This window comes from Drosophila innubila (genome assembly GCF_004354385.1).
Source record: "Drosophila innubila isolate TH190305 chromosome 2L unlocalized genomic scaffold, UK_Dinn_1.0 5_B_2L, whole genome shotgun sequence".
Taxonomy (NCBI): domain Eukaryota; kingdom Metazoa; phylum Arthropoda; class Insecta; order Diptera; family Drosophilidae; genus Drosophila; species Drosophila innubila.
In genome coordinates this window covers 4598609-4670697 of record NW_022995373.1, presented here as the reverse complement: position 1 = coordinate 4670697, position 72089 = coordinate 4598609, and the positions used below count along the sequence as shown (strand labels likewise).

Genomic DNA, 72089 nt, shown 5'->3' with positions numbered 1-72089 from the left:
GGTGCAAAGCTTGAAGAGATGGACAAAGTATCACATTTACTCCTATCTTTGCCATCTACATATGATGGAGTTGTGACAGCAATTGAGACTCTAAATGAAAATAAATTTCTTTCGTTAAGAATTGTTTATTGAACCATGAAATAAAATTACGCAACTCTGAAGAATATAGCTCACAACCTTTTATCGGTTGAAAAGATACAAGATAAATAGATGACGATTGAATTTAATTCTAAAGGTATAAGGGTTTCAAAAGATGATCGCACTGTCATTATAGGTATGAATACCAATAATTGAATTTAGGATATGTCCTAGAGCTCATGATGAAATTAACAATGTGGAGTATTCACTTACCACAGGCCTCATTCTCGGAGTCAAATTTATTCACGATAATTCGTGGTGAAAGTCAAAAATAATTTTCAAATTATTTAATTGAACAAATAGTATCCCTTGAAAATGCCTAATTAATGCAAAATCTCGCTCGGTAATTCGTGTTGCAAGATAAGAGAAAACTATGGACAGATGCGGCTGGAGTTGAATTAGATAAAAGAAAAAGAATTTGTCCAATACATTTCTAGGAATCAAAGAATTCAAAGAATGAATCAAAAGTTGCAGAGCATAGAAACGTTAACGTTAACTAATTTGGTTGGAATAGGACATCTATATCACATGGGACCGATCAGTCGAAAATCAACCTATTCTTGTTTCATTGTTTATATGCTACTAACTTACCCGTTTCTGCTTAGATTTTAATGAATCAGATCTTAAACGACAGGTAATTAATGCAGCTGTGTAAATAAAACAGAATAGAAAATGTTATAATTTTTTTTCGACTTTTTTTTTAGAATTTTAAACCAAAAATCTAAAAATAAGGTAAACAAAAAATCATAATTTTCTTAATTCAAAAATTTATGTCTCTTAAACTACTGGTTTAAATCATAGACTTTGTATAAATGAATTAGGGGTATATTTATTAGCTTTCAGAAAAAGTACGACATTTGATAATCGGCTGAGGCATTCTTGAGTAATGATGACAAATGTGAGCGCACCTCTAAAAAAGGTTCGAAAAAAGCCAGATTTGTAAAATATAAAAAAAGAATTCTTTAAATGCAGAAGCTCACTGAACTTAAGGTGCAGTTCACTCATTCCTGCCTGTCCGATGACCGGTCTTTCCGTTTGGCTGTCAAAAATCTTGCGTGCTCTACTCCTAAAAAGTCAGCTGCCTGTTGTTATGGTGAAGACTTCGTTGGGTGAGGTCCTTATTGCTGCTACTTATCTTCCATCAGGTCTTTATTGAAATCAACAGAACTTTAAAGCCATGCTGAACCAATTTGGCCATAAGTTTATTGAAGGCGGTGACTTTGATGCCAAGCATAAGTTATGGAGTAACTTCAGTGCTGACACTCGAGGTTTTGCTCTTCATGATGCGCTTGCCGGCTGCTCTGCCCAAGTCTTGGCTACTGGAAGGCCCACATACTTTTCTTTCTGTAGGCGAAGCACTCCTTCTTGCCTGGACTTCTTTATATGTTATATATACTAAACAATGCCTGACAATCTTCTCTCGGTTCGTTAGGAATACGATCTTTCTTCGGATCATGTGCCTCTCATCGCCACTATTTCCTCTTCGGTCTCTTTGTCTATTGAAAGATACAGGATCTTGCCTCTGGAAGCTAATATTAATCGGTTTAGACAAATTCTGGACGCCTCGATCAACCTTAATATGATTCTGTAGTCAGCTGATGATGTTGCACTACAGCTTCTGGCGAATAAAGCATCTCCCAAACCAGAGCAAATAAATCGCAGCGGTAGCGGCGCGAATAAACCGCGTGATGTTTTCCGCGCCACAATCGCAAGTGTGTTCACACCACGGCGAATTTATTCGCGGTTTCTTTATTCGCAAAAATGTCTTCGTCAAATGACAGCCATGAAAAAAGACATTGCGCATAAACAGCTAAACGCATAAACGTCACATGGGATGATTTTTAATAAATATTTTTCAATAAAAGTGAATGATTATAAGTTAAAAACTGCTTCTCGTATTATATTATTATATTGTATTAAAAGCCAAAATATAGTAATTTAACATGTAAAAGAGGCAAAAATTCAACACACGCATCACATGTGACGTCATCAGCGCAGAACATGAGCAAATTTCTGCGCAATCTAATTTTATCGTTCTTGGCGGCAAGCGGAAAAAACGCTGCATGCGCGGTTCTGGAAAAAAAAACGCTGCAATTTCGCCGTCGAAACGAATTCGCTCCGCTTTGGTGTGCTTACGTTCATAAGACGCAATGTAATTATATATTCGCGCCGCTGCCGCTGCAATTTATTCGCTCTGGTTTGGGAGATGCTTTAAGGTGAAGCTAGCGGCTGCTGGTTCTGCGCCCCTCCTCCTGGCCAACGCTGGAAATAAGCCCCTAAAACCCCAAGGTACTCAGGCCTGTTCCGAATTCCGAACGTTTTCAAAAAGTAAAAACAACACGAAAACGAACGTTTTACTATTTGCTGTTTCCAATTCCGACCGAAATGTACTTGTTTTTACTTTTCTAACTCGGTTTCGAAAGCGTTTCGATATCAGTAAGTCATCGACCGTATCAGCTGTTTTAGCCAATGAAGAAATAAAAATTGCTTAAATAATATAAATTGCTAATTTAATTTTGCAAAATACCGGCAATTATGGCAATTGGTTGCTTGCATTTTTGGAGTAAATTTTTTTGTCACCAGCTGATTGCCAGGCTTGTGCATATCGACATGAAACAGAGTTGTCAAGAATTAAAAAATAAAAACATTCAATCTTACATTTTTCTCTTAGATCCGATTAGAATTACTTAAAACTATTTTTGAAAATTAATTTTAAATATTTCATGTTAAATAAAGCACATAGAAGCTAAATTGGACCAAAATTTCGTTGTTCGAATTTTATTTATCAATTGAAGTATTATCTATAACAAAAAGTAAAGTGAAATTCACAATAGCTCGGTTTAGTCATTGCCGCTCGATTTTGTTTTGTATGCAATATTATATAGATCAGCGGTGGGCACGAAATTTGCAATCGGGAGCACTACAACAACATCTACAACAAACATAACTTCTGAAGTCATAAATTAAAGCAAAATGAACACATTTATGACTCTGTGCGTCGCGACGAAAAATCTGTGTGGTTGTTGTTGGTTTTGACAAACCAAAACAATTATACACTAAAAGAAGTTCTAATTAATTTTATTTGCAAGTCGAACGCTTATTATGTGGTAAAAATCAAAACGCATCAAAACCAACTTTACTTTTTCACACAGTGTACAAGACGCTGCTGAAGTCATAAATCATAGCAAAATGAACACTTTTATGACCGTACGCGTCGCAGCCGAAACTCGAGCATTTGCTGTGTGTTTGTTGTTTTGTTTTATTGGCGGTCATAAATGATCTGCGCGCGGCGTCAAAAGTTGTTGTTGTAGTCGAAGCACTGGGAGCAGCGAGAGCAAGGGCTTGCCCACCGCTGATATAGATGCTTATAAAAAAATTCTTTAAAAATATACTTAAACTTTAAACAGTTGAAGTAGTGATGTTAAACGGTTAAAAAAATGTTAAAGGTTATTTGAATTTTCATTTTATTGTTTTGGGGAATTATTTGAATGCTTTATGTAGCATTTACTTTTGATTCCGCTCGCTCAACAGCACACGTTTAGAAAACGACAATTCTTGTCGATTTGCGGAATTCGGAACAGCAATCAACTCGATTTGCGGCAATTTCACTCGTTTTCGGAATTCGGAACAGGTGCGACTAGTCTACAAATGTATCCTTGCCCCTATTTGGCGATATGGGCTACACGTTTACGGCATTGCGGCCAAATGCCACATGCGTGATATAAGAGTCCTACAGGCCAATATTCTAAAAAGGATCAGTGGTGCGTATTGGTTTGTTACAACTCGTGAGCTGGGGGCCTTTTGGTAAAATTTTTATTTGTTAAAATTTTAAGTAAAAATATGCGTCGATTGATACCTCGATCACCCAAATCCGATAACTTTTTCAAAAGCTAAATAAATTTGAAAATTTTAGTGGACTTCTTACAATGAAATGAAAAGTCAGTTTGTGTGTCTGTTTGCATCAAAGCGCTTGCTCATAAATTAACATGGTATTTAAGTAACCCTCGGAATGCGCTGACGGTTGTGTGACAAACCACTTGAAAAGGTCACCAAGGCGTTGGATTACCACATGGGCAGCGATCCTGGCGCTCAGAAATAGATGGGCAAGGGCAACATAAACAAAACTAAATACATAATAGATAAGAAATAACTCCGTCACATAAGACTAATTTACTCAATGAGAAGAAAAGAGTAAAGAATATTATAACACAATAGTGATAGTACATAAGATAACCTATAAAACCCCATACAAACCGAATAAACGAGACAGTTCTTAAACAAACGCGTGAGTGTTTTTACTTAGGGATTGGCAAGCGTGCTTACATACTAGCTCTGACATTGCGACTAACATCGCAACAAAGTTTAAGTACAGATTTGCATGCAGCGCTAAAGAAGCTTAGATGTAATGCTGGGGATTGATTCCTTTTCGAAAATCTAGAAATGTTTGTTCTACGACTTTTTGAAAAAGCCGCTAATTTAAATTTAATTTTTTTACCTAAATAATTTAATTACCTAAATATATAATTTAATTACCTAAATATATACATATTTCTATCGGTCGAAGATCACGTTTTAGTACGAGATAGCTCAAGCAAAGTGATACAATATGCATTTAACTTAGTTTTATATACCCTGACCAAAGTTGGTTCAAATCGGACCACTATATCATAAAGCTGTCATAGGACCGATCGGGTTAAAACTAGGTTTTTGTTTAATAAGATATTTTAACCAAATTAATAAAATATGCATTTAAGTTAGTTTTAAAAGTCCTGTCCATAGTTGCTTCAAATCGGGCCACTATATCATAGAGCTGTCATAGGACCGATAGGGTGAAAATCAAGTCTTAGTATGAAACACTTTTTTGTTTAATGAGCTATCGTAACCAAACTGATTGAATATGCATGTAATATATATATCCTTTTATGTATACTTTCCAAAGTTGGTTCAAATATGACCACTAAATCATATAGCTATTATAGGACCGATACGGTCAATATTAGGTTTTAATATGAAAAACTTTTTTGCTTAATGAAATATTTTAACCAAATTGATAGAATATGTATTTATGTTAGTTTTATATATCCTAACCAAAGTTGGTTCAAATCGGACCACTATATCATATAGCTTTCATAGGACCGATCGACCTAGTATTAAGTCTTAGTATGAAAATCTATTTTGTTTTATAAGATATCAAAACCAAACTTACAGAATATGCATTTAAATTAGTCTTATATTGCCTTACCGAAGTTGGTTCAAATCGGACCACTATATCATATAGCTGTCATAGGACCAATCGATAGACTTGATGTCTTAGTATGAAAAACTTAATTGTTTTATGAGATATCATAACCAAACTGATAAAATATGCATCAAAGCTAGTCTTATACATCTTTACCTTAGTTGGTTCAAATCGGTCCACTTTTTCATACAGCTGTCATAGGATCGATAGGGCAAAAATTGGGGCTTAGTATGAAAAATTTTTTTTTAATGAGGTATCTTAACCAAACTAATACAGTAATTTAAATTGGTTTTTTATATCCTGACCGAAGTTGGTTCAAATCGGAAAACTATATCATATAAATGTCATAGGACCGATCACGTCGAGTGAGCTAAATATTTTTGTATTTGTAGCAGTTTTGCTTTTTTCATAGTAAGTACGGGATCTCCGACAGTCGAGTATGCTCGACTGTAGCACCGTGAGCGAAGGGAGCAGGGGGCGGAGCCCCTAGTTTTAAATGGAATTTAAAAATTTAAATACAAAATGTCAATATAACGACCCGATTAACAACATTAGTTTTTTGTGATCTGTCCTCTTTGTGGCATATTCAGCAACGCAAGATATTTCAATACTATTATTAAAAATATTTATCTAAAAAGAATGTCATGAAAAAAAAACTACTATATACATTTCGATATTTTGCGAAATTTCAATTCCTTTGAAAAGGAAGTTCAAGGACCAGAGGGATAAGAGAACGGAATGCGGTTAACTTTTTACCACAAATTAAATATTTTTTTTTTGATCGGTATATTTTATTGTGATTTAAATATTTGTATGGCCAAAGTAATAGAGAGTTTAGCTTTCTCATCTAAATTTTCAAAACAATTTTCGCAAATCTTAAAGTGGCAACAGGGCATTAATGAAAAATCGCGTGGCAAATCGTAACATATAATAAATGAAAAAACGACCATCATTTGGCTAAATTCGAGTTGAGGATCATTACTCTGTTCAATATATTGACCAGACTCGGACTCCGAATCGGAAGCTTCAAGTTAATGGTTTCATTTCAAGAAATTATATTTTTTGTTGATGAGATACTGTTTTGATCTAAGATTTCGTCGAAGATTGGGCTGACTTAAAAAAATGTTTGCAACTCATGGGCGTTCTTGCTCATACAAAAGTTTAATAATTAATTAATTATTAATTAATGTAATTTAAATAGTGAAATAATGCCCGTGCGTGTTACCGCACTTTTGACTCTACAGTAGCGCCCATGGGCGTTATTGCACTGGTCGTTATTGCATACACCCAAAAAAAATACACATAAAACGAATGGATTTTTAGCCCGGTACCCAAAAAAATGGGTACTAGAGCCTATTAGATTCGTGACAATTATGGTACGCTACTTTGAACACATTTATCTCCGAGACAATAAGAGTTAGAGCAACCAAATTTAGTGACAATACTCCGAGGATGTTGACCTATATCAAGTTTATTTGTAAATTTGGCCACGCCCACTTCCGCCCACGTAAATGATATAAAAACTAACAACAAAAGCAATTTAAAAGCTACAGCCTTGAGACTTGGCACACAGGATGGGCGGACGAGTCCTGAGGTGTGTAGAACATTTCATTGAGATCCGTTTGTAACCAGAGAAGATATTAGAGAAAATATAATATATGGAGGACATATGATCACCTGGATCTCAGAAACTATAAGAGCTAGAGCTACCGAGTTCGGTGAATATACTGCTATGTTGCGCACGCAGATAAAGTTTGCCTGAAAAATTTTGCCACGCCACCCAATTTTCCTGTAATCTACAAAAAACTAAAATATCCAATTACAAGGCCAATTTAATAGGTTGAGATCAAATTCAGCACACGTATAGATTACCATCTTTATGATGTATGCTGAAAATTTTATTGCGATCGGATAATAAAAAAACGAATATATTAATCAAATATGTTTCGCTTTGCACGCCGTGGTACGCACAGTCTGGAGGGGTGGGGTAACAGCAGGTACACATGTTATGTTAATGTTATAATAACATAATATAATTATAGTTATACATGTTACATCAATGTTATATTAACATAGTATAATTTATGTTAAACATATCATATTTCTTTATAAATTCATTTCTTCTGTTAATTCAATTGTTCATTAAATAATGTTAATCTATAATCGTTAAATTTGCATATATTTATGTATGTTTCATTTTGTTTTAACATTTTTAAAGTTAAAAGTGTCAATAAAATTTATCCCCTGTACGAATTGAAGTTTATTAAGCATTTATTAATTTAATTAATGGTCATTAATTAATTCATGTGGGTAGCGAGCATATAACTGTCGAGTGGGCTCGACTGTAGTCCTTTCATAAATTACCGCGAGCAGTGGGCGGAGCCCCCTTGTTTAAACTTTATTTTTATCAAAGTAGTAGTAGCACTACAATTTCAGAATTCACTAAAAGAATTAATCGACATTAAAGCCTAGTTTTGAGCCCTGTTAAACCAAATCAGCTGTTCATAAACAAAACAATATGACAGAAACTAATTTATCCAAATAAAATGCAGGAAAGCGTTAAATTAACTATGTTTGTTATTTGTATTTATGTAATTTCATAGTAATGCATGCTTATTGCATATATTCAATTTTATTTAATTAATATAATTGAAGAAAGTTTTATTTTATTTTTTTTATATTTATTTATATTTGCGTTCTTTATTTAATCTGCATTTATAAGCTTCACCTTATCCACTTTTCCAAAATTATAAAAACAACGTTTTCTTGTTGTGCTCTTAATTGGCGCGTTAATTTTTTTCATTGTTGACTGACGAAAATAGGTTTGAAACCTATTTCCAATACGTAATTGCGAAGAGTGGCTTTAACAGTGCCATGTTATAGTTAACACAACGTTATGCCGATAGGTAGCGTTACGTAGTGAGAAGTGTGTGCCAAATATCAAACTGCTATTGGTAAAATTTTTTTTCCCGTTTGGTTTGATTCCGCGGTCGTTTCGCTCTGAGTGTAGCCAGGCCTTAAAATACAATTTAAAACATAGTCAATAACTCCTATAATTTCCATGAAATTAAACGCTGCGAAAGACCGATCCTTAAGAATTTGCGGTGCAAACGAGCAGTATCTTTACTTGTAGTTTAAATGGCTATGTTCTGTATGGATGTTTTAAGTTTTGATAGAAACCAAATTGTTAAAAATATTACATTTTTTTGACATAGTCGGAGATCAGATGATAAATTTTTTTTTCTATTTCACAGTTTTGGTTTTGGTTTTATTTATTTGTACTGTTTTTAAAGGTGCACCTTCATTTGTTTTAAAACTCAATAATGCCGATTTTAATTCGTTTTAGATTTTCAGAAAGCTTTTGAGTCCCACAAAAAAAACCTCTACACCAGGTAAAAGTCTATTGAAGAAAGCAAATTCTAGCCTTAAAATTTCTGATATCCAATTTTGTGACGAACAAAATTCAGTTTGATATAAAAACTTTAAATAAATATATAAATTAATAAAAAAATAAAAATAAGCGAAAATTGGCACTGTGCGCAAAAAGGGTGAGCTTCTCTGACATAAAAATTTCAATTTTGGTTTTTTTTTTTTTAATTTACATTTATATATAAAATTTTTATATTAAACTGAATTTTGTTCTTAACAAAATTGGATATCAGAAATTTTGGGGCTGGAAATAGCTTTCGTCACCAGACTTTTACCTCGTGTAGAGGTTTTTTTTGTGGGATAAGGTAGTCACTTGGGGCCTTTATTTTTCACTCTGTTCATTAATGATCTACCCACTATTCTGTCCCATTCACATATTTTAATGTATGCAGATGATGTAAAGCTTATCTTTTCATACACTGATCCCCTTCTTCATAATCGTCTGCAAGACGACAATTGTTCAAAGTGTATGTTCATGACATTTAGTCGAACTAGGCCCTATTTAGGTTCTTATACGATTGACAATACCCCTTTGCAACGTATAAAAACTGTAAAGGATCTTGGAGTTTTATTTGATTGCAAATTATGCTTCAATTTGCACATCTCCACTATAGTTAATGACGCCAAAGGAGTACTTGGTTTTATTAAACGTTGGTCGAAAGAATTTAATGATCCTTTCACCACTAAACTCCTTTACGTTTCTTTAGTTCGTCCCATCCTGGAATACTGTTCATGCATATGGAGCCCACAGTATCAAATAAACCAGAATAGAATTGAATCAGTTCAAAAGCAATTTTGCTTTTCGCCTTACGTGGTTTTAACTGGGATCCCAACCTTCGTTTACCACTGTACTCCCATAGGCTTCTTCTCAATCTTCCGTCTTTAATTAATCGTAGGAAAACTCTTGGTGTGTTTTTCTTCACAAATTGATTATTGGCGAGATAGATTCTAGTTCCCTTCTGGCCCGCCTCACCTTTCGGTCCCCTGCAGGTCTACTAGGAATTACAAGCCTTTATTTTTATCTACATGCACAACTGATTACGCTTCACGATTCGTTTCGTGTTTTATGCACTACCTATAATAGCCTCTTTCACGTTTTCTCCTCAGAACTCTCCTTCCTAAAATCCGCAATTTTCCAATACCTATCGTTAAATCCCTGACCTTACTAATACTAATAACTTGTTATGCTACTTTATACTAATCTAACATTCATACTATCTATTAACATATCTATCTATACTATTAACAATACTAATCTTAATTGATCTGATTGGGTTTGGCTGGGTTTTCCCCAATCCTAGAAACAAATGTTGGATCATTTATAATTTTGCTTACCCCAGATCTAACTATAATTTTTTTTCTCGTTACAGTTCATAATTTATTTTTAATTATATTTGTATTTTTAATCTTTAACTTAATTCTTATACTTGGTAATTTTTTGTTTGCCGACTGCTTTTAGTCGTGCATAAATAAATAAATAAATAAATATTAAATATCAGAAAGTTCTGCAATTGCTTTTGCTTTTGACCTTGTAATCATTATCATTAATTCAGGCAGATAGTAAAATATATAAATTTAATTTCTTTCATATTTAAAAAAAATTTTATTCTTTAGTTATAAAGAAAACTAGGGGCTCCGCCCCGCTCGCGTTGCTACAGTTGAGCATACTCTACTATCGGAGACCCCGTACTTACTATGAAAAAAAATTTGTATCATACTAAGCCTTGGATTTTGCCCGATCGGTCCTAAGACATCTATATGATATTGTGGTTCGATTAGAACCAACTTTGGTCAGGATATATAAGTCTAGCTTAAATGCATATTCTATTAGTTTCGTTGTGATATCTCGTAAAACAAAAAAGTTTTTCATACTAAGACTTAATATTGGACCGATCTGTCGTATAACAGCTATATGATATAGTGGTCCGATTTGAAACAACTTTGGTCAGCATATAGAAAACCAAGTTAAATGCATATTGTATTGGTTTGGTTAAGATTTCTTGTAAAACAAATAAGTTTTTCACAGTAGAACTTGATTTTCGCCCGATTGGTCCTATGACGGCTATATGATATAGTGGTCCGATTTTACTTACTACTCCTATCAACTGAAGGAAGATAAAGCTTTCAAAGTTATAGTTCGCAATCTGGCAAGTACAACACCTCAAAGTAAAATCAATGAGGCCTTCACCCAGCATGGACATAATGTTGTTCGTTTATATAACCCACCTGCCCGCAAGGTTACTCGGAAGTATTAGGGAAAGATGTGGAAGAACTAATTCCCAACAATTTCTTCTTCATTGAACTTGCCCGGAGTACTAACAACAGGGAGGCACTCAATATCAACGTTATCGGACGCCAAAGAGTTTCGGTAGAAATTCCCAAGAAAAATCTTGCAGCCATTCTCTGCCACAGATGCCAAGGTTTCGAGAACACTAAAAACTATTGCTGGAGACCATACATCTGCGGAAAATGTTTCCAAGATCATCCAACATCGCAGTGCAAGGAAACCGCAGTGGAAAATTTTCTTTGCATCAACTGTGGCGGTATACATCCAGCCTGGTCTAAGGATTGTCGCTTATATAAAGCTAAGACAGATGAACGGAGTCCAAAAATTAATGTAAGGAAACCTAACGGCAAATTGTCGAATATGCAAGATTTTGTACCAGCAGGTGCAAGGCAACATCTCCTATGCAGAAGCGCTTCGCATTAATAGAGCCCCACAAAACCATTCGTTTCGGAACACCAGCGCAGAACAGAACAAAAGTAGTTCAGCTACAGGTTCTTTCGTCCACTCGCCCCAAAATGGACCCTGGCAGCAATTTCCAGATGACAAAAGCTCAAGACTGGAGGCAGCCATTGAAGCTCTAACAGCAAAAGTTGATGTACTTCAAGCCATGTTCAGGGAGATGCAGGAGACGAATAAGTTTCTTAAACAAATGTGCCTCAGTCTTTTAAACGCCAAAAATGATACCACAAACACTTAGCCACACACTGAAGCGACATCACCCAATAGACTAGGCAACTTTGTTAGTTAATTAGCAGCATTACCTAGCCTTTTGACTAGGTTGTATTAGAAGTTAGCATATAAGTTTAATTTAAGTTGTTGTAAATAATAACAGAATAATTAAATAACAGAATAATTTAAAAAAAAAATCCACTTAACAAGTAATATCTTCCAAACCCCTCAACCAAAATTTATGTTTCATACACCAAATTGTACGTACTACAAAATTTAACAGAAATCGTTAGAGCCGTTTTGTCAGAAATCGCCAAAATGTAAGCTAAAATACTTTATTTCACCAGTAAAATGTTACCTGAGTATTTTAGAAAAAAAGGTACGCCTAAAAGCCCTCAAACACACCTTTCCAATGATATATAGAACATATCTGTAGCTTCTATGGTTGAGGTTTCAATTTTACCGGGATTTAGCGTTTTCCCGCTAAACTAGCGATTTTTTCAAAAAGCCGTGGAACAACCATTTCTAGATTTTTGAAAAGAAATAAATCCCCATCATTACAGTTAAGATTCCTTAGCGCTTTGATGCAAACAGACAAACAAACTGACTTTACATCCAAATTTTCCAACTTAGTTGTATATATTATTGGTCGCCTTTCGCACCCTTCGTGATGCTTTCGTCACTAACGCGAACTGCCGTCCACATATATCTCACTTATTAGTTTTACATGGATGTCACATTGAAATTTGCCACCAAAAAAAGATGTTGTCGACATTTTTAATTATAAAGGCTCAATTATTCTATTAGCCTTGGTAGACCACAAGTATGTATTAATCAATTATTTTGTATAATTATAACTTAAAATTCTTGTCTTCGCAGGCGAAATTCCTGTGCCTACTATTATATTGGGGGATTCTGCATTCAGATTTTTCAAGTCACCTATGAAACCATATCCATTTTCATCGACTGCACCGCGCAAGGAAAAACATTTCAATTATCACCTTTTCAAGTGTAGGCGAGTTGAGGGCTTGAAAATTCTAAGCGAAATGCAAACGCTATGATCAAATGTGCCTACGCTTTGCACAATTTCACCATCACAAATAATGGTGACATCGTCCTACAAGAAGGAGTTTCCGCAGATCTTCCTTCCAATCGCTGGAATTTCACAGATTTCATTAAGGGAGATCGTAGACGAGATGCAGAAATAATAAGAAATTCAATTTCTATGTATGTTCATTATTATTTTTTAATATTTCAAGCAACTGCATTTGGAAACTTGTGTTGTCCTCCAAAAATCGATCGACTTGGTCGCCACGGTGCGTTGACCTTGAGCATTCAAGCACTTGGGTGACTTTATTGAAATGCACCTGTCTTTGACTTTTCCATTCTGGAATATGGGAAATGTAATATCTCAATGAATACACCACAATTGTAGAATTTACTTACACATATTTGCGGCGCAAATTCTCCAACTTGGTTTTAATCCCTGCTCTGCCAGTTCATTACTCATCTCCTCGAATACGTGGGTGTTCTTCCTCATCCCACGCAAATCATCCTGGTTTTTTCCCCACAAATTAATCACCAACACTACTTTTGTAAGCAAATCTGGGTAAGTACCTAATTCTGACGCGCCCGATTTATAGCCGTTTTCCAACACTATATATAACGGAATCGTGCAAAAAGCATTAATTATAAAAAAAATGTCGTGCACAGGTTGTGATGAGAGTTTCTTAGACTCTGTGAAAGTGAGTTGTTTGACTACTTGCGGATTCACAGCGTAATACTCAGTAAAAAGATTTGCCCGAAGTGTGGTGCGGTGTGTCGATTGGCTTCACGTGACGGAACGTCGTTTTTCTTCGGAAAGCAAGAAGAAGAGGCTTAAAGTTCAGTGCAATTTATAGCAAACAGTGCGTGCTAACACTTTCTTCGCGGGTTCAAAGATGAGCATCGATAATATCTTCTCCTTCGTTGTTTGGGACGCTCTTCGCACGAAAAGTGAAACAGAATTCTTGGGAACAGAAATGCGATGGAGACGTCAGTCTGTTATGAGCTTTAGGAGAGAAGTTTACATCGATTGAAGCATTTCTAATAGTCGTCCTACTATCGGAGACCCGTGAAAAATAGTAGAGATAGACGAGACAAAAATGAGCAAGAGAAAGTATAACTGTGGACGACTGGTTGAAGGGCAGTGGGTGTTTGGAGGAATCGAGAGAGGAACTCGCGATTTCTTCATCGTTCCAGTTGAGAGTCGTGACAAGGAGACATTGCTCAACATAATAATAATAATATAACCATTTTTTCTTTTGCAAAATTTATAACTTTTATTTTTTCAATTCAGCTTTTTGTGATCGATACCGTTCCGATATAATACTTTCGGAACATTCGTCGCATCTTCAAATATTTAACTATTCTTCTTTCAACAGAAATCATATGGGAAAATTCTCCCACCTTCGAAATGAGGAGATATCAGCAATGATGCGGCCAGTATAAATTGGGTTTTAATTGGGTATAAGGTGATGTCTTCGATACAGTTCTCTGTCTCAAGTGAAATCAACAAACGGTTTTTCAGAATTGTCGTTTGGGTTACTTTCAAATTTATTTAAATTTGTGCCGCTCGAGAACATCGAGCAGCGTTATTACGCTTCCCAAGGATGAAGACAAAAGGATGGAAAGAAAACACAAGACCTCAGATTTTGGTTATAATCTCAGCGATTTTAGTTCGCAAACTGAGTATGTTGACTTTTCATTATTCATATTACTTATAAATACAGTTAATTTGCAGACAAGAAGCGGTTAGTGCTGGTATTCTATTAGAAAATAAGCAATTGCAAAAAAAATTGCCGAACTGCAAAAGAAAAATGCAAAGCTTTTAAAAGAAGCTGGACCTCGAGCGTATCGTCATCTGCTGAAAAAGGGTTTCCCACTTCCCTGTTTGTTCACATTGGACAGGTGGTTGCACACAGTGGATATTCAGCCAGGAGAGCTGGATTTCGCTCTATCGAAGAATGCAGTAGATATGAAAGAGGAGGACAAGATTTGTGTTTGTATTTCGATGAAATGAAGAAACCGTCAAACAAGGCGCAATGCTTGCGAAAGTCTTGGAAGCAACCAATCTATTTCGATTTCGACAAGACAATGACTGTTCCTACGCTGCACTTGCTTCTTCAGAAGTTATACGAGGTAGGATACCCTGTCGTCGGCATTGTTCATGGTATGAGTCCTGGAAATCATAAATTGTGGACAAGTCTTGGAATATCGCCTGGTAGGATTGATATGAAATTAAAATTCTTCTCAAATTTATTATAACTTTATATAAGGAAATAGGAAAAACATGGTTTGAGCACCGTAAAGACTCTTCTATGAAAGTTTTTGTGTTTGCAGATGCAGCCCATCTTATAAAATTAATAAGAAACCAATTTCTTGATTCCGGGCTTGTTGTTGGTGGAAAAATAATAACGTACCAAACTATAAACCACGCTTCCTTAACGGACCTTTCCATTTTGTAAAAGGTAACTGAAAATCAGTTGAACGTCCGATGTGCTGGCAGAAAAAAAGAGTGAAGCTGGCAATTCAGTTGCTGTCGAGCACTACAGCCAGCGCAATAAGACGATGTTATTCGTTGGGCATAGAGATGTGTACCTTGCATGCGAAACGGCACATTTCGTTCAGTTGGTTAACAACTGATTCTATGTTTTTTTTTAATGTAAATATGGCCACGTCGCATTCCGACAAAACAACCATTTGGTCAAAGTTTAAATGAACAGCGGCAGGTCTTAAACAAGATGAGTGATCTGATATCCTAGATACTAATTACAAATGAAAAAAGGCGGTTGCCATTTCAAAAGGCGATTGTTATAGTCAACAACTCGCTAAACATGTTGTATGAATATCTTGATGAACGATACAACATGCAATATTTGATAACAAACAGATTATCTCAAGACCAATTGGAGCATTTGTTTGCTGCTATGCGTGCTATAGGAGGTTTGAATGATAACCCCACTCCCCTTGAGTTTAAATTTCGACTTCGCAAGTACTTAATAGGTAAAAAATATATGGGTAGAATTTGATTACAACATTAAGGGCCGTTTTCTCATCATTATTTTAAAGCAAACTTTGCTTACTAATTTTAGGCTCTCTCTCTGAGAGCTGAGACAGCACTTTTGACAATTAAACTACCTTAGCTGTCAACAAAGACGTCACCTTATATAAATACTCTTTGGATTAAGGCCCGTATAGAGGAGCCAAGAAAAAAGCTCTGGTAATCCAAAACTCCATATTATAATTTCGGTGCCGCAAAGAGAAAAGGAAAAATTTGACAACTAATCCATAAAAAACTTTCCGCCGGCGGAAATTTCTGGTCTACTCGAAATTTGGTTGAGATATCTCAACAAACAAAAATTTTTTTCATACTAAAACTTTATTTTCGACGTATCGTTCCCATGGCATAGTTTTATTCTTATATTAATCTTACATTAGCTTAAGTTGCTATATAAGCAATTGACTCGACTCAAACTTATATTTCAATTACTAAAATAAAAAAAACAAACAAAAAAGCAAAATAAACAAAAGGATAGAGTAACCAAATTTGGCACACAGATGTCTATAGCCCACGCAGTTAAAGTTTGTTTCAAATTTAAGCCACGCCCCCCTCCGTCACCACAAATCGGGAAAAACCATCGTACCCACAGTTTTTAAGATGATACGCTTTTTGCGTTGATTAACGATTTCTATTAGTACGTATATTATCTATTATCCCACTGAATCGCATCACTGTTTTCAAAGTAATACAAGTACTTTCTTTAAAGTAACGAACAAAATAAAGTTTAATATACAAATTTTAAATAAAAATATAAATTAATTCTGTACTGTGCCAAAAAGGGTGAGCTACCACGAACATATAAATTACTTTTTGCGCACTGCCGAGTACCAATTTTCGGGTTTTTTTTATTAATTTATATTTTGTTTAAAATTTTTTACGTCATAAATCGCCAAAATGTAATTTACATTTAAGGTTTTTTTAACGCTTTGATGCAAACATACAAACAAACAGGCAAACAAACTGACTTTTCATTTTATTTTGAAAAAAAAAACCACTAAAAATTTCACCTTTTAAACTTTGAATTATCTTTTGAACTAGTTGTCGGATTTAGATAATCGAGGTATCGATCGACGCGTATTTTTAATTAGTATTTAAAAAAATTTTTTACCCATTATCTGCAATCATTTAAATTTTTCACTTACACCCCCTTATTTCATGAACCAGATTAGTTAGCAAAACGACAGTCGTAGCTAATTTTCCAAATTAGCTGTATATATTGCTAGTCGCCTTTTTCACTCTTCGTGCTGCTTTCGTCACCAGCGCAAACTGGCGTCCGCAGTGATATTTCTCGAGTATAGCCTTTCCCACATGTTTTTTTTTTTAATTCGGGCTTATACTAGATTAAATGAATTATATTAGTTGTGCCTTTCTGCAACGCAATTTATGTGTTATTTTTCTCTTTATCATTAAAAAAGCTATTTTTTTTAATATGAAAGAAATTCAACAAATAAGTTTACATAGTTTACTATCTGTCTGCATTAATGATAAAGTTACAATGTCAAAAGCAAAAACAAACAAAAGCACAGTGCAAAAAGATATTTCTATGTTCGTGGTAGCTCACCCCTTTTGCTTGTGAGTGTAGAATGCCAATTTTCGTGTTTTATTTTAATTTATGTTTTTGTTTACATTTTTTTTCTATTAAGCTTTATTTTCTTCTTCAAAAAATTTGATAATAGAAATTTTGATTATTATAATATCAGATGCATGTTGTGTCAGATTGGTTGAGATATCGCTGAAAACCAGGAATACAGAAACTTCATTTTCGACCGATCGTTTCTATGACAGCTAAAATACATGCTATATTTCCGATACAAAACTAACAAAAAAACTGTATCTGCGCCCTGTACCCAGGAGCCTACATACCAAGTTTGAAGTCACTAGCTCTTATGGTCTCTCAGTCTGAGAGGTGGTCTCGTCGGCAGCCGAAGCTCGCTCGTTTATTCCCTTAGCTTCACGATGCAATACGTTTTGTGCTCTCGTCGGCAGTCGAAGCATTAAGCCAAGAGAATAGTTTTGGCGAAGAGACCTCCATCTCAGACCGACGCTCTTAAACAGACGGACAGGCAGACGGACATGGCTAATTTGACTCGGCTGTTAATACTAAAGGGCAATGCAAAATGACCGCGAAATGAAACACTCCAAATAAAAACAAGAAGGCTACGCCCCTGCTCGCTAAGTTCACCTACCTACTTAGCGGTAAAGTGTGAAAGGGCTACAGTCCAGCCCACTCGACAGTTATTCCCTTACCACCCACATCTTCGCGGCAGCTCGTTTTAATGCCCATTAGTTAAATAAATTAATACTTAAATTCGTACAAAGGCTAAATTTAATTAGCACTTAACTTTCAAAATGTTAAAATAAAAAAAAAAATTTAACATAGTAACCATCAGACATACATAAATATATGCAAATTATCATTTGAAGATTAACATAGCTAAATGAACAATTGAATTAACAGAAGAAATGTATATTAGCATAAAATTTATTAACATAACATTCATATAACATGTCTAGCATAAAATATATTATGTAAATATAACATGAAAAATTAGATTATGTTCTTATAACATTAAAATAACATGTGTACCTGTTGTTACCCCCTTCAAATGGCTATTTATATTAGAAATTATATGTCAAAATTTGTGGTTGTAAGTTGTAGCCTATACAGTACAGGTATAAAAAATTGAAATTTACCTAAACAAAAGAGGAAATATATGTATGTGAGAATATTAAAAAATGTTTCCAGTTCATAAATCTACTAACTCTTGCTACCATTTCATGCTATCCGATTGATGATATGTCTTACTGTTAGCTGAATAGAAATTTGAATACCATTTTCGGAATTTTTTAAGTGAAGAGTCCTCAAGGACTAGGTAGGGATTGCTACGATACATCTTGTGATTCCAAATATTCATATCTCGTTCAAACTAAAAATTAAAAAAGTCAGTTTTTGAATTAATGCAAAGGTTTTACTTACCATTATACTCTCTCCACATATTAATATCTTCATAATTGGAGCCATTGATCGAGATGCATAGAATCTATGTACAACCTTTTGTAATAAAGGCTCGACTGGCGTTATGGTTTGAAATATTTGGAAATTTCCCAATATGGGAGAGTGGAGAAAGAGATGAACATATGCAGGACCAAGCTGTAAATAAACATATTGGTGGATCCCATATATTAAAAACACTTCTAGCAAATAGTTACCTGCTTCCCGATGACTTTCAATTGAAAACAGTGAAATTTATTAAACAATACGAAAGAATGAATCAATTTTACTTCAGCAATGTGCTTGTCTTCCGACGGACTCCAACTGTAATGCAAGTTAAGTAGGGGTAACGTTTGTATTTAATGTTAATATTTGATGAAATCACATTTATAAGTGGATTTTATCCTGGTGATTTAGAAAACCAGAGTATAGTCTGGTGTCAAACGGTAATATCCTAGATACAGCACGGCACTATGGGTGATTTTTCGATTTAGGCGGCATAAAGTCAAAGATTTGATGGTGGTATAATTAAAAAATGGCTGCTTTTACTAAAGGCCCGAATGAAGATGGGCAGAAATTTTCGACGGCGAAAAGTTTTCCATGAAATAATTGTCAAATTCTTCAGCTTTTTTTTACCACACCGTTTTTTGTATATGGAGAATAGACCTACCAGAACTTTTTCTGGTCTAACATACTTCAGTTAGAATTCTTATTTTGTGACAGCTTTGCAAGGTCAGCTGATTTCTCATAATACGTTCTAGTGAAACTTGGCACCAAATATATGGTGACTTTCAAAAGCTAATAAATAAGCAAAACTGAAAAAAAAACTTTTAAATGAATATTCTTGCGGTATTTAAAATAAATATTTGCTACCATACAAAATATATATGAATGTGTTTTGTTGTTGTCGTCCATTGTCCTTGTTACTATATTTTGTTATCCAAAATCTAACCAAAAAAGTTTTTTTCCGTTGACTAGAGATGACAAGTTATTTTGTAAAAGTCAATAATCTAAAATGTAATTATTTTTTTTGTTTTTTTTTTTGCAAATTTTCGAATAAATTGCATTGAAAAAAATAGCATTTTGCTTGTACAAGTTTAGGGGCGGGAAGTTAAGGCGTGGCCCAATTAAAAAATTTTTTTTTCAGAAATTTTAATTTAGTATAGCTAATATATCTACAAAATATCAAGTGCTTAGCTTTACTTTTAGAGTTTTTGCCAATAAATCGAATTTTTATTTCAGAGCCGAATAGGGAGGGAGTGGTACTATTTTCCAAAAAATAATTTAAAAGACTTACTAACGTACAAAAAAAAGTAAACTAGCCTTATATTTAGAGTTTATGCCGCCTTAATCGAAAAATCGTCCATAGTGCACTAAAAAACTGCTACCAGAAAATACCATTTGTCCATTTTAAAATAGACATACCTTGCCTGCCAGTCATGATATCCGAGATTGCTAAGAAAATTTTCTTTTGGGTCAAAGCCTCCAGCTAAAAAACTCCTGTTATGAATTGCAGTGAAATGGGCAAGATCAGCACCATTCTCGGGTATCTCTTGAATATGACAGTTTACATAAAATTCATTGCGGCCATGGTAGACCATTTTGTTGGCTTTAACTTCTTCAGATATGGGAAGAGTCCATGGCTGTTCCAATTCTTCAACATTATACCAAACAAATATTAGCCCATTTGTTTCAGTAGAAATCCATTTTTTTACCTTAATGGCAGGGGGAACTTAAAAATGTGCAGTTATATTTCGCGTTTATATGACCGAGTTTATTGAAATATGTATTTATTTTAGGGCTACTAACCACATGAGCTGTAAGGAATGTTTGTACATACTCCATCGGTACCACGAAAACTCCATTGGTGAAAGGGACACTCTAAATTATCTCCAACAACCCGTCCGCCAATGCCCATGTTGGCTCCCAAGTGCGGACAATAAGCGTCCAAAATAAATACTTTATTCGCTTTCGTTCGATAGACTGCGAAATTCTGTCCCAAACAAGATATATATATAGATTCTCCGGTTTTAAGCTTCGATGATTCAAGAACTCCATACCAGCCATTTGGATATGGAGGCGGCAAGTCCTTAGATCCAACTGTTCGATTCTTTCTTAACCGATTAATTGCTATATGTTTATTTTTGCTTCGCAGGTTTTCCTTAGTATTTCTGATTTGAGAATCAGCAACATCATCCAGTTGCTTCAATATTTAAGAAAAATACAATTTTTTAACCAATTTGTATGTACCAGTAAAGCTATATATTAAATGCAGAAAATAGTATCGTATTAAACGTTTTTTTTTCCAAAATTACCTATTTAAAATTTTTTTTCGACACGATTGAGTCCTTAAATATGAGGTGAGATTTTTATTTAAGAATAAAAATAATCAATGTTGCTTTAATCGCTTTTAAGACAAGCCACTATGGCCGATTTTTCGATTTAGGTATATTAAAGTCCAAGATTTCATGGTAGCATAATCAAGAAATGACTTAATTTATTAAAAGTAGATACTTCAGTTAGGTTAAAAAAATTTTTTTTTGGTTGGGAGGCAACCCTTTTTTGTGGCAGCTCTGCAAAGTCAGCAAATTATTCATAAAACTTATTTGTGAAATTTGACGCCCAATGTATGGTGACTTTTAAAAGCTAATAAATAAGCAATATTGTTAAGAGTAAAATAAGCTTGATATGGATAAATATTCTTATGATATTTAAAATAAATATCTGCTGTCATAAGTAAATTTATATGTGTTGTGTTGTTGTTGTCCATTGTTATTGTTGGTATATTTTTTTTTATTAAAAATCTAACCGAAGAAGTTGTGTTCCGCGGAGTATTACTTGCACGCTGGTGCAAGCAACTAAGGATGACAAGTTTTTTGTTAAGGCCTATAGTCTATAATGTAATTATCTTTTTTTGCTCCTATTCAAATAAATCACATTTAAAAAATGTTCTTTTGTTTGTACAAATTCAAGGACGGGAAGTAAAGGCGTGGCACCATTGTTAAATTTTTTTTTCCAAAAATCTTGTTTAATACGGGTAATATTTGTACAAAATTTCAAGAGCACAGTTTCACTTTTAGGGTTTTTGCAATATATCAAATATATGGGGTGGGGTGGTTAAACGTACACAAAAAATTTCAAGTCTCTAGCTTCATATTTAGAGTTTATGCCGCCTAAATCAAAAAATCGCCCATAGTGCACAGCTAGAATTTTACTCAACGCCTTTCAAGCAATGGAGTGGGGGAAATGGCCCCTCTCTGCAGACCCCCTCCCCCCCCTGCCTACGCCGTTGCACACTTGTGCGAGAGAAATTGTGTTAAGTTGTGATTTTGTCAAGTCAGTTTCTTGACTGTAAGTCAGCATTTTGGAGCGTAAGGGTAATTCAAATATATTTGAATATATCCGGCTATACGTATCAGGTTGAAAAAAACTTATTTAATATTTTTATAATTCTTTCAATATAAATTAGTTCACACTATCTATAAACCTAACATAAAATTTCCTAGAATAGCATGCTTTTTTATTGTATTGGCAAAGCCAAATTGTACGTACCTTGGTCCAGTTAAGGGGTACAAAAAATACCCAGTAAAAAGAAATAATCAAAAGACTCAAGAAGCTTATTGTTAGGAGAAAACTTAATTGAATTTGTGAAATAATCATTATCCATTGATCATATTTTACTAATGATTTTAATTTGAGCAACACTACAAAAAAGGCATTCGGCATAAGATGCATTATCATTTAATATTTTGAAGCACATAAAAAAAATTACGTCTAAGTAGCTCCTTTGTTTCGTTTTGCATTCGCTTTGCAGTTTTGTTTTAACCAATATGCGTTTGCTTCTGTCTGTTTTTATACAAAAGTTAAGAAAAAAGTGTAGGCTTTAAAATCGCTATTTGAAAGTATAATCCGAGGTATTTGAAATGCTTATTGTATTCAAATGAATCAATGGTTACTTAAATAAAAGCCATATGTATCGAGTAACTCGATTTAGTGACCCATACTCAGAAAATACCGTATTAAAAATACCTAACGCATATATGCACGAGGGTTGACTGATAAGTCATTTGCCTAAGAGTGTAACAAACAACGTTGCAAAAAAGTTAAATATCGTGCGGTAATTCAATCGATAAAAATTTAATTCGAGAATTATTAGAGGCGATGTGGACCGTCAAGATTAGCTATAACACTAGGCAACAGAATTGAATTTTTTAAGCCAATAATTTTAGTGAAAAAAACTTGAAAAGACTTTTGACAAATGGTTTGAATCTTAATTTGCATAGCATTTGCAAATTTGCATATATTATGGGGAAACGACGATATAACAACATTTATAGCTGCCATAGGAAGATCGGTTGAGAATAAGTAGTTAGTAAGAAAAAAAATGTTGTTTCTTGAGATATCACGGCAGTCTGCGCTACTCACAAAAGCAGCACGAAGGGATCGAAATGGTACTAGCAATATATACGGCTAATATGGAAAGCTTGCTACGGTTAAAACCCCGATCACTTAAATTCGACAATTGGTTCAAAATATAATGAAACTTTAACCTTTTTGTGGCCTTCTCAAAATAAAATGAAGAGTCAGTTTGTTTGTTTGCCTCAAAGTGTTAAAAAGCCTAGATTTGATAATGGGGATTTATTCCATTTCAAAAATCTAGAAATGTTTGCTCAACGACTTTTTAAAAAAACTGCTAGCTTTGCGGGAAAACGCTAAATCCCGCTTAAGTTAAAGAACCCGCAGTTTCCAAACCACAGTTTCACATTTTTGCGATTTAAAAAATTTACATTCAATATCTTTATCATACCTTAAAATAAATTTCGCGTTTTTTGACAAATTGTAGAGTTGAAAGATGAGAGGGTGGGCGGAAAAAAAAGACCACACTCCGAGTGGCAACACACAACAGAAAAAAAGGGGTGACAGCAGCCATAACGACAGCTTTTGCGCAGCAGATAACTTCATGGTACACCGAAAATATTTGATATTCAAAAAATAACCAGGGGCTCCGCCCTCTGCTTGCTTCGCTCGCGGTGAGGTGCGGCTACAGTCGAGCAGTCGACAGTAGGATACCCTGAGCCCTGGTACTCTTTTATAAAAGTTTATTTTCGACCAATTTTTCCTATGGCAGCTTTATGATATATGAAACCGATTTAAACCAAATCTGGTCAGAATGCACAAAACCAAATTTAATGCATATTCTATCAGTTTGGTTAGGATGTCTAAAAAAACAAAAAACTTTTTCATACTAAAATTTGATTTTCTACCGATCGGTCCTCTGACCTTTTTCTTACTAAGTCTTAATTTTCGATTGAGCGTCTCTATTGCAGCTATATGATATAGTTAACCGAAGTTAACCAAATTTGGTCAGGATGTATAATACTAGCCTAGATGCATATTCTATCAGTTTGGTTCTGATATCTCAACAAATAAAAAACTTTTTCATACTAAAATGTTAGTGACGCAAGTCTAGATGCCCCAAAATATCTGATATACATCTTTGTGACGAACGGTAATTAATTTAATATATAATCATTTAAAAATTATAGCCATAATTATAAATAACAAGGGGGCGTCGCCCCCTGCTCGCTTCGCTTGCGGTGAGGTGCGGCTACAGTCGAGCACGCTCTACAGTAGGATACCCTGAGCCCATGTACTCTTTTATAAAAGTTGATTTTCGACCAATTGTTCCTATGGCAATTATATGATATATGGAACCAAATTAAACCAAATTTGGTCAGAATGTAAAAACCCAACTTAAACGCATATTCTAACAGTTTACATAAGATATCTCAAAAAACAAAAACTTTCATACTAAAGCTAGGTATGGACATAAAATAAAAGCTGTGCGCTAAATGTCAAATCCATATAATAAAAACAGTTGCTAAATTAGTCAGACAGAAATTTAGCCAGCGTTTTAGCTGGTAGAGTTGCCAGATCAAGAAATTGTCGTTTTTCAACACTGCTAGCTTTTAGTTCGGGTGACTGCGAAATATAGAATTGTTCAAAATTTGTTACGCCTGACAAGCTAAAAATGGCCGTTATTCATTTGAAAACAAAACAAAGACGTCTTGTGTATTTCAACCAGGACAAAATTTCAAGAATATTAGGTAAAACTGATACAATTTGTCAGCCCAAATTATATAAATTATTAATTTTTATTAATAAAATTGAAAAATACGCACATAACTTTTATGTGTCTGCATATTCGTCCTACTTGAATTAAATGTCTAAATATCCTACACTTTCGTCATTTTTCATTCCCTACGCCTCCTCAATGTAATCTTATCAGTTGTGCGCTTTTAAAAATGTAAACAAAGCACAACTGTCGCAACAGAGTTACCATCATAATATTGGTTATTTTTGTGTGTTGCGTTGGCAACACTGACATTTTTCCCCGACAGATAAACATCGAGCACTTTTCCTTCGCTTGTGTCAAATCTTATGTCCATACCCAGCTTAAAAGTTGATTTTTGACCGATCGGTCCTATGACAGCTATATGATATAGTGAACCAATTTTAATCAAATTTGGTCGGGATGTATAATACAAGCCCAGATGCCTATTCTATTAGTTTGGTTGGGATATCTCAACAAATAAAAAACTTTTTCATACTAAAACTTCATTTTCGATGTAACGCTCCTATGTCAGCTATATGATATATTGAACCAATTTTAACCAAATTTGGTCAGGAGGTATAATACAAGCCCAGATGCCTATTCTATTAGTTTGGTTTGATATCTCAACAAACAATAAACCTTTTCATGCTAAAAACTTAATTTTCGATGTAGTTTTTCTATGGCAGTTATATGGTTTGTTAGTGGTTTTGGCTTTCCGAAAATCTATTGAGCTAAGTTTACTTTAAGAACAAATATGTACATGTTTTGTACTTTGATCTTAAGTTTTATAATTATGTTTATTTTATGGATGTGCCCATTTACATAACAATAATATAATTTTTTTTGTGTACTTTACAGATAACTTTAGATCTAAATACTTAAATATTTAGGCACTTATGCAATTCGTAATTCTTTATTTACGAGCATTTGTTATGAAGCTAACATCCCAAGAAAGCATAAGAGCTTGGATACTATCAGCTCTTATGGTACATGGAGCAGTTGCAGGCAATCCAGATGCTAAGCGACTCTACGACGATCTTCTTAGTAATTATAACAAATTGGTTCGCCCGGTTGTTAATACCACAGATGTTCTTAAAGTCTGCATAAAGCTGAAGCTCTCCCAACTTATTGATGTGGTAAGTATTTTATTTTTTTTTTTTTATTTATTTATGCACGACTAAAAGTAGTCGGCAAAGGAAAATTACCAAGTATGTATAAAAATTAAGTTAAAGATTACAAATACAAATAAAATTAAATATAAGTTATGAACTGTAAAGAAAAAAAATTAAAGTTAGATCTGGGGTAATCAAAAATTATAACTGATATTGCAAGGATTGGGGAAAACCCAGAAAAACCCAATCAGATCAATAAAGATTAGTGTTGTTACTAGTAATAGAATGAATTTTAGACTAGTATAAAGTAACATAACAAGTTATTAGTATTAGTAAGGTCAGTGATTTAACGAAAGGTATTGGAAAAGTGCGGATTTTAGGGAAGGGAGAGAGAGATCTGAGGGGATACCGTGAAAGAAGCTATTATAGTTAGTGCATAAAACACGAAACGAACTGTGTGAAGCGTAATCAGTTGTGCATGTAGATAAAAATAAAGGCTTGCAATTCCTAATAGACCTGCGGTGGACCGAAAAGGTGAGGCGGGCCAGAAGGGAACTAGAATCGATCTCGCTAAAAATCAATTTGTGAAGAAAAACAACACCAAGAGTTTCCTTACGATTAATTAAAGACGGAAGATTGAGTAGACCAAGACTATGGGAGTACGGCGGTAAGCGAAGGTTGGGATCCCAGTTAAAGCCACGTAAGGCGAAAAACAAGAATTGCTTTTGAACTGATTCAATTCGATTCTGGTTTATTTGATACTGCGGGCTCCAAATGCATGAACAGTATTCCAGGATGGGAGGAACTAAAGAGACGTGAACGAGTTTAGTGGTGAACGTATCATTATATCCCACAAAAAAAACCTCTAAACGAGGTAAAAGTCTAGTGACGAAAGCAATTTTTAGCCCCAAAATTTCTGTTTTGTGACGATCTAAAAATTTTAAATAAAAATATAAATTAATAAAAAAAAATAGCGAAAATTGGCATTGTGAACTGTGAGCAAAAAGGGTGAGCTTCTTTGTACATAAAAATTACTTTTTGCGCAGTGCCGAATGCCAACTTTGGTCAGAAGATATAAGTCTAATTTAAATGCATATTCTATTAGTTTGGTTACGATATCTCGTAAAACAAAAAACTTTTTCATACCAAGACTTAATATTGGCCCGATTGGCTATATGATATAGTCGTCCGATAACAACTAACTTCGGTCAGGATTTTTAAAACTGACTTAAATGAAAATGCTATCAATTTGGTTAAAATATCTCACTAAACAAACAAGTTTTTCATACTAAAACCTTATTTTGACCCGATCGGTCCTATGACAGCTATATGATATAGTAGTCTGATTTGAACCAACTTTGGTCAGGATATATAAAACCAAGTTAAATGCATATTGTATCAGTTTCGTTGAGATATCTCATAAAACCAAAAAGTTTTTCGTACTAAAACATGATTTTCGACCGATAGAAAAATGTATTTATTCACTTAACAGGTAATATCTTCCAAACCCTTTAACCAAAATATGTTTCATATACCAAAAAACGCGAAATTGTACGTATTACAACATATTTAAATTTAACAGAAATCGTTAGAGCCGTTTTGTCAAAAATCGCCAAAATGTAAGCTTAAAAACATAATATCACCTGTAAAATGTTACCTGAATACTTTAGTTTTAAGGTACGCATAAAAGCCATCAAACATACCTTTCCAATGATATATAGAACATATCTGTAGCTTCTATGGTTTGGAAATTTTAGCGGGATTTAGCGTTTTCCCGCTAAACTAGCGGGAAATTGAAAAAGTCGTAAAACAAACATTTCTAGATTTTCAAAGCGGAATAAATCCCCATCATTACATCTTAGCTTATTTAGCGCTTTGATACGAACAGACAAACAGACAAACAAAGAAACTAACTTTTCATTTCATTTTGAAAAGTCCACTAAAAATTTCAAATTTATTTATCTTTTGAACCAGTTAACGGATTTGGGTCATCGAGGTATCAATCGACGCGTATTTTTAATAAAAATTTTAAAAAAATAAATAATTTTACCAAAAAGCCCCAACGGCTCCACAAGCTGCGATCATACAAATTTTTCCCCTCCCACTTACACCCCCGTATCTCATGACCCAGGTGAATTAGAAAAAGTTTTAGTATGCAATTTTGTAAGTTAGGACTAAACCTTTCGATCGGCATATAGCTCGATCTGATCGGACAGTCGTAGCAAATTTTCCAACTTAGCTGTATATATAGTTAGTCGCCTTTCGCACCCTTCGTGCTGCTTTCGTCACTAACGCGAACTGCCGTCCGCACTGATTAGTCGCCTTTCGCACCCTTCGTGCTGCTTTCGTCACTAACGCGAACTGCCGTCCGCACTGATAATGAGAATAGTACTATTTGTTTATAATGCTTAAGCTGTTATTTTACACATTAACAGCTCCTTTATTATCTGCGACTTTTTAAGCAATTTTCTTGCATTAGCTTCAATTCTCACAGTCCTTTCTTAGTTGTCATATCCATTAAGTAATTATTCTGCATTCAATATATATTTATAAAATTATCTATTCTTGAAATGCAAGAAACTTTCAACATTCTCCAAATTAATATCACCACAAAATGTAAGCAAACACCAAGTGTGGCCAAATAATAATATGAAATCAAAACGAAATCAGCCTCAGACTTGATTTCGTGAAATCACTTATGGTTACGAAACTTTCTGTATAATTTTATAAATTTGCCTGGCAGCCCTACACATTTTGTATGGAGGAGCTGTGAACAGCTGATTGTCGAAATCAAATCCGTAATGAAACCAAATCAGAATCGCTTTCAAGAATACCCACAGTTATAGCCTATTTCCACGACAGCACATTTGGCACATTCGGCCCGAATGTGGACTTAATTTCAGTACAAATTCCGAATGATCATTTTGGATCATTCATAATGAATGTTAATATTTTTTGCCATTCGCCCCGAATTTCAGAATTATTTTATCAAACGCCCGGTTTTTATTGATAAACTCAAGAATAAAAAGCAATAATCACCTTAACCAGCTGCTTTCTTCAATAAAAACGGTAGGCATTAAATTTGCGCCAATTTTAATATCAAAATAAATATTGAAATTGGTTATTGTCAGCTTTTTATAATTTGTGCACAGTAACAGAACAGCTCATTTGCTTTGGGTGACTATCAAATCCCACAAAAAAAAACCTCTACACGAGGTAAAAGTCTAGTGACGAAAGCAATTTCTACCCCCAAAATTTCTGATATCCAATTCTAAAAATCTTAAATAAAAATATAAATTAATAAAACATAGCGAAAATTGGCATTGTGCACTGTGAGCAAAAAGGGTAAGCTTCTTTGTACATAAAAATTACTTTTTGCGCAGTGCCGAATGCCAATTTTCGCTTTTTTGAGCCGATTGGTCCTATGACAGCTATATGATATAGAAGTCCGATTTGAACCAACTTTGGTCAGGATATATAAATCCAAGTTAAATGCATATTGTATCAGTTTGGTTGAGATATCTCATGAAACCAAAAAGTTTTTCGTACTAAAACGTGATTTTCGACCGATAGAAAAATGTATTTATTCACTTAACAGGTAATATCTTCCAAACCCCTCAACCAAAATTTATGTTTCTTATACCAAAAAACGCGAACTTTTTTTTGATAGTAAGTACGGGGTCTCCGACAGTAGAGTATGCTCGACTGTAGCAACCCGAGCGAAGCGAGCAGGGGGCGGAGCCCACTAGTTTTCTTTATAATTACAGAAAAAATTGTTTTTTAATATGAAGAAATTCAACAACTAAATTTCTATATTTTTCTATCTGCCTGCATAAATGATAAAGTTACATTGTCAAAAGCAAAAGCAATTGCAAAAATTTCTGATATCCCACAAAAAAACCTCTACACGAGGTTGATATCCAATTTTGTGACGAACAAATCTCAGTTAAATATAAAAATTGTATTTAAAAATATAAATTAATAAAAAAATAAACAAAAATTGGCATTCTGCACTGCGCAAAAAGTAATTTTTAAGTTTTTTTTGCTCACAGTGCACAATGCTAGTTTTCGTTTTTGTTTTTATTAATTTATATTTTTATTTAAATTTATTATATTAAACTGAATTTTGTTCGTCACAAAATTGGATTTCAGAAATTTTGGGGCTAGAAATTGATTTTGTCACCAGACTTTTACCTCGTGTAGAGGTTTTTTTTGTGGTATGCATTTAAGTTGGTCTTATACATTTTTACGGAAGTTGGTACAAATCGGCTTACTATGTCATAGGGCTGCTATAGTACCGATCGGTAGAAAATCAAGTTTTTGTTATTCAAATGTTTTGCTTTCATATTTAGACCAAGGATTGCTTAGTCGTCCCTCGTATGCATTTATTTATCTAACGTTTGACACATGTACGCATATGTGTAAATGTGTAATTTTACTTGCATATAATTTACATTTTTTCCTATATCAATCAGAAAATGTCAAACAGCTTCCTAAACATTGAATACGTGCCCAAAAATCTTACATGGGCTGTGATAAATTATTAACATCACTGTGGACAACAAATCACGCTAGTGTCGAAAGAAGACCCCAAAAGCACACATTTGAATGTACATATATGTATGTCGTTTGAACTCGTACACAAATACGAAGGAATTATTAGTGTATGTAAATGAATAAAGTACTGAAATATTTACATAAATACTATAAGTAACAAGCTGAACGAACTTGTATTGTATGTATTTAAATTTTAAAACTCTGTGTAAATTGACTTTATTCCAAATCCGTAGGAGCTACGAATCTGTATTTTTTATTTACGGTTGAATGTTGAAAAAATGTTGTACAAGATATTTTTGTGTTTTCTTTCAGTTGATTCACTTTGAAAGCCTTTATTAAAAAAGATCTGTTTATGACAACGGCAACAATATTTGAACTGACATGTTTGAAATATTCCAAAAATATAGAATGTTAAGCCTGAAATTTAATTAATAAGAAAACGAAAAGTGCGTAAACACTTTGAAAAATTGTTTTCATTTTATATGCGCAAATTTTGAAAGTGTATTCACTGTGAATTTAATTTGACACCAACTAACAAGAGTTTTAAAATTGCTTACAGAACTATTTTGAATGATTTCTGTCACATCAGCATAAGCAGAACGTTCATATAGCAAACTTAAAATTATTATGAACCACTTACGATCAGCAGTCTTCGTTTCCTGTCTATCGAATATCTCAAAATATGAATAAAATAATTTGATATTTTGCTTCCATGAAAAGTAGAAAAATACGTTTTAATTTGTAACCTTTAAGCTAGTGATGTAAATCCAAACTTTATATCTAGTTTTATATAGAAATAGAAAATCGACAAAAATAAGTATCGAGTTGTCGATATATCGGAATCGAGTTGCAAATATCGAGTTTTTTCAATAGAAACATTTTTTTTATTTAAAAATGCAATTGTAATCACAAAATACACGCGTACTTTTATTAGAAATCTTATTTTTCTTGCATCGTTTTCATTCTTTATTCAAACTTTGTCAATTTGGTAGGTTGTTTATTACGGTCGTTCAACAAAAATTGAACAAACAAACTCAATTCTACATATTAACTACGATGAACAATCCTCTGTGAGTTGTCAATATTTCATGGAAATCGATGTATTCAGTACGATAGATCGTCAAAAAAATCATCGAGTTTAAGTATTCGATAATCGCTTCCGCGAAAATTGAGTTGTCGATATTTCGATATATTTTTACATCAGTACTTTAAACCATTTTAGTTATTTATTTTGACTCGAGAATTGTCATACTTTTTAATTGTTATTCTAGTAACATTTAAATAAATATTTTACAGAAATTGTCAATTTTATTATATTTTAAAAAATGTTATCATTGTTTTGATTATTTGTTATCCCACAAAAAAAACCTCAACACGAGGTAAAAGTCTAGTGACGAAAGCAATTTCTAGCCCCAAAATTTCTGATATCCAATTTTGTGACAGACAAAATTCAGTTTAATCTAAAATTTTTAAATAAAAATATAAATTAATAAAAAAAGGCGAAAATAGGCATTGTGCACTGTGAGCAAAAAGGGTGAGCTTCTTTTTACATAAAAATTACTTTTTGCGCAGTGCCGAATGCCAATTTTCGCCTTTTTTTTTATTAATTTATATTTTTATTTAAAATTTTTAGATTAAACTGAATTTTGTTCGTCACAAAATTGGATATCAGAAATTTTGGGGCTAGAAATTGCTTTCGTCACTAGACTTTTACCTCGCGTAAAGGTTTTTTTTGTGGGATATCCGAAATTTTTGCAATTTCTTTTGCTTTTGACATTGTAACTTTATCATTAATGCAGGCAAATAGTAAATTATATAAATTTAGTTGTTGAACGCATTTCATATTTAAAAAATGTTTTTTCTTTAATTATAAAGAAAAACTAGGGGGCTCCACCCCCTGGTCGCTTTGCTACAGCCGAGCATACTTTACTGTCGGAGACCCCGTACTTACTATGAAAAAAAAAGTTTTTCATACTAAGACTCGGATTTCGCCCGATCGGTCCTATGACAGCTATATGATATAGTGGTTCGATTAGAACCAACTATGGTCAGAATATATAAGTCTAATTTAAATGCATATTCTATTAGTTTGGTTACGATATCTCGTAAAACAAAAAAGTTTTTCATACTAAGACTTAATATTGGACCGATCGGTCCTATGACAGCTATATGATATAGTGGTCCGATTTGAACCAATTTTGGTCAGGATATATAAAACCAAGTTAAATGCATATTGTATTAGTTTGGATAACATTTCTCATTAAACAGAAAAGTTTTTCATACTAAAACCTAATTTTGACCCGATCGGTCGTATGACAGCTATATGATATAGTGGTCCGATTTAAACCAACTTTGGTTAGGATATATAAAACCAAGTTTAATGCATATTGTATCAGTTTGGTTGAGATATCTCATGAAACCAAAAAGTTTTTCGTACTAAGACGTGATTTTCGACCGATAGAAAAATGTATTTATTCACTTAACAGGTAATATCTTCCAAACCCCTCAACCAAAATTTATGTTTCATATACCAAAAAACGCGAAATTGTACGTATTACAACATATTTAAATTTAACAGAAATCGTTAGAGCCGTTTTGTCAGAAATCGCCAAAATGTAAGCTAAAAAAAATTTATTTCACCTGTAAAATGTTACCTGAGTGCCTTAGAAGAAAGCATAAAAGCCCTCAATCACACCTTTCCAATGATATATAGAACATATCGGTAGCTTTTATGGTTTGAGGTTTCAATTTTAGCGGGATTTTGCGTTTTCCCGCTAAACTAGCGTTTTTTTCAAAAAGTCGTAGAACAAACATTTCTAGATTTTCGAAGAGGAATAAATCCCCATCATTACATTTAAGCTTCTTTAGCGCTTTGATGCAAACAGACAAACAGACAAACAAACTGACTTCATTTCATTTTGAGAAGTGCACTAAAATTTTCAAATTTATTTATCTTTTGAACCAGTTATGGGATTTGGTGATTGAGGTATTAATCGACGCGTATTTTTAAGTAGATGAATGAAATAATTTACCAAAAGGCCCCAACATCCCCATTAGCTGCAATCATCTAAATTTTTCCCCTCCCACTTACACCCCCGTATCTCATGACCCATGTTGGTTAGAAAAAGTTTTAGTATGCCATTTTGTAAGCTAAAACCTTTTGATCGGTATATAACTCGATCTGATCAAACAGTCGTAGCAAATTTTCCAACTTAGCTGTATATAGTGTTAGTCGCCTTTCGCACCCTTCGTGATGCTTTCGTCACTAACGCGAACTGCCGTCCGCAGTGAAATAAAATATTTTAGTTAAAACAAATTGTGGTGGGTGGGGGGAGGGGGTAGCGCAATCTTTTCCCCGAGAGTAACTTTTCTTCGCGAAGGGACAGCGCGTTTCCATCCCATCTTGGCCTGTATGACGATGGGTCTCCCGGAGGTTTCCCTGACTTTGAAGCGGCTCTATCGTTTGGATTTTCCAAATTGATGGGAATGTATGTAGGAACGGGATTGCAATTCTTTTAATATCATCCAGAAATACACATGTTATCGAGAGCTCAAATTAACATCATTAAATTATAAATATTCAAAAATATTTAATAATAACCAGTTTATACCCATTTTATACTGACGAAGGTGCAAAAAAATGATGCAAATGTTTACATTGAAGTCGCATCATTCAGAACTGCTGTCACTTTCAAAAACAATTCGAGACGTAAACAAATCAAAAAACTTTTTCAATCATAAAAAAACAACATGGACGAAAATTATTTTAAATGTGGATTAGTGAATTACACTGCCTTTACCAAGTGCAACCTGTACGAAAGTGTAGTGAGCTCCACAATTCAACAAATGCTCGCCACACAATGCAATATCCAATCGGCCCTCTTTGAAGTTCCTGTTCTTGCTATTATATTGGGGGATTCTACATTCAGATTTTTCAAGTCTCTTATGAAACCATGTCCATTTTCAACGACTGCACCGCACCAGGCAAAACAATTCAAATATCACCTATCCAAGTGCAGGCGAGTTGTAGAGAACGCTTTCGGTCACTTGAAGGCTTGGTTTCGGCGAATTGGAAGAGGGCTTGAAAATTCTACGCAAAATACAAATGCTATGATCAAATGTGCCTGCGTTTTGCACAATTTTATCATCGCAAATAATGATGACATCGTCCTACAAGAGAGAGTTTCCGCAGATCTTTCTTCCAATCGCTGGAAGCAGATAAGCTTGAATTTAACCGTGGGAGATAACAGAACAGATAAGCTTGGATTTCACTGTGGAAGAAAGTAGAAGAGATGCAGAAATAATAAGAAATTCAATTTCTATGCATTTATCGCCATTTATCGCCCCCTTCGCCCACAAATCGCAAAAAATGATTTACTGGCGAAATTTTTAAGATATCACTCCTTAACTGAACAATCAGGTAGGAAGTAAGTCCCTGAAAAACGATTGACCCATAAATATAGAAGATATTTCGGAATTACATTTAATTCAATAATTACATTTGCATGGCAAATTGAACCTGCGAGCGAGACAGCATGATACGTTTATATGCAAGGCGCGCACAAAGACAGTACGAAATAGTACCCATTTTTTTGGGGTATCGAGTAAAAATCGAACGATAAGCAAAAGTATTATCGATATCATGTAATGAAATTGTTGATGTATAATTTATGTATATACAACTTTACAATACGATTAAAATATAATTGTGTTAATATATAAGTATGTATTTTTGCATGGCGAAATTCCTTATGACGTCACAATTTTCAATATAGTCGGGCAGAAGCTGATTGTCATGAATGAAATTGCATGAGAGGAAAAGCGATCATTTTGCAGCACTACTCTTGCATCTTTGCCGAGCTGCAAAATAATAATTTTAATTACTTATATTTCCGATTTCTCACACATATATATAATAAGTATCTGCTTATTATCATTGTAAAAAAAACTTAACACTTAGAAATCACTGCTCTGCCAGTTCATTTCTCATCTCCTCGTATACGTGGGTGTTCTTCCTCATCCCTCGCAAATCCTCATGTTTCTCTCTCCACAAACTATTTAGAATATTTTCGGCAACATCGTCCCATTTTATCTTTTTGTTTATCGCGGCTTATTTTTTCATTTGCAAAATTTATAACTTTTATTTTTTCAATTGAAATTGTCAAATGACAAACGTCAAATTCAGCATTTTGTTATCGATACCGTGCGGATACAATACTAGTTGAGATACTACCACACTTTCGGAACATTCGTCGCATCTTTAAAGAGGTGACTCTAATTCTATCCACAGAAATCATATGGGAAAATTCTCGCACCTTCGAAATGATGCGATATCAGCAATGTTGTGGCCAATATATTATATATTGGGAATTATATTATATTAATAACCCTGATCCCATATGTATGCCTCTGAAGACAAAATTTTAACAGCTGAGCAAACACCGTAGGGTGCAGGAAGAGGGCCAGCCACAGAGCCCGGTTAGGTATGCCATCTGGTCCTGGAGCCTTTCTGAGTTTAAGGCTTTTAGATATTGCCAGTACCTCGTCTATCGTTGCAACGTCAATAGAGTCCGAACACGGGGAATCTGCATTGATATTTCTGATGCTGGTCTCCTGACGTAGAGCGTATCCACATTTAACTTCAGTTAGTCTGCGTTCGTGGGAGCTGCCTGATTGTCAAAGTTTATTCGTTTAACGACTGTCTTATAGGCCTAGCCCCATGGATTATATTCCGCCGATTGGCAGAGCTTCAAAAAACACTCAAGTTTGCTTTTCCGGATCTCACTTTTCAGCAATGGCCTTGCATTTCGACACTCAATCTGTTGCTCCAAGAAATCGCGAGACCGAGTATAGCGTCTTCTGGCATGTTAACAGCAGAAGTGGAGAGCTATTGATGGTTTAGTACCACCGCAGCGATATAGATAGTCCTGGACTATCGATGGTTTTCAATAGTTTTTCCTTTCCGCATTCTACATCATTAAAGTGGAGCAAATTTTTTTTTGTCAGAAGTCGATAAAGGTAATTCTTAGCATAGGCATTATTCAACAAGCGTTTTAAAGCGTTACCTTTTAATTTAAGGAAAAAGACGCATTTTGCGGTCAGCTTGACGCAGTTCGATAAATGGCGATAAATATATTTTGATCATTTTCATTTTAATCAATCTTCCAAAAAAAACCTCATTACGAGGTAAAAGTCTAGTAACAAATGTCATACCATGAACTTAAATTTCTGATATAAAATTTTGTGCCGAACAATAATTAATTGAAAACCAACACCAAAAAAAAAATTACATTCTACACCATGCTCAAAAGGTTGAGTTTCTTATTACATAAATATTAGTTTTTACGCAGTGCCGAATAGAATTTAAATTGTTTTGTTATTTTTTTTTTTTAAATTCATTTATTTTTGTTTTTTATTTATATATTAAATTGAATATTGTTCGTCACGAAATTGTATATCAGAAATTTTGGGGCATGGAATGACTTTTGTCACTAGACTTTTACCTCGTAAAAAGGTTTTTTTTCGAACATATAAAAAATTTTTGATACTTTGAAAGAAGGTTTTTAATATGCTCACTCCAAGTTTAAAAATCAATACACAATTACAATTGCAAATGCTTAAACATTACCGCGAGCATCCACACTCACACTCGGTCTCTTGTGTGTTGTCGCCTCATCGATTGCGCTACGTTTTCGATTGTCCGCTTTGCTGCTGCGACAAATCTTGGCCTATGCTAGCCCTAAATTCTACATCATTCACACATATTTGGGTCATTTCGATTAATCTCAACTATGAGTGTCTGTTCGGCTGCCAAGTGTGTCTTTAATCACAAGATTAGTCCGCGACAAGTTTATGTGCTTTGCTGGCTGTGTGACAACGTTGCTCACACTGGATGTGCCAATTTTGGGCAGATAGGTGGCCCCGTCTATGACCTTTCAAAGGCGCGGAATGGTCTACACTGGACCTGCTGGGATTGCAGACATATCGAGGCTGACATAAGGATCTTTATCAGGGAAACTCACACTGAGTTTGCAGCAGTCCAATCAAGATTCCGCGTTCTGCATGTAAAGTGTCTTGCCACGGAAAATAATTTTAAGACTTTAGAAGCTATAAATGAATCGCCCAAACGCAAGAAGCATTGCAATCTTTCATTGTTCACTCAATTCTTATCACTTCCAGGCAATGATGAGCCCTCGTCTCCTGCACATACACATCGTCTCATTCCTTCGGCGTCGGAATATCTTGTTCGACAGTATATTTGTTCGAAACTTAAAATTGATAGCCTCTCTGGCTTTTCTATAACTAAATTAAACTTTAAAACTAATCGTGCCATTTCGTCTTTTAAAATATTGGTACCCAATCAGTATATTCAAACTTTGCTAGAGCCATCTTTCTGGCCAGAGCATACAATTTCCCATATTTTTACTAATCGGTCACCTAATCCTAATGTTAACATTAGTGACCAATCATCCTTTTGTCCTAACACTTTATCATCCGTTCCAAAAAACTAATTGCTTCCCTTACAGTATCCTACCAAAATGTGCGCGACTTGGGAAGTTAGTCGCGCAATCTTTTTTTTAGACAGCGCGCTGCAGCGTCTCGTTTGAATACGATGTTATTGCCCTCACTGAGACTTGGCTCACAACATCTATTTCAAGTCATGAAATTCTTATTGATGACTATATTATTTATAGTAAAGATAGCCCTACTCGCGGTGGGGGTGTATTGATTGCCGTTAGAAGTGCCTTGCCATCTCAGCTAATTTCTTATGACTCATATGATGATCTTGAATTAATAATTGTCAAGATTATTCCAAAATCGCAGGTCATCTATATTTACTGTTCATACATTCCTCCGTCAAGATCCGATTTTTCTACACATATGCGACACATTTAATGTCTACAGTTTGTTATGTCTACTTGGCTTGCCACGGACAGGGCTGTGGTTCTTGGAGATTTTAATCTTCCAAACATATCCTGGATTCCTTCTAGTGTCCTGAATCAGTTACTTCCTTGACACACCATGACTTCGTTAACCAATGAGCAGACTTATCCTTGGATCAAGTAAACAGTATTGTCAACAGAAACGGTAGGCTCCTTTATTTAGTTTTTGTTAATGATTGCCCATCTTCAATTGTGACTAGAGGCTGCCCTCTAACGGTTCCGGAAGACGTTAATCATCCAACTCTACAACTTGAAATCCAACTTCCGCCTATTGCTTACAATAATTCATTCATTCAATCTGCAACTACCTTTTCCTTTCAAAAAACTAATTTTAGCTTGCTAAATTCTATTCTTTCTTAAATTGATTGGTCTTTTTTAAAATCGTACCACAATGTAAACTCCGCAACTACAGCTTTTTATGAGTTGGTCCTTTCAGTTTTCGATAGTTATGTCCCTAAGGTATATTAAACTATTTCATCCAGGGGTCCGTTGTGTTTTACACCTCGGTTAACCCAACTTAAGATTTTAAAATCCCACCTTTTTAAGAAGTTCAAGAAGCCAGGGACTCAGTTTGATTTTTCAAAATATTTAATCGCTCGTTCAAACTTTCTTACTATGAATGCATCATGTTTTCTGCATATCTTTCGTCGAGATCCGAAGCTATTTTACGATTTGTTAATTCAAAGCGTAAATCTACTCAGTTCCCCTCTTCCCTTTCCTTAAACAGTTCTAAAGTTGACAATGATAGAGATATTGCCGATCTCTTTGCATCCTTTTTTCAACTTTGTTATTTCCCTCCCACTGCCGACTCATTCTCATACCCGTACTCGCTAATGCAGTCCAATTGTAGTATGCCTGCAGTAATTGATCACGATTGCTTACTTTCCAACTTAAAATCTCCTAAAAATTCATTTTCATCTGGTCCGGATAATATTCCAAGCGCTGTCCTTAAGTGGTGCGATGACTTTCTTGTACTCCCTTACTAACGGTTTTCAATCTCTCCCTTTCGCTCGGCCATTTTCCTCAAGTATGGAAAGAATCATATATAATACCTATTCATAAGAAAGGGTCCAAGTCGGATGTCTCTAATTATAGGGGCTTTTCTAATCTTTCTGCGATCCCCAAACTTTTCGAAAAAATTATAACCTCCCAATTGCAACATGTCTGTCATCCGATATTAACCGAATTCCAGCATGGTTTTGTCAGGCGGTGCTCGGTGTCGACTAATCTCCTCGAGTTTTCTACCATTGTTAACTCGGGATTTTGTCGTAAATACCAAACGGACGTCATCTATACCGACTTTAGCAAGGCATTTCATTCTGTCAACCACTCTCTTCTTCTGCATAAATTGAATCATCTTGGTTTTACACCTATATTTTCTCAATGAATCAGAGCATATCTTATTAATAGATCTCAGCGGGTGCGATTTAAATCGACTTACTCTAAGTCAATTTTGGTTTCATCTGGTGTCCCTCAAGGAAGTTATCTCGGACCCTTGCTATTTAACCTTTTTATAAATGACCTGCCACTCGCATTAACACACTCTCGTGCCTTAATGTATGCAGACGACGTGAAACTTTGCTTATCCTTTAGCGATCCTTTTTCTCCTATCCTTTTGCAATCTGATTAAGTCTCCCTTAAAAATTGGTGTCTCATTAATTGCTTACCCCTGAATATCTCCAAATGCAACATCATGAGCTTTAATCGTGGCAAGACTTATTCATTTGACTACACAATTGATGACATATCATTAAAGCGTTTGTTTAGAGTTGTAGACCTGGGCCTAACTTATGCTTAAATGTTTCGATGATATCATCTAAAGCATCCGGCGTCCTTGGGTATATCAAGAGATGGGGAATTCGACGATCCCTATACAACTAAGCAGCTCTTTACTTTGCTTTTCCGACCCATTCTTGAATATGGTTCGAGGCCCTGATAGACACCTTCCACCTTATGAGGGTAGACTTCGCATGATTGACTTACATTCCTTAAAAAAAGGTCAGAGTTTTCCACGGTGTGCTGTTCCTACATAAACTTTTATCAGGTGAGATCGACTCCAACTATCTTGTTAGCCTAGTCAACCTTAATGTTTCATCCAATTCTTTCTTTTTTATTTACACTGATAAAAATAATGTTCTAAAATCAAGATTTTGGTCTCAGAACTAAGATTTTTGGTCTAAAAAATGCGTCGAGAACTTCAAATTCTTGAATTAAGAGAACACATCTTGATTTGAAGAACATTTTAAATAAGACCAAGTTCTTATTTTAAGAATAAATGTTCTTAAAATTAAAATCAAAAAATAAAATAAATGAAAATTATTTTTTATATTTATTTATTATATTTTTATATTTTATTTATATTTTATTCTGTTTTAGTAATTTTATAAATGTTATTTCAATTTGTTACGAGGGGGATTCGAGCGCCGCCTACTGCTTCACAACTGAAGCGGCCTCTCTAACCAGAGCGCCATAGTGCCATCAATTGTTTGATACGAAATAGTACCTATTTATACTTTCCTAACAATTTAAGATTTTTATTCTTATATTAAGACTTTTTAGATTAATAATCTTAGTTTTAGTAATTTGGTCTTAAAATAATCTTATTTTAAGAACAAAATATTTAAGATGAATGTTCTTGATTTTAGAGCTTGGTCTTTTTTTTCAGTGTACTTTTTCTTATTTTGAATTTAATGGTAATACCTACCTCCGTCCACCCGATGTGAGTCGGAGCATATCGTTAAAAATTTAACTCCTTAATTGGACGAGGGTCAAGAATTAATGTCCCTGTAGTTCTGGAGGTGTCGATTGTCCATGCTTGTAGCTACTGCGCTACTCCCTACATGGGTACTTTCTTTACTGACCCTCATTCCTTCGGCGTCGGAATATCTTGTTCGACAGTATATTTGTTCGAAACTTAAAATTGATAGCCTCTCTGGCTTTTCTATAACTAAATTAAACTTTAAAACTAATCGTGCCATTTCGTCTTTTAAAATATTGGTACCCAATCAGTATATTCAAACTTTGCTAGAGCCATCTTTCTGGCCAGAGCATACAATTTCCCATATTTTTACTAATCGGTCACCTAATCCTAATGTTAACATTAGTGACCAATCATCCTTTTGTCCTAACACTTTATCATCCGTTCCAAAAAACTAATTGCTTCCCTTACAGTATCCTACCAAAATGTGCGCGACTTGGGAAGTTAGTCGCGCAATCTTTTTTTTAGACAGCGCGCTGCAGCGTCTCGTTTGAATACGATGTTATTGCCCTCACTGAGACTTGGCTCACAACATCTATTTCAAGTCATGAAATTCTTATTGATGACTATATTATTTATAGTAAAGATAGCCCTACTCGCGGTGGGGGGTGTATTGATTGCCGTTAGAAGTGCCTTGCCATCTCAGCTAATTTCTTATGACTCATATGATGATCTTGAATTAATAATTGTCAAGATTATTCCAAAATCGCAGGTCATCTATATTTACTGTTCATACATTCCTCCGTCAAGATCCGATTTTTCTACACATATGCGACACATTTAATGTCTACAGTTTGTTATGTCTACTTGGCTTGCCACGGACAGGGCTGTGGTTCTTGGAGATTTTAATCTTCCAAACATATCCTGGATTCCTTCTAGTGTCCTGAATCAGTTACTTCCTTGACACACCATGACTTCGTTAACCAATGAGCAGACTTATCCTTGGATCAAGTAAACAGTATTGTCAACAGAAACGGTAGGCTCCTTTATTTAGTTTTTTGTTAATGATTGCCCATCTTCAATTGTGACTAGAGGCTGCCCTCTAACGGTTCCGGAAGACGTTAATCATCCAACTCTACAACTTGAAATCCAACTTCCGCCTATTGCTTACAATAATTCATTCATTCAATCTGCAACTACCTTTTCCTTTCAAAAAACTAATTTTAGCTTGCTAAATTCTATTCTTTCTTAAATTGATTGGTCTTTTTTAAAATCGTACCACAATGTAAACTCCGCAACTACAGCTTTTTATGAGTTGGTCCTTTCAGTTTTCGATAGTTATGTCCCTAAGGTATATTAAACTATTTCATCCAGGGGTCCGTTGTGTTTTACACCTCGGTTAACCCAACTTAAGATTTTAAAATCCCACCTTTTTAAGAAGTTCAAGAAGCCAGGGACTCAGTTTGATTTTTCAAAATATTTAATCGCTCGTTCAAACTTTCTTACTATGAATGCATCATGTTTTCTGCATATCTTTCGTCGAGATCCGAAGCTATTTTACGATTTGTTAATTCAAAGCGTAAATCTACTCAGTTCCCCTCTTCCCTTTCCTTAAACAGTTCTAAAGTTGACAATGATAGAGATATTGCCGATCTCTTTGCATCCTTTTTTCAACTTTGTTATTTCCCTCCCACTGCCGACTCATTCTCATACCCGTACTCGCTAATGCAGTCCAATTGTAGTATGCCTGCAGTAATTGATCACGATTGCTTACTTTCCAACTTAAAATCTCCTAAAAAATTCATTTTCATCTGGTCCGGATAATATTCCAAGCGCTGTCCTTAAGTGGTGCGATGACTTTCTTGTACTCCCTTACTAACGGTTTTCAATCTCTCCCTTTCGCTCGGCCATTTTCCTCAAGTATGGAAAGAATCATATATAATACCTATTCATAAGAAAGGGTCCAAGTCGGATGTCTCTAATTATAGGGGCTTTTCTAATCTTTCTGCGATCCCCAAACTTTTCGAAAAAATTATAACCTCCCAATTGCAACATGTCTGTCATCCGATATTAACCGAATTCCAGCATGGTTTTGTCAGGCGGTGCTCGGTGTCGACTAATCTCCTCGAGTTTTCTACCATTGTTAACTCGGGATTTTGTCGTAAATACCAAACGGACGTCATCTATACCGACTTTAGCAAGGCATTTCATTCTGTCAACCACTCTCTTCTTCTGCATAAATTGAATCATCTTGGTTTTACACCTATATTTTCTCAATGAATCAGAGCATATCTTATTAATAGATCTCAGCGGGTGCGATTTAAATCGACTTACTCTAAGTCAATTTTGGTTTCATCTGGTGTCCCTCAAGGAAGTTATCTCGGACCCTTGCTATTTAACCTTTTTATAAATGACCTGCCACTCGCATTAACACACTCTCGTGCCTTAATGTATGCAGACGACGTGAAACTTTGCTTATCCTTTAGCGATCCTTTTTCTCCTATCCTTTTGCAATCTGATTTAGTCTCCCTTAAAAATTGGTGTCTCATTAATTGCTTACCCCTGAATATCTCCAAATGCAACATCATGAGCTTTAATCGTGGCAAGACTTATTCATTTGACTACACAATTGATGACATATCATTAAAGCGTTTGTTTAGAGTTGTAGACCTGGGCCTAACTTATGCTTAAATGTTTCGATGATATCATCTAAAGCATCCGGCGTCCTTGGGTATATCAAGAGATGGGGAATTCGACGATCCCTATACAACTAAGCAGCTCTTTACTTCGCTTTTCCGACCCATTCTTGAATATGGTTCGAGGCCCTGATAGACACCTTCCACCTTATGAGGGTAGACTTCGCATGATTGACTTACATTCCTTAAAAAAGGTCAGAGTTTTCCACGGTGTGCTGTTCCTACATAAACTTTTATCAGGTGAGATCGACTCCAACTATCTTGTTAGCCTAGTCAACCTTAATGTTTCATCCAATTCTTTCTTTTTTATTTACACTGATAAAAATAATGTTCTAAAATCAAGATTTTGGTCTCAGAACTAAGATTTTTGGTCTAAAAAATGCGTCGAGAACTTCAAATTCTTGAATTAAGAGAACACATCTTGATTTGAAGAACATTTTAAATAAGACCAAGTTCTTATTTTAAGAATAAATGTTCTTAAAATTAAAATCAAAAAATAAAATAAATGAAAATTATTTTTTATATTTATTTATTATATTTTTATATTTTATTTATATTTTATTCTGTTTTAGTAATTTTATAAATGTTATTTCAATTTGTTACGAGGGGGATTCGAGCCGCCGCCTACTGCTTCGCAACTGAAGCGGCCTCTCTAACCAGAGCGCCATAGTGCCATCAATTGTTTGATACGAAATAGTACCTATTTATACTTTCCTAACAATTTAAGATTTTTATTCTTATATTAAGACTTTTTAGATTAATAATCTTAGTTTTAGTAATTTGGTCTTAAAATAATCTTATTTTAAGAACAAAATATTTAAGATGAATGTTCTTGATTTTAGAGCTTGGTCTTTTTTTTCAGTGTACTTTTTTCTTATTTTGAATTTAATGGTAATACCTACCTCCGTCCACCCGATGTGAGTCGGAGCATATCGTTAAAAATTTAACTCCTTAATTGGACGAGGGTCAAGAATTAATGTCCCTGTAGTTCTGGAGGTGTCGATTGTCCATGCTTGTAGCTACTGCGCTACTCCCTACATGGGTACTTTCTTTACTGACCCTATGGTAATCGAACGCCGAACCACCAAATACATAGCTACTTACTCGACTGACCCTATGGTAAGCGAACGCCGAACCACCGTAACGGCTTAGCATTACACTTTCTTTTGTTAATTTGCGAATAGGGACACATGGCTGAAAAAATAACTTCGATTATGCTTTATGGCGCTGTTTGCTTATGAATTTACAAAAACAATTATGATGCTGGTACCGTTTGTTTTTGTTTTGTTTGCTGCTCCTTCGCAACCGGCGAACGCTGCAGCGCTTGCCGGTTGACCAATTTTATGAGAGCATTGCAGTTGAGAGGAGTGCAGCAAAGGTCAATCGCAAAGAGAAAAGAAAAATATTGTTAAATATACACAAAAAAAGAGATTTAATCCTAAAATTAAATAACAACAAAGGTACGACAATAATAAAACTCTCAAATTAACAAAAAATTTGTATAGTGAAAGGCATATAAGAAGACTTAAACAGCAACAGAAAAAAAGTAAGTATGATTATTAAGCCCTTAATCAAATATGCATTCATTTATGTATGTATTAACATATACGTAGGCTGCTATATATATTTCTGGCCTAGGCAACAATAAGTGTTGCCAGGTGCAATCTGATATTTCCATTGGAAAGGTTGACATTTTTTAGCATAACATCACTCAGAACGTGTTGTCATTTAATCGTGAATTGTCAAACTTACAGAGCTTTGAACAATTCAATTCCGTTAAAAAAATGGAATTGACACGTGAGCATTTTCGTGCGATCATTTTTCACAACTTTCGACGTGGATTATCCAGACAAGAGTGCATCGATGAACTTAAGTCTTTGTATGGCGATCAAGCACCATCCATCCGTGAAAAACTGGTATAACGAATTTAATCGTGGTCGCAGTTCGCTCAAAGACGAATTCCGTGAAGGTCGTCCAAAAACGTCCGTTGTGCCAGAGAACATTGATGCCGTGCGTGAACTAATAATGCAAGATCGTCATGTGACATACCGGGAGATAGAGGCATCCTTGGGCATTTCTCCCACCAGCATACATTCGATATTACATAAACACCTGACCGTAAAAAAGGTTTGTTGTCGTTGGATACCGCACAATTTGACAATCGCTCAAAAAAAGGCTCGTGTCGATTGGTGCAAAGAAATGTTGAAAAAATACGATCGCGGTGCTTCAAAAGATGTTCATAAGATCGTCACAGGTGACGAATCTTGGATCTATGCGTATGAGCGAAACAAAACAACAATCGACCGTGTGGGTCTTCGAAGACGAGCCAAATCCAACGAAAGTTGTTCGTGGAAGAAGCACTTCGAAGCAAATGGTCGCCTGTTTCTTCGGCAAAACTGGTCATGTGGCGACTGTTCCGCTTGAGCAACGAAGGACGGTCAATTCTGAGTGGTACACCACAATTTGTTTCCCTGAAGTCTTCGGAGAAATTCGAAAAACAAACAAGAGAAGACGAATCATTCTTCACCATGACAACGCGAGCTCTCACACATTGGCTCAAACCAGCGCCTTTTTGACCGGCAAAAACGTCGAATTGATGGGTCATCCGCCGTACAGCCCTGACTTGGCACCCAATGACTTCTTTTTATTCCCGCACATCAAGAAAAAAATGAGTGGTCAACGATTTTCGTGCCCAGAAGATGCTGTTGAAGCGTTCAAAAACCATGTTTTGGAGGTGTCTCAATCGGAGTGGAAAAAGTGCTTCGACAATTGGTTTGAGCGCATGCAAATATTCGCATTTTCATTATTAGGCCAGAAATATATATAGCAGCCCTCGTATTCAAAATACATATGTATATTTATATTTAGCTGACCAAAAAGCGACTCAAGATAAAATCGAGGTCCTTGTTGAAGCAGCCTCAAAGCAAACTGACACTATTAAAGGTATGACAAAGCAGCACGGACAAGGACAAACAGTGGCCAGAAAATTTTTTATTCAGACCGTGAAGGATCTAAATCAGATGAATATGAAATTCAACAAAACAGACCGAGAGCTTTATGTTAGTATAGATACATTTAACATTTTTCCTTTAAGTCAAATTCCTATTTATTTTCTACAGATTGATGCAATTAAGATCCACATAATGCCAGGTGGATTTTTCAAGAGCTTGAAAAATATACGGTTTATTGATTTAAAACTCAAAGATTTACTTTTTGCTTTTTTATTCCAGGATGCAATCAATTTGGTCGATGGGACTGGGTCAGCTGAGGACCAAGTAAGACAGGCCTTGCACCTTCAAGAAAATTGCTTTTTTAAAAATGCAAGCATCAAAAAAAAGAAAATTGAACACGAAAACAAGAACAACAACAACAACAACAACAACAATGAATAACAAGAAATATTTAAAATAGGACAAATGTTTTAAATAGTTAACAGTTTTATTTATTTGAATAATTGGTCATTGAAGACAAAAAAATTGAATTTAAAATAAACAAAAATGGATTTCGAATTAAAGCATTTTTAATCATGTACTTCTAGAGACCCATTTCACCAACCCTAGCATGGGTACCGATGTAAGTAACCTTTCTATGGGTACTCATATCACCACCCCTAGCATGGGCACCTATGTAAGTACTCTTTCTATGAGTACCTATATAAGTACTCTTTCCATGGTTACTCATATCACCACCCATTGCATGGGCACCTAAGTAAGTACTTTTTCTATGGGTTCTCATTTCAACACCCCTTCTATGGGTACCCATTTCACTAGTTCGCGGTAAACGATGAGGTGGCAATTGACCCTATTCGCGGACATTTCATACAAAAAACTAAATGATGAAACGCATTGCTTAGGGTTGGCAAAATAAGTAGAGGAGGTTTCCTAGTAAGTAGTTATTTCACCAGCCACGAACTAGTGTCCAGTACTGGAGGGGTTATTTAGTTTTAATCATATGTGTCAACTGAACATAGTTGTTCAACAAATAAAATAAAACAAATAAATAAATACATAACAGAATAGCATGTTGTCAAGCATTTAGAAGCCTTTTTCGACTGATTGTTCCAATGACACCTATATGATATAGTCAGCCGATTTGCATAGAGACTAACTTTAATGCATATTCTGTCAGATTGAGATATCTCAAAATATAAAAAAGTTTTTCAAACTAAAACGTGAATATCGAATGATCGTTCCTATGGTAGCTTATGATATAGTAAACCGATTTGAACCAAATTTGGTCAGGGTGTTAAGAAACAACTTAAATGCATTATCTGATAGGTTGGTTGAGATATCTAAAAAAACAAAAAGTTTTTTCGTACTAAAACGTAATTTTCGAATTGTATATATTCAGTTAACAGGTAATATTTTCCAAACCCCTCATCCAAAATTTATGTATTATATACCAAAAAACGCGAAGCGTATTACAACATAATGAAAATAAATAAAAATCGTTATAGCCGTTTTGTCACAAATCGCCAAAATGTAAACTAAAAAACTTAATTTCACCTGTAAAATGTTACCTGAGTATTTAAAAAAAGATGGTACGGGGAGAAGAAGGCATCTCTGACCCTATAAAGTATATAAATTCGTGATCATCATCAATAGCCGAGTCGATATAGCCATGTCCGTCTGTCTGTCTGTATGAGCAAAAGGATCTCAGTGACTATAAAATATAGATATACCAAACTTTCACTCACAGACTATACACCCCACGCAGATCTAGTTTGTTGCAAATTTAAGCCACGCCCCACGTTCGTTCGTCTGTACGAACAAAGGGATCTCAGAGACTATAATAGATAGAGCAACCAAATTTGACACACAGATTTCTATATACTCCACGCAGGTCATGTTTTTTTTTTTTTCAAATTTTAGCCACGCCCCCTCCGCCCCCGAAAATCGCGAAAAATCACCACACCCACAGTTTTTAAGATGATACGTTTTTTGTGGTAATTAACATTACACAATAACCTCTACACGAGGTAAAAGTCTAGTGACGAAAGCAATTTCTAGCCCCAAAATTTCTGATATCCAATTTTGTGACAAACAAAATTCAGTTTAATATAAAAATTTTAAATAAAAATATAAAGTAATAAAAACAAAATAAAACGAAAATTGGCATTGTGCACTCAGACAAACAAACAAACCGAACTTTCATTTCATTTTGAGAAGTCCACTAAAAATTTCAAATTTATTTATCTTTTGAGCCAGTTATCGAATTAGGTTGATCGAGGTATCAATCAACGCGTATTTTTCATTTAGAATTTTCATTAGAATAAAAAATAATATATATTTTCCCAAAAGGCCCCAACAGCCCCATTAGCTGCAATCATTTAAATTTTTACCCTGCCACATACACCTCCGTATCTCATGACCCAGGCTGGTTAGAAAAAGTTTTAGTATGCCATTTTGTAAGTTAGGACTAAACCTTTCGATCGGTATATAACTCGATCTGATCGGACAGTCGTAGCAAATTTTCCAACTTAGCTGTATATATTGTTAGTCGCCTGTCGCACCCTTCGTGATGCTTTCGTCACTAACGCGAACTGCCGTCCGCAGTGATATCTCTGCAAACAGCTAATCAACTTTTATTTGAGTTATAAAAGAAAAAAATTAAAATTAATGGTTATTTAAAGATTTTATTTTGTAAATCAAATTTAATAATTATTTGTGATCAAAAAAATTTAGAAAAATCATTATTTTTGATTTTTATTTTATTAATCTTTTATAAGAGTCTTTGGTTTTTTTTTTGAATAAAAGTCTTTAAAGACTTTGAAGACTTTTATTTTATTTATCAAAATTTATCAAAATAAAAGTCTTAAAAGACTTTTACGATTTGAAAACTTTTGAATAAAAGTCCTATACTGACTAACTACGCTCTTTTTCGCCGCATAGCCGGATCAATTCATAATTGATTGAGAACTATACCGTTAAGGGTATTAAAATTCAAATGCCTAATTTTTAAGAACTTTTTAATTTTTCGTTTTGAATAACAATACGTAATTAAATATAGGAGTAATAGCACAGGGGGATAAGTTCAATCTAGTGAATTTGTAAACGTGAGCTCAAATACTATTATTATTTTTTGGATTAAAAAAATATTTTTCTGTTTTCCAACTACTCCAGTACTTTATTTCACAATGAAACTGGGAAAAATGTTTCCATGGTTGGTGTAGATAAAAGAGAGCCAAGTATGTAATTTTGAAATTTTTTTCTTGATTATAAGCGGGGATATTCACAAAGACTTTTATTCAAAAGTTTTCATATGACAAAAGTCTTCACAGACTTTTATTTTATTCGTCAAAAATAAAAGTCTTTTGAGACTTTTAAAATTTTAAAACCAGAAATAAAAGTCTGTAAAGACTTTCATAAAAAAAGACTTGAAAGACTTACAAAAGACTAATAAAATAAAAATCAAAAATAATGATTAATTTTAATTTTTATTACGATTAATTTGTATTTTTAAAATAAAGTCTTAAAATAACTATTAAAAGTTATTTTTTTGGATATTCCTTATAACAGTTATGGTCCCTGCTTTCGATCGGTATACAACTCGATCTGATCGGACAGTAATAGCGAATTTTCCATCTTAGCTGTATATATTGCTAGTCGCCTTTCGCACCCTTCGTGCTGCTTTCGTCACTTGCGCGAACTGCCGTCCGCAGTGATATATTAGTATTATCTATTATACCACCGAATAGCATCAAGACCGGACAAGTAGAAGGGCAGTTATGGCAAATTGAAGTTTTCAGAGCAAAATAAGAATTTTATTTAAAGTAATTTTATATATATTAAAGTAAGTAACGGGTATCCTATGGTCGGGATCTCGAATATAGCCTTTCCGACTAGTTTATTATGTAAAGAAGTAAAATATGACCTTCCATTTGCAACAACTAATATATCCGACTCACGCACAGAATACTTTATCAAAATTAACGTTGCCGTAAAGTTCAAAGAACAAAAGGACACAGCATGACCGAATACTCACTCCAATCGGACTCTCTAGCTCCCAAAAAAATGACGCTAGTATCAGGTTCAAACTAAAATTATCTTTATTAATAATTAATTAACTTATGCACTTTTTAATTTCAAAACAATTCTGTCGCTCGATTCTTCTTGCGCAGTTACGTCCGCTTTCAATTCCTGTTTTCTAATTTATAACCGCAGCTTCATCGCTCCTCATATTCGGAGCCCTTCGGTCCTGAATACACCACGCTGAGCGACGAACAAGTGGGCGCTCTATTTAACTATCGGCCTCTCTTCGATCCGCGCTCTAAATTATAAAGAAATAGTAAATAGATTCAAAGCGGAAGTCATGTTAAACTCCTCAAAGGTGGCGACGGTATGACTTGGGACGCTGCTGTGTCACACACTCCTTCTCCTTGGGAAGCGTGACAGTCACATTATCGTTGTTACCGACTGTCAATGCGTCCATTGGCATGCACACGGACCCGTGGCCGACGATAGACTGCTTCCAAGCAACAGAGTTCTCGCTGTATTGCTTCTATCGCTGTCAGTGTGAAACGCTGGTTAGGTGGTCGAAGCACATAGCCGTGAACACCTCCGCCGCGACTTGCTCTTGACTTCCGTTGGCAATCGACATCTCCCATCGTGGCTTTTCATTAGCGATCTCGACAATTAAGAACATAAAGATTATGAGTTATAATGATTATAAAATTCTATACCGGGTCGGATGAGGTCGTTGTTCATTGTTTAACGAGGGATGGTCGGTTTCATCGACAAATGACATCGACGGACGACTGACAATGTGTGCGGACACAAATTTAACCACCCGGTATGGACCCTTAAACTTCGGTGCCAACTTGGCTGCGAACCCTCCCGCTGCCTTAGACAAGCGATGCTGTCGCAGCAAAACAAACATATCTATCGTGGAACTCCGTAGCCTTTGCGTTCGGCAAGTCTTCTCCGTCGTGTTTTCTTGGGGACAGTATGGGGCCGTGTGTTCCACCTCGACGCCTAAATTCTTCATGAAAGCTTAAAAACTGCGACTGGTGAACTGTGTTCCACTATCGCACAAATTTCTTGGGGATCCCGTACCGACACAATATGCATTCCCAGAACACCTTTTGCAGATGTGCTTTTGTCGCATTTCTCAGAGGGACTCAACCCATTTGGAATACGCGTCGTAAAATACTAGCAGCATGGTGTTTCCACGTTTCAAACGCGGTAGTGGTCCCACAAAGTCGGCATACAGCACGGCCATCGGTTTCGCCACTCGTCATGGCACTTTTCCAGCACTTGTTTTCGCATCTGGGCTCCCATGCACAACTTCCACGGTATGTAATCCTCGTCATCGGCTCTATGCCCCATATGACGGTAAAGCTGATCGTTTTCCTCGATATAACAGGGAAATTTCTCTGACTCCTGGATAATCTTCCTTCGTATGTTGGCGAGCCACTTACACTCGGGCTTTTCCTTCATTACCTGGTGCAAAATTTCCGCTGATTGTCTCGAGGGCACATTCGCCACCACGTTAAGGAACTTGCGTATCGACCACACAATTGCCAAGCACTCCTTTTCCGTGGCGGAACAGTTCATCTCTGCTTTTAAGAGTTTCCGGCTGGCATACGCAAATACTAGTTCCTGGTCATTGACGGTCTGCGTCAACACTGCTCCGAGCCCACAAACGCTTGCGTCAGGCTGTAATACAAATTTCAATAAAAAATCTGGACAAAATAATACGGGAGCTTTCATCGAATGGCGCTTAAGTTCCTCAAACACTGCGTTTTGCTCTTCATCCCAGCACCATTTACGGGTCTTCTTGACGCAAAGTGTCATCAGGGTCAGATTAAACACCTCCTCGCCGGGACATATCCCAGGTACACGAGACTCCTCTTGAAGAAAAAACATTTATCTTTGTTGAGCCTCAAGTTGACGGCTCTCAGCCCTCGAAACACCTCCCTTAAATTCTCCAGGTGTTGCTCCTTGGTTTTGCCAATCACGATGATATCGTCTAAGTATGCAAACGCATGTAGTTCCATTTAAGGGCCGATCACCGTATCGAGCGCCCTCTGGTACGTCACACCTGCAGAATGTAAGCCAAACGGCATCACTCGCCACAGGAATAGGCCGCGTCCGGGAACTGTGAATGCGTGCATTTTCGACTAGATGCAGCCATGGGTATCTGCCAATACCCTCGCTTCAAATACAGTTTCGATATGAATCGAGCCTGCCGGAGACGCTCCAAGATGTGGTTTATCCGTGGCACTGAATAAGCGACTGGCACGAAATGTGCGTTAAGCTGCTTGTAATCGACGCACTTTCGCCAATCACCTGTATTTTTCTTCTTCACCAGTTCGATTGGGGCACTGTGTGAATTCTTTGAGGGTTCTATGCAGAACTAGCAAGAAGTGTTTGTTTTCTATAAAGCGTGTTTGTAGTCAATTGCAATAAAATTAATCGTCAAATAGCACACCAGTGGGAAAAAAAATTTAAATAAAAACTAGTGGGCCGGTGCTACAGTCGAGCATACTCGACTGTCGGAGACCCCGTACTTATTATTGCAAAAACTAAGAATGGAAAAAAATAAAAAATATTTAGTTAACTTAATTGCGTATTCTATCAGATTGGTTACGATATCTCATTAAACAAAAAAGTTTTTTATACTAAGACTTGATTTCCGCCCGATCGGTCCCGTGACATCTATACAGTGGTTCGATTTAAACCCACCTTACACGGGATATATAAAACCAAGTTTTATGCATATTCAATCAGTTTGGTTACGATATATCATTAAACAAAAAAGTTTTTCATACTAAGACTTACTTTTCACCCGATCGTTCCTATGACAGCTATATGAAAGGAAAGGATGTATAAGGCTTACTTTAATGCATATTCAATAAGTTTGGTTACGATATCTCAAAAAACTAAAAAGTTTTTCATACAAAGACTTTATTTTCAGCCGATCGGTCCTATGACAGCTATAGACAGATATAGTGATCCGATTTGAACCAACTTTGGACAGGATATATAAAACCAAGTCATATGCTTATTGTATCAGTTTACTTTAGATATCTCGTAAAACAAAAAAGTTTTTTAAGCTAAAACTTGATTTTCAACCGATTGTTCCTATGGGCGCCTTTGTACACTTTAGAGTTTTTTTAGTAGAGTGTAGAGAGTAGAGTGAATAGCTGTACCGATTGCGTTTAGACTATAGCTCAACTCTACTGCTCTACGTATAGCTGTCAAAAAGGTTCCGTAGAGAAATTTTGTGTAGAGCTCTACCATTGGCTATAAAATAATAAAATGCAACACTACAAAATGAGTTCTCGCCAGAGGGTTGCTGCTGTAGCAATCGTTGGGCTTTGTCAGGGGCCAAGAAAGAGGAGAAAAGAAGAAGAGATTGTGGGTACGGCAGTGGATTGCAATATGCAACGAGCTCTTTCAAGATCTAATGACTGAATATGTATGTAGTATGCAAGCTTTCAATCGTTGTCGATGCCATTCTCTGACGCAAATGACATATAATTTATTTTTGCCAAATTAATTTAGGAATAGATGGATTTGTCAAAAATGCATTCCTTTAAAGTTGTCATGCTGACTATCGATTAAAAGAAGTATCTGAATTGACAAATCAAAACAGAAGTACTGCCATTTCAGTCTTTTCCTTAAATGTTAAAATGTTTTTTAGAGTAAAAAAATTACAGCAATATATATGTTATTTGTTTAATATTATACTATAATATAAGCACAAACATATACACTCACCGATATTTAATTAAAGGCACTCATTTTTTTCGTGAGTATACTATATTTAAAATTAATGAAATTTTTTTTTTATTTGTTACTGTTTTATTCATTAATAGCTTCTTAAAAATATAACATAAATGATTTAAAAAATCGTGCGATTTTTAGAATAATTAAAAAAAAAAATGTTTGTTTGCACCGCGAAATTCAATTAAAAGCAGAGCTTTTGTAGCTGTTCCCTAGCAAGGCTGTAAAGTCAAATGTATTTTGTCCGCTTAACGTGTAGTTTGAAGTGCTGAGCCTATTTATAAGTTAATAACCGAAAAACGCAGACTTTCCTTCCGAATTCGAAATGGAAAAGGGCACGACACTAACCTCCGAGGAAGTTGCTAAGGTCCTTGCTTACAAGGATACAAGGATGTCCAATCTGAAAATTGCTTTGAAATTAGGCCGTTCAGCCTCAGCAGTGGACAATGTGATCAAATTAATAGAAAACTACAACAAAAATTGGTCAAACAACAACAATCAAAAGCTGGGGTCTAAATATCTCCATGGGCTAAATCAACAATTATTCGCTCAGGCTTAAAAAAAAACGCAAGTGCATCTAAAAAAAATCTGATTTGAATTGCCAATAACAACACGTCGAGTACACCTTATTTTATCAAGCAGTAACCTTTTAAAGTGGAAGAAAATGAAGTCTAAGCCAGCTCTTACTGAATCCAATATAATAGCAAGACTGGATTTTGCCAAAATCTATTTGTCGTGGAAAGAGGAGTGAAAGAAGGTGATTCTTTCGGATGATGGTTTTAAATATTATTAGCATGATTTAAAAGTATTTGAACAGTTTTCCACAAAGGGAAACTGTGGAGGTGGCTAGTTGATGTTTTGGGCTGCATTCAGTTTTTACAAGAGGACGCCTATTTGTGAGATTACTGGAAGAAGGCAATCAGAAGGTTATACAAACTTGCTCGATGAAGCTTTTTGGAGCAGCAGCCGGAACCAAGATCAATTTTTTAACAGGATAATGTCCCTACTCATGTATCGCGCAGCAGTCGTCAGTGGTTTCAAGCAAAGGAAATTGAACTTTTGGAGTAGCCAGCACGTTCCCCAGATTTGAATCCTATCGAAAACATGTGGGGAAACCTTGCTAGACGTGTTTTCACCGGTGGAAAGAAATTTCGGTCGTTGGAAGAGTTACGGATTACTGTCACTAAAGAATGTGCTGAAATTCGGAATATAGTAAAATCCATGCCAAATTGAACTTTTGAGGTGATTTCCAAAGCAGGTAGTTGGACTTATTATTAATAATGTGTTAAAACCGCCCAACTATGTTTTATGTTGATATTTATAACACTGGCTTTAATATATTTCGGGTTGCAAACATACATTTTTTGAAAAAATTTAAATTTTTTAAATAATGTAAGTTAAATTTTTAAGAATTTTTAAGAAGAATATCATAATGAATTAAGCAGTTAAAAATCAAAAAAAAAAATGTTTCTTAAATTTTTGATATGAAATACTTACGAAAAAAAGAGTGCCTGTAATTAAAATTCGGCGAGTGTATGTCTACTAGGGGGCTCCGCCCCCTGCTCGTTTCGCTCGCTCAATTTTGTTCAATGAAATGTACCCGGGCCCCACACAAATTAGTTTGCTTCTCAAATACGGAATCCGCAAATTATTTTTGTTTTTTGAGCTATCTCAACCAAACTCACAGAATATGTCTTTTTTACTAAATGTTAAACACTGTACAAATTTGGTCTAAATCGGATGGCTATATAATATAGCTGTGATATGAACGTCGGTTTCAAATTAACCTTTAATAGGAAAAACTTTTTAATTTTTGCAATTTCTTAACCAAACTCACAGATTCGCATTTGCACGCCAAATATCGAAGTTTTTTTTTACAAAAAATGTTATATTATTTAAATTTGTTGCTACTTATTGCATTCAGCATGAAATTTCCAACGACAAAACATTTAAAAATTTTTTCTAATAACTGATAACAATTGCATCGTACGATCGGTAAGAAACGTAGAAGTCTGATTTGTATAAAAAGGTAACATGTCATTTAGCGGATACTAATTACTGATCTATCAGAAGTAAAAAATAATAATAAACTGATCAAAAACGTGCTGAATAAACCCAATATTATAAATAACGACCCTTGGCTCTTTAATGGCAAAAACTGCAGTTTAAATGCCTTCATTTTCACATCTTTTTGTAACTTATATTATTTTCTTACATACATTGTACAAACACGTTAATGTGATTCGATTTCAGAATAAACAAATTTGTGCGGTGCCCGAGTTACAGAATATTTTATAGATATAAATTGAGTGTCTAAATTATTAGGTTGTCCGAATTATTGAAATAGTAAATTAATTAAGTTTTGCGTTAAAGAAGTTTATTCAAGGAAAATATAAAATTTGTCTCTTTTTTTTACGCAACAATTTCGCGAGCGAAGCGAGCCGGGGGTTGGTGAGCGAAGCGAGCTTTTTTTTTTAAGTACGGGGTCTAAAAAAACAATGACAAAATACGCATTTCTGCTGACCGCGTGCTTCCCTCGACTCGAACGAAATGAACGCACAAAACAACTCGAGTGATAATAACTGATTAAAATATTAAATAGCTGATAATAATCGCACTAAGAGGTGGGCGCGGGCCTCATTTTTCAGGCCCCAAACTTATTAAAAATGGGCACGAACACGCACGGCCCGGCACGATCGGCAAAAGTTTAAATAAAAAATGATTGATTATTTTTCAAATTTTTATTCAAAAATGTAATTTTATCAATGTAAGAACTTAACAAATTCGATTCGATTACCAGGGTTTGCCTTTACTATTGCTATGCTATTGCTACTTGCTCCGACTTTGTATAGAGCAGTAGCAGAGCACATAGCATAATATGCGAATAGCATATGCTATGCTATGCTCTCTACTATGTTTCGTATTGGAGCAGAGCAATAGCAATAGCAAAAAACATGATATGCTATTCGTAGTTATAGAAATAGCAAAAATTTGGAGCACAAAATTTTCGACTACTGCTACTGCTATAGTCTTAGCTCTACTTAAACTACTCTCATAGTAGCTTTTGTAGTTGCTCTCCAATATGCTCCCGTAGTTGCTCTCGTAGTTCCTACCGTGGTTATGACTATTCTGGTCAAGCTTAACTCTACACATTTAGATAGCGCCATCGACAGTTTCGCTTTATTTGATGACAAAGAAAATAAGGATGAGCTAAATAGCGATGAAGCTTAAGTCAATCAATGGTTCTATTTGATCCAAGAGGATAAGATAAGATAAGCGATTATCATGGTTAATGCCAATTTGAACGCAGGAACAGTGACGTAAACAGCATTACCGAGCGTGTGGGAAAGAAAGATTCAATCGGGAGCACTACAACACCTAACCACTGCGAATGGCAGTCCACGCTAGTGACGTATGCAGCATTTTCTGTTCTGTCGTATACCATTTAAATCAATTATTTGTTTTAACTTTTTAAAATAAACCTTAAATGTATTGTATGTATTAAGGAAAACCAATTACTCCAGTTTAACAAAAGCTAATAAATGTTTTAACATAAGAGTGCTTTTTACCCAATTTTCTAGCTCTAGTTCTTATAATCTCTACGATCTATGTGCTCATCAGCTTTGCTGAACGTTCAGACAGACTCACCGACATTGTTCGCCTCGAAAGTTAGTTATTGGTCCAATATGTAAATAAAAACAATGGAAATATGCTAAAGCAAACCAGATTACAAAAAGTTTATTTTTATAATTATTTTATATAAATTCATGAAAAATTTCTTATCATAACTTTAATAATATAAATAATCTGATAGTTCGCAATGATTTTTGCGAAAAAGTTTTATAAGTCGCTATTGGACTTCGGATGACGGTCTAGAGGCCTCGCTTATTGCAAGATTGTATTGCTTATACCTCCTCCAAACCAATGTTATAATCAATATAGAAATGGATTACTTAGTTTATTGTTTTGATTGTTGTTTGGAAATAGAACAAACACAACAGAATGTGAAAATTCTCATTACAGTGTTTGAGTTCTATTTGGAATTAAAATTTAAAAACAAAACATGTTAGTATAGTAAAAAAAATCGTAAATTTTCTAGTGTACAGCGAGTGCACTAGAATATAGAGAAATAATTTAAACGTCTCAACTTTTTTGTAGCCCTCTCTCTCTGTAGTTTCGCAGTAAGTGATATTGTGGCAAATTAAAGAAGTTATGGATGTCTTAGATGTAAGTTAAATTATTTAAAATATGTTAACTGATAAGATTTGCGTGTTATTAAGAATCGTCAAGCGAATTAACCTCAACGGAGCTAAGTGCTGGCGAACTACGACAAATTAAGGAAAAAATATTGGCAGGCGAGTTCCAAATTAGCTCAAAGCGGGGTCGCAGCAAGGTTTGGAACATTTTTGAAAATATTGAAACCACGACTGGCGCTGGGATATCTGCGTATTTGGCTTGCCGAAAATGTGTTAATGTTTATAAACACAACAAAAAGTTGAGCAACATTGCGATTATACCCAATAATCTTTTGAATTGTTAAGCTCAAAATATTCATCATAAAGTAATCGATTTGCTAAGTGAATTTGGATGTGCCTTGAGTAGCGCGGCCATAATGGTCACTGACAGAGGCTTGAATATGGTATGCGCTTTTCGCGATTTCAATCATTTGTATTGCATCCATCATTTGCTGCAAAATACATTGCAAAAATCTATGAATGATGTGGCTGAAATTTCAAATGTTTGCAAGTGTGGTGCAAAGTTAGTGCGATATTTCAAGAAGTCTGGGAGCAACTCTATTTTCACAACAAGCATAAAGAGCTATTCGCCAACACGATGGAATACTTACTTTTACTTATTTAAGTCCATAATGCTATTGCGGACTCCATTAAACTTATTGTAAGTCTCCCTTGGAGAAGATTCTATAACAAAGGCAATGTAAATTAAAAAAAAAAAAGTCCATTATCATTAACTGGAATGAGATATATCAAGTTTTACAGGAACATAACGCTTTAGATAGACTTGATGAACTACACTTGGCTCATCTAAACACCTTGGTCAATGTGCTAGAGTTGTTTGAAGAAGCTTTAAAAAAACTTGAAGGGGAAAAGTACCCTACTATTCATCTCGTTATAGTGCATGTTGACAAACTTTTTTGCAAATGTGCAATAATGGAGGATGATAATACACTGATTAAGCTCTTCAAGGAAAGAATTTTATTCTATTTAAATTCCCTGGTCATGGGAAATTTAAACATTTTTCAAAAAATGGCCCTCTTTTTGTTTCCCCCCGCAAACAAGCTTTTGCAATTTAGCGAAAAGGAATGAAGTGATACCTGAAATGCAACTATTGAAATTATGTGCCAGTTCGTTAAAGACAATCAGTTCAGCTCTGATGCTAACAATATCATTTCTCAAAGCAACAGCGACTTGTTTGGTGGGACGCAATATTCAATGGAAAGAGTATACGAAGAGCTGTCAATGTATGAAAACTCTGAGATTCAATTTTATGATGAATTCGATGTTTTCAAGTGGTGGGAGGCGAACAGGATTCAATTTCCAATTCTGTTTAAAACTAGCTGCAGAGTGCTTGCAGTCCCTGCCTCAAGTGCTGCGTCTGAGCGTGTATTTTCGGCTGCTCGAAGCCTTTTAACGGACAAAAGGTGTTTGCTAGGTGGAAACACCGACAAAGTTAATCATATTATGTTTTTAAACCAAAATTGCGATACATAATAAAATAAAGAATGACAAAGTCAACCATCTGTTAATTATATATACTGTCAAGCTATAGCAGGCAGCTTTGGGTCATTCACTACAATAGTATTATTGTGTGATAAAATTACAATTGTTTTCTTTATAGCCTTTTTCAATAATTTTTTAACTATAGTTCTAGTGTACAGCAAAAAACATTTCAAAAAATTTTGTGTTCTACTTCAACAAGCTGTATGATTCTAGTTTTGTTGTGTTTTGAATGTTTTGGTTCTATTTGGCTTGTGTTTTATTAGTTCTATTGCTTGACGTATAGTATTTGTTGAAATATCAAAAACTTTTGACACTGAAGTATTTGTTTTGAATTTGAGCAGAGTGCTTGTAAAACATACTTTTTGTGCTTGTGCAGCTCCTTAGTAGCAACTACGAGAGCAACTACGGGAGCATATTGGAGAGCAACTACAAAAGCTACTATGAGAGTAGTTTAAGTAAAGCTACGACTATAACAGTAGCAGTAGTCGAAAATTTTGTTTGCTCTGCTACTTTTTGTGCTCCAAATTTTTGCTTTTGCTATAACTACAATTACCATATCATGTTTTTTTTTTTGCTATTGCTATTGCTCAGCTCCAATACGAAACATAGCAAAGAGCATAACATAGCATATGCTATTCGAATATTATGCTATGTGCTCTGCTACTGCTCTATACAAAGTCGGAGAAGTAGCAAAAGAAAAACTACAAAGCTACGGAGAAGCATAGCATTATCAAACCCTGAAAATAACATTAAGATTAATATGTAATCCCACAAAAAAAACCTCTAAACGAAATAAAAGTCTAGTGACGAAAGCAATTTCTAGCCCCAAAATTTCTGATATCCAATTTTGTGACGAACAAAGTTCAGTTTAATCTAAAAATTTTAAATAAAAATATAGATTAATATAAAAAAAGTGAAATTGGCATTTTGCACAGTGAGCAAAAAGGGTGAGCTTCTTTGTACATAAAAATTACTTTTGATGATTTGAACCAATTTTGGTCAGGATATATAAAACCAAGTTAAATGCATATTGTATTAGTTTGGTTAACATTTCTCATTAAACAGAAATGTTTTTCATACTAAAACCTAATTTTGGTCGTGGAAAGCCAAATATGAGGCACATTCAAATGTGAGCAAATGAGGCAAATGTGAGTGGTCGTGGAAATAGCCTATTTGTTTAATGAGATATCGTAACCAAACTGATTAAATATGCATAACCATTGGTTTTATATATCCTGTCCAAAGTTGGTTCAAATCAGACCACTATATCATATAGCTGTCATAGGACCGATCGGGCGAAAATCAAGTCTTAGTATGAAAATCTTTTATATTTTATGAGACATTGTAACCAATATGATAGAATATGCATTTAAGTTAACTAAATATTTTTTAATTTTTTTTTCATTATTAGTATTTGCCATAGTAAGTACGGGGTCTCCGACAGTCGAGTATGTTCGACTGTAGCACCGGCCGACTAGTTTTATTTTGAGAAGTCCACTAAAATTCAAATTTATTTGTCTTTTGAACCAGTTATCGGATTTGGGTGATTGAGGTATTAATCAACGCGTATTTTTAAGTTGAATTTTTAAAAAATAAAAAAATTTTACCAAAAAGCCCCAACGGCCCCATTAGCTGCAATAATCTAAATTTTTTCCCCTCCCACTTATAACCCCGTATCTCATTACCCAGGTTGGTTAGAAAAAGCCATTTTGTAAGTTAGAACTGAACCTTTCGATCGGTATATAACTCGATCTGATCGGACAGCCGTAGCAAATTTTTCAACTTAGCTGTATATATTGTTAGTCGCCTTTCGCACCCTTCGTGATGCTTTCGTCACTAACGCGAACTGCCGTCCGCAGTGATTATGTAATTATTTCAAATTTGTATTCAAAAATAATATTTTATCAATATTTGAGCTTAGCAGTCGAACAAAAATCCAAAGATTTGTGTGTTTCGTACCTTCGGGCTTGAAAGTCAAGCACGAGCCCGGCCCGGCCCGACCCGAAGTGAGATTTTTAGGCCCGACCCGACAATTTAGATAGATCTAGATACGATACCCCAAAATTTCTGATATCCATTAAATATAAAAATTGTGAATAAAAATATAAATTAATAAAAAGAAAAAACACGAATATTATCATTGTGCACTGTGCGCAAAAGGGGTGAGCTTCTTTGTAAATAAAAATTACTTTTACGCAGTGCCGAATTGATTTTATTTTGACTTTGTAACTTTATCATTAATGCAGGCAGATAGTGAAATATGTAAATTTATTTGTTTAATTTCTTTCAAATTAAAAAATTTTTTTTCCCTTATTATAAAGAAAACTAGGGGGCTTCGCCCCCTGCTCGCTTCGCTCACGTTGGTACAGTCGAGCATACTCTACTTTCGGAGACTCTGTACTTACTATGAAAAAAAAGTTTTTTATACTAAGACTTGGATTTCGCTAGATCGGTCCTATGACAGCTATATAATAAAGAAGTTCGATTAGAACAAACTTGGGTCAGGATCTATAATTCTAGCTTAAATGCATATTCTATTAGTTTGGTTACGATATCTTATAAAACAAAAAAGTTTTTCACAGTAAAACTTGATTTTCGCCTGATTGGTCTAATGAGAGCTATATGATATAGTGGTCCGATAAGAACCAACTTCGATCAGGATGTATAAAACTAACTTAAATGCATATTCTATCAATTTGGTTAAATTATCTCATAAAACAAACACGTTTTTCATACTAAAACCTAATTTTGACCCGATCGGTCCTATGACAGCTATATGATATAGTGGTCCCATTTAAAGTATCTTTGGTCAGGATATATAAAACCAAGTTAAATTCATATTGTATCAGTTTGGTTGAAATATCTCATAAAACCAAAAAGATTTTCGTACTAAAACGTGAATTTCAACCGATAGAAAAATGTGTAAAGGGTGTTTTTTTTAGCGGTATAGAAATTTAAGTTGGCATCACTGTTCAAGATGGCGACCGATCGACCAGCTGTTAAGTGATTTTTTCTCAGTTTGGTACGGCAATTCATCATGAGTAGACTCACGCCTGAGTAACGCTTGCAAATTGTGCAAATTTACTTTGAAAATGGTGCTTCTGTGCGGAACACGTTTCGCGCACTACGTCTGTTTCACAACCAAATTTTGTTCAGCGATGAGGCTCATTTCTGGCTGAATGGCTACGTGAGCAATCAAAATTTCCGCATTTGGAGTGAAGATAATCCTCGTGCCTATATTAAAACACCATTGCATCCGGAGAAACAAACTGTTTGGTGCGCTTTATGGGCCGGTGGAATCATCGGTCTGTATTTCTTTAAAAATGATGATGGCAGGAGCGTGACAGTCAATAGCGATCGCTTCAGAGCCATGATCACTGACTTTTTGGTTCCGTCATTGATCAGCCATGATGTCAAGGACATGTGGTTTCAACAGGACTGCGCTCCCTGCCACACAGCTCGAGTCACAATTCAATTGCTGAAAAAGACGTTTGGAAACCGCCTAATTTCCCGTTTTGGAGCAGTGAGTTGGCCACCAAGATCGTGTGATCTAACCCCGCTAGATTACTTTCTGTGGGGTTATGTCAAGTCACTGGTTTATGCGGATAAGCCGCAAACCCTTAACCACTTAGAGGACAATATTCGGCAAGTTATTGGCGATATACGGGCACAATTGTTGGCCAAAGTGGTCGAAAATTGGACCTCCAGGTTAAACTATGTCCGGGCCAGCCGTGGCGGCCATATGCCTGAAACTATATTTAAGATGTAATGCCATGAATTGATCTACCAAATAAAAAAAATCATGCCAATATCTTTATCCATCGTTGTGTTATTCCAATTTAAAGTTCTATACCTATAAAAAAAACACCCTTTATATTCAGTAAATAGGTAATATCTTCCAAACTCCTTAGGCCAAACTTATGTGTTATATACAAAGAAAAGGAAAAATTTTACGTTGTAAAACATACTAAAATTTAATAAAAATCATTAGAGCCGTTTTGTCAGAAATCGCCAAAATATAAGCTAAAAACCTTATATCTCCTGCAAAATGTTACCTCAGTACTTTAAAAAGAAAGCTGAAATGTACGCCTAAAAGCCCTCAAACACACGTTTCCAATGATATATAGAACATATGTGTAGCTTCTATGAGGGATTTAGCGTTTAGGTCCTATGACAGCTATATGATATAGTGGTTCGATTAGAACCAACTTTGGTCAGGATCTAAAGGTCTAACTTAAATGCATATTCTATTAGGTTACGATATCTCGTAAAACAAAAAAGTTTTTCATACTAAGTCTTAATATTGGACCGATCGTTCCTATGACAGCTATGTGATATAGTAGTCCGACTTGAACCAACTTTGGTCAGGATATAGAAAACCAAGTTAAATGCATATTGTATTAGTTTGGTTAAGATTTCCTGTAAAACAAAAAAGTTTTTCACTGTAGAGCTTGATTTTCGCCCGATTGGTCCTATGACAGCTATATGATATAGAGGTCCGATAAGAACTAACTTCGGTCAGGATTTTTAAAACTGACTTAAATGCAAATGCTATCAATTTGGTTAAGATATCTCACTAAACAAACAAGTTTTTCATACTAAAACCTAATTTTGACCCGATCGGTCTTATGACAGCTATATGATATAGTAGTCAACCAACTTTGGTCAGGATATATAAACCAAGTTAAATGCATATTTTATCAGTTTGGTTGAGATATCTCATAAATCCAAAAAGGTTTTCGTACTAAAACATGATTTTCGACCGATAGAAAAATGTATTTATTCACTTAACAGGTAATATCTGCCAAACCCCTCAAGCAAAATTTATGTTTCATATACCAAAAAACGTAAAATTGTACGTATTACAACATATTAAATATTTAACAGAAATCGTTAGAGCCGTTTTGTCAGAAATCGCCAAAATGTAAGCTTATAAACCTGTAAAATGTTACCTGAGTACTTTAGAAAAAAAGTTTAAAGGTACGCATAAAAGCCCTCAAACACACCTTTCCAATGATATATAGAACATATCTGAAGCTTCTGTTGAGGTTTCAATTTGACCGGGATTTAGCGTTTTCCCGCTAAACTAGCGGTTTTTTCAAAAAGTCGTAGAACAAACATTTCTAGATTTTTTTTAGGGGATTAAATCCCCATCATTAGATCCAAGCTTTTTTAGCGCGTTGATACAAACAGACAAACAAACAAACTGACTTTTTATCTCATTTTAAGAAGTTTACTAAAAATTTCAAATTTAATTATATTTTGAACTAGTTGTTGGATTTGGGTGATCGAGGTATCAACGTGTATTTTTAATAAGAATTATTAAAAAATACAAAATTTTACCAAAATGCCCCATTAGCTGCAATCATTACAATTTTTCACCTTCCACTTACACCCCCTTATCTCATGAACCAGGTGACATTGAAAAAGTTTTAGTACGCCATTTTGTAAGTTAGGACTAAACCTTTCGATCGGTATATAACTCGATCTGATCGGACAGTCGTATCAAATTTTTATTGTTAGCTGTATATATTGCTAGTCGCATTTCGCACCCTTCGTGTTGCTTTCGCCACTAGCGCAGAATGCCGTTCGCAGTGTTTTTTAATTTAAACAAAAATAGTTTTATTAAACAGTTATAATTTTTTGTTATTTTCTTACAACAGGAACAAAATTTGGAGTCATTTTATGAATTATTTTTAATTATTTGTTATTTTATTACAACATGAGTTTTGAAAAAATAAATTAAGATAAAATTTGTTAGGTTTACGTATTTATCCCGCTATGAGATATAAGCGCAACAACAAACGCATAAAGTAACAACAATAAAAAAGACATTTCGTGCATGATACAATTATAAAAGGTAGCGACAGCAGCAGATGTATGAGAGCGAAACCAAAATACGATAATAAGAAATTGTGTGCGTGAAATCAAAACAGAACATTTCATACACTGCTAGTTTGCTTACATACTGAACAATATATGATAGCAAAAATGAGAGCGCTTTCTGGGCTGTCGCTACCTATTACCCTAGGCAACAGCTCAATTCAAACCAAGCCGACTTTTTTGGACAGACATGGGGCCCCAAACGATGAAAAATATTTTTTTTTTTTCTGAGACAGTTTTTTTTTTTAATTTAAACAAAATAAAAGGTTGATATAAAAATTTAAATAATAATATAAATTAATAAAAAAAAAAAACACGAAAATTGATATTCGGCACTGCGCAAAAAATAATTATTATGTTCGTGGTAGCTCACCCTTTTTGCGCACAGTGCAGAATGTCAATTTTCGTGTTTATTTTTTATTAATTTATATTATTATTTAAAATTTGTATATTAAACTTTATTTTTTTCTTCACAAAATTGGATATCAGAAATTTTGGGGCTGTGATATGCTTTAGTCACGAGACTTTTAACTCGTGTAGAGGTTTTTTTTTGTGGGATATCAGAAATTTTTTTGACATTATTTTTTTGACAGGTACTCTTTTATAAAAGTTGATTTTCGACCAATTGTTCCTATGGCAGCTATATGATATATGGAACAGATTTGAACCAAATCTGGTCAGAATGTACAAAACCAACATAAATGCATATTCTTTCAGTTTGGTTAAGGTATCCCAAAAAAAACAAAAAACTTTTTCAAACTAAGACTTAGTTTTCGATAGAGCGCTTTTATTGCAGCTAATAATATAGTAAACCGATTTTAACCAAATTTGGTCGGGATGTATAATACAAGCCCAGATGCATATTCTATCAGTTTGGTTCCGATATCTCAACAAAGAAAAAACTTTTCTATACTAAAATTTCATTTTCGATGTATCGTTCCTATGGCAGCTATTTGATATTGTTGTCCGATCCAAAAATAAAAACAAAACTTGATCTTATCCAGAAACCTACATACCAAGTTTAAAGTCTCTAGATCTTATGGTCTCTGAAATCGAAACGTTCAAACAGACGGACGGACGGACAGACAGACAGACAGACGGACATGACTCTATCGACTTGGCTGTTGACTCCGATCATATATATATATACTTTGGAGGGTATGCCACGTCCCCTTCTACCTGTTACATACATTCTGTCAAACAGATTTTACCCTTTTTAGCCATTTTCATGGGCTCAGGGTATAAAAAGAATAAATAAATTTCATATGCGTTGCAGAAAGACACAACAAGTTTTGGTCAATTAAACTAGTTTAAGCCCGAATTGTCAAAAAACCAAACTAAACTATCTGGAAACACTGGATTTCTCTGCAACACAAAACAAAATTTTCTGGCAACACTGGTTATTTTTGTCGCGCAAAAGCTGTCTGCTACATAGGTTTTCTGATATGCAACTTTATTGCTGATGTCATTTTTGAACTCTTAGTAATATGTATATATATGTATATAATCGGTAATATCTTTCCGGAATTTTAACAGGTAAGTGTGATATACCAAATAACGCGGAATTTTATTGACCATAACATATAAAAAAAAATATAAAATGTAAGCTTAAATCCGTATTTCACCTGTAAAATGTTACCTGAGTACAAATCTATATGAATGTTCTCGTTTCAAACATACCACGGTGCCCCAGTGATAGTCCTCAAGATTTTTGATTGTGCTCGCTGTATATCAATATTGCTACTGCACGCGCTTCCCCACAGCTGCGAGCCGTAGGTCCACACTGGTTTTATGGTGGAATTGTGAAATGTAAAGTAGGACCTTGTAGTGCAAGCTGAGAGGAGATCGGGGGTTTAAAAGCCAATAAAGATTATTGGCTTTCTGCTTAGTCTGCGTTTTCTTTGCAAGGTGACGACGCCAGGTGAGCCGATATCAAGATGAACGCCAAGGTACGTTACTTCCTTGGCTTGTGGGAGTTGCGTATTAGACAGTGCTATCGAAGGACATGATTGCATGTTGAGAGTAAACGTGATGTGTTTACACTTTTGTTTATTTATTTTAATACGCCAGTCGGCTAGCCATTTCTCTACTACCGCAAAATGTTCCGCTAGACATGCTGTTGCTTGAATGGGTCATCTGGAGCGACTAAGGATTGCGGTGTCGTCGGCAAACGTAGATGTTGTTAGCCGCTCGTTTATGGGGATGTCCGCTGTGTATATTACGTAAAGTGTTGGTCCCAATACACTTCCCTGAGGAACTCCAGCTTCTATAATATGATCATTAAATGTTGTAGTGTTGCATCTCACTGCGAAGACTCTATTGTAGAGTAACGACTCGAGAAGCTTATGAGTGTACACCGGGAGCGTCGTTTTAATTTTATGCATGAGACCATCAAGCCACTTTCGATCGAAGGCCTGGGAGACGTCGAGAAATATTTCACTGCAGTACTCCCGATGTTCGTATGCCGTACGTATTTCTGATGTTATTGGGTTAACTTGTTCGATAGTTCCATGCTTTTCTCGGAAGCCAAATTGATGTGTTAGGATTGTGTTATGTTTTCTCAGCTGAGGTATTGTCAAGAGGCATTTTTCAAAAAGTTTAGACAAAAACGGTAGTAGGCTAATTGGTCTATACCATGATGGTATTGTGTGATCTTTTCCAGGTTTGGGAATCAATGTAATGACCGATTTCTTCCTTTTTTTTTGGGAAGTAGCCGAGTGTTGTAATCGCGTTAAAAAATTGACGGATGAGGGAAATAGCAGGGTTTGGAAGTTCAATGATCATTTTTTGAGTTATTAGATCGCAGCCTGGAGCTTTCTTTGGTTTCATCTGTTCTTTTATGACTTTTACAATTTCATTTGGACGAAATTCAGGTTGTTCAGGTTCGCCAGAACTATCAGATACACAGGATGATAGTAAAAACGAATTTGTTGCAGGATTTGGTTGGAATACATTACGTAGGTGAGCAGCGAATGTGTTAGCTCTGTCTTTGTCGCTACGGGCCTAGCAGCCTGAGGAGTTTCTTATAGGCGTTACCGTTACGATCGGCGCACTTAGCGTAGGGTGAGCCCTCCACAAAGGATGCTTGGTACTGGTTGGTGAAAATTGCTCTATGTAGCGGCGTTGGGCATCTGCTTTAGAGTCTGCGTAAAGCATCTTTAAAGCGTTGTTTTGTAGATGGCGGCCGGTGAGACTGCTATTCACGTCGCAATCGTCGCTTTTCCAGAACAAGTTGTTCTATTTGAAGATTAGTTTTGCGTTGATTGGTCTGCACATGCGCGTGTTGTGGAATAGAGATTTTAGCTGCTGCAAAAAGTACAGATTCTAGTAATTCAGCAGAGCAGTCGATGTCCGCTTCGATGTTGAGCTGCAATATCGAGGTGAGAGCTTACGTACTTCTTGTACTTGAGCCAGTTGGTTCTGTGTGTTGTAAGTCTATTAGAATATTCCACATATTCCGGGGATTGTACTAGATGTGATAACACGGGGGAGTGGTTGAATGAAAGATCCGAAAGTGCTACGGCACTTATCAGATTGCGTGGAATGTTTTTTGTCACAGAAAAATCTATTAAGTCTGGTTGTTTGCAGCAGACCCTAATGCTGGCCAGTATGTAGGACTACCCGGAAAAAAAAAGATCTAATTAAAGTTGAGGATGATTTTTGAATGTTGATGGTGATCAACCATTGGAAAATGACCAATTAAATAATGAAGAATGGACTAAGGCGTGCAATATGACAATGAACATAATTTTAGACTATCTAAGTGACTCCTTTCTTAATTTTGCTGATGACAATAATACAGCCAGGGAAGTATTTCAAAGCCTGGATGCAATCTATAAAAGGAAGAGTTTGGATTCGCAGCTTGTGATTCGTATGAAGTTGCTGTCGCTTAAATTGGAGAATGGAACTAATTTGTTAACTCATTTTAAAATCTTCAATGAACTCATTGCTGTTCTAATTTTAGCTGGTTCAAAGCTTGAAGAGATGAATAAAGTTTCACATTTACTACTAACTTTGCCATCTACAAATGATGGGGTTGAATTGAAACTAATCAAAACTAAGGCTGCAAACCGGTTCTGAACCGAACCTCGCTGAACCGGTTCATTTCGGGTTTTTAAGCAATCCGAACCGAACCTTTGATATTATATACTCCGTGAACCGATCCAATTTCTTAAATAAAAGGTTCGGTTCGAAATAAAAATAATTACATACTTTTTTTAGTAAAGTCAAAATATATAGTTGCCATAGAAACGATAGGTCAAATATCACGCTCTAGTACGAAAAACTTTTTTTTTTAAGATGTTTTAGCCAATCTTAACGATAATGCCTTTAAGTCAGTTGTACACATCCTAACCAAATGTTGTATTAATCGGTTCACTTTATCATTTAGCGGCCATATGAACGATCGGCTTAAAAATAAAATTTTAGTACGAAAAACTTTTTGTTTTTTGAGATATTTTAATCTGACAGAATATTAAAGTTGGTCTTATGCATCCCGACCAAGCTTTTTGCAAATCGGTGACTATATTATATAGCTGTCATTAGAACAGTCATTTTTTTCTAATATTATTGTATTAACACTATATTATTAATTTTTTAATAAATACGGATGGAAAACCCATCATAAGAAAAGCGGAAAAGATGGACAGAAGAATTGGAATCTATTTTAATAGATGTTTGGGGAAAAAAGTTGGAAGACCTGCGCGGGGCCAGAAAAAACGTCCATGTGTATGCAGAAATAGCCAGCAGGCTTTAAAAACATGAATTTCAAATGACTGAACAGGAAGTCAAATAAAAAATGGAGTCCTTGAAAAAGAGATATTGGTATATTCATAAATTATAATTTATTAATATAATGAATTTAAATTTGTATTGCAGTCAAGAAAAGAATGAAGTTGGCGTTTCAGGTGGATCACCATCAAATTGAGTTCACAACGGCAAACTTTTAAATTTGTTCGCTAGTTCAAAAGCCGTCCATTCGGAATACGTTGTTGAGGAAAGTCTGAGTAAGAACATTGTTCAGCTAAATTTTTTTAACCGGAAATAGAAAAACGATTATTTTGTTAGGTGAGCAAGTGAAGAAAAATATGGACTCTTTGAATTTAAATTTAGACGAGTCATTCATAGAAGATATCTCCAATTGCAGTCCGGACCGCTTTGTCTCATCATCTGCTGTTTCCTCAACTCCAAAGGTTAAAAAAACACCATTTGAGCTGCGTTGCGAGGAGTTAATAACATTGCTAGGACCAGAGCAGAGGCTATGGTCACATTAAGCGAAGCGGAAAATAGGTCTGCTTCCGCCATTAAAAATGTGGTTAAGCTATGGGAGCGCCTAGTTCAATAAATATACAGAAAATTTTAAGACTTAAAAGTACACTCAGAAAAATATGCCATCCTAAAATTAGGTACGACCATACTTGAATTTATACCGTTTCGATCTTAAAATTTTAAGATTGCTGTGTACTAAAAATCTTGAATTAAGTATAAATCGATCTAAGCTTTAAAATTCTAACTTCTCATTCCTATGGCAGCTATCCGAAATAGTAGTCCGATTTTATCCAAACTAAGTCAGAATATATAAGACCATGAAAAATATATAATCCGAGAGTCTCGTAAAGATACCTTCAGAAATAACTGAGTTAATTGTACCAAACTAGTTTAAGATTTTATTGTACTTAAAATAGATTTTTTCAAGATTGACAGGAAATTAAAAATAATATCGTTTCGTACTAAAAACAAGTACGTTTTGGGATATTTCTTT

General features: G+C 35.0%; 2 protein-coding genes and 1 long non-coding RNA gene across 3 annotated transcripts; 2 read left to right on the top strand and 1 right to left on the bottom strand.

Annotated features, from left to right (window-relative positions):
- Nucleotides 1–18330: 18330 nt before the first annotated feature.
- On the bottom strand, nucleotides 18331–20872 carry LOC117782570 (cholesterol 7-desaturase). Its single transcript, XM_034619595.1, has 6 exons — nucleotides 20666–20872; nucleotides 20282–20588; nucleotides 19075–19180; nucleotides 18842–19015; nucleotides 18628–18791; nucleotides 18331–18558 (listed from the first exon to the last, which is right to left on the bottom strand). The coding sequence occupies exons 1-5, from the start codon at nucleotides 20772–20774 to the stop codon at nucleotides 18633–18635; spliced, it is 855 nt and encodes a 284-aa protein (XP_034475486.1). The 5' UTR covers nucleotides 20775–20872; the 3' UTR covers nucleotides 18331–18558; nucleotides 18628–18632.
- Nucleotides 20873–25882: 5010 nt separating this feature from the next.
- Nucleotides 25883–47279, top strand: LOC117782612 (acetylcholine receptor subunit alpha-like; the record flags this gene model as incomplete). The annotated part of the gene is made up of 2 exons (XM_034619632.1): nucleotides 25883–26107; nucleotides 47208–47279. Coding segments are annotated over exons 1-2 (276 nt in total), but the record flags the coding sequence as incomplete, so codon positions are not given.
- A 903-nt stretch (nucleotides 47280–48182) lies between these two features.
- On the top strand, nucleotides 48183–53860 carry LOC117782571. The gene is made up of 2 exons (XR_004617295.1): nucleotides 48183–48213; nucleotides 53797–53860. It is a non-coding gene; the product is annotated as an uncharacterized LOC117782571 (long non-coding RNA).
- Nucleotides 53861–72089: the final 18229 nt, after the last annotated feature.

What these genes read in the sequence shown, in the direction of transcription:
- LOC117782570 (XM_034619595.1), bottom strand. Translation starts at nt 20,774, where the DNA reads ATGGGCATTGGCGGACGGGTTGTTGGAGATAATTTAGAGTGTCCCTTT. An exon ending in CATTCCTTACAGCTCATGTG is followed by an intron (nt 20,589 to 20,665) that starts GTTAGTAGCCCT and finishes CACATTTTTAAG; the next exon opens with TTCCCCCTGCCATTAAGGTA. An exon ending in TGAAAGTCATCGGGAAGCAG is followed by an intron (nt 19,016 to 19,074) that starts GTAACTATTTGC and finishes GTTTATTTACAG; the next exon opens with CTTGGTCCTGCATATGTTCA.